This window comes from Rhea pennata, chromosome 2, assembly GCF_028389875.1.
Source record: "Rhea pennata isolate bPtePen1 chromosome 2, bPtePen1.pri, whole genome shotgun sequence".
NCBI classification, from domain to species: Eukaryota; Metazoa; Chordata; class Aves; order Rheiformes; family Rheidae; genus Rhea; species Rhea pennata.
The window spans coordinates 158252063-158324151 of NC_084664.1; the positions used below are offsets into that span (position 1 = coordinate 158252063).

General features: G+C 38.0%; 1 non-coding gene across 1 annotated transcript; it reads right to left on the reverse strand.

Annotated features, from left to right (window-relative positions):
* Nucleotides 1-28434: 28434 nt before the first annotated feature.
* Nucleotides 28435-28507, reverse strand: TRNAV-UAC (transfer RNA valine (anticodon UAC)). Its single transcript has one exon. It is a non-coding gene; the product is annotated as a tRNA-Val (tRNA).
* Between the last annotated feature and the right edge of the window lie 43582 nt (nucleotides 28508-72089).

A 72089-nucleotide genomic window follows, 5' to 3' on the forward strand; every position in this document is an offset into this window, starting at 1 on the left:
TAAACCAAATATTTCAATATAAAGTTTTTTTTGAATAAAAATTTAGCAGTTATGTTGATATTTTTTCTATACGCTAACAAAAGAGACTACAATGACAAGATAGTCGATGTCATAGGTTACTCAGAGAAAAGTTGTTATTATTATTAGTTCAAGAAGTGTAGAAATGAAGATCATTTTTATATAAAACAGCTTAGGGAGATATGCACTTCAGGTAACTCCTGCCATTAAATTTAAATGGGGTGTAGCTTCTCTGTTATGCACAAGGTGGAAGGTTACAAACACTGTAGGATGCTGGTCTCATGCAATAGCATGATAAAAATCATAACACACATAGAGACATCCATTGTATTTATAAAAATATATGCAAACAATTTTGAAACAGAATTACAAGGTCTGACTTGTGAGTGTACAGTTGTAGCAGCTTTTTTTTATCTTATACTGTAAGATTTCAGAAAACATAAGCAATCATAGAATTAAATATTGTACCTCAAAGTAGATTCACAAAGAAAGGATGCTACAGGAGAGCAGAGCAGCCTGAGCTCTGTAATGAATATTTTTCCTACAATGATAAAAGCAACGAAGACACAGTTAAAGAAAGAGTCATTGCCATGCAAACCCCACAAACTAAGGTGCTAGGGACAGAGGAGAGAAGATTGCAAAAGGGTGCTTTGTCCAACTTGCACAACAGAGCCCTGTCAGAGAGAAAGACACAACTTTTGTGTCTCCACTCTCAGTCCACACTACGCTTTAGGACGGGATCCAGTATCTAAAGTTGGATGTTTAAAAGTTACATTCTATTACTCATGGAGGCTTCTATGGTCAATGAAGAGAGACTGTCAGAAAAGGGCAATTTTTCTAAATTCTCTTCAACAAGTGCACTGAGAAGGAATTAGTCTGCCTTTGCAAAGGCCTCTTTTTCCATTTATTAGATAATGCTAGGCTTATCCAAGGCTTAGCAGCCCAGTTTTAGAATTGACTGAAAATATGTCAATGTAAACTTGTTATTGTATAATGAGTTATTTATTACACTTCAGTTTTTATGAATGGCAAAACAAATCTCCAAGTAGGCAAAAGGAATAGTAGAAAACATAGGAACCGCATTAGCTAGGAATTTTTCTCATCTTGCAGTCATTAAGGCAAACAGCATGCGGAGAGTATCAGCATTCAGATGAAAAAGACATTCAAGGACCAAAGGGTGATTATGCCTAAGATAATGATGTGGAGGACGAGGGCATTAGCTAAATTCACATTCATGCTTTAATAATTGCTTAGATTATCCAGTTCACAAGTGACTTGCAGTTAATAACAGCCGTGTCAGCTGATTAATAGCACTGCTTTTAATTTCACCAATGTTGTTCTTTGCCAGCCCGTTTTTATTCACAGCAGCATCACCCAAGCGACATTGCTCCTCTATTCTTTACAGTCAGTTCTAAAGTTCTGTACAGACAAGTAAATATTACAAAGAAAGGAAACTAGCTAGAAGGGCATTAATAGGAGACAAGGTTTGTCTCCCCAAGAAGCTGGAAGCTTAAAAAGGGAGAAGTTGGGATTTTTATACAAAAGGAGGCTAGGCATTGAAAAATCGGGGGGTTCGAGGGTTTAGTGGTATCAAGCCACATGATTGCACTCTGCTATGTCCCAGAGGCAGCACATTCAGCTCCCTCTTCCCTACGGCGCACAAGTTCCCACCAAGCAGCATGGAAAGAAAACAGATTTTCTTTCTGATTGCTGTTTTCCAGCTAATTTCTAAGAGAAATGCTGTGTTCAGGGGCAAAAAAAGAACCTACGATCCCCACGTGCACCCAAAGCTGCATGTTCTGCAGTGCGCATTGGTGTGATTATTGAGTAACTGGGCATGCAGGATGATGAGTTATGCAAGTTTCTCAAACTCTACTAGCAGAGCTTTAAGATGGTCTCAAGGACTGTTATTTTCCATTGCAGGTGAAACACTGCCTGTTGGATCATACCGTGTGTAATAAAAACAAACAGTATTAATACGAACTAACAAGACCAGACTTTTATTCAGTGCTCTATTAGAGAGAGAGAAGCGAGAAAGAAAGAAAAAGGCAGAGAATTCTCCGTTGAAAGCTCTAATGACACTGGTTTATGCATTTCTAGAAAAGACATTGATATATGCTATACAACTATAGTGATTCTGTGCTGAGAAGAATAGGGTAGAATTGGAATAAGAATACAAAACACAGCATAGTGCTTTTGCTGGCCATATAAGCCAAAGTAAATTATATTTTCTCTATCTATGGACTAGCCAGCATAATGATAGGAAAATTTCTTGCACAAGGAGAAAATATATTAAAAAGAATATGAAAAATAATTTATTTAACTTTATTTCTACTCCTGACTTTCTGATTATAGTGGATATTTTAATAGAATAATTTATTTTGAAACAGTTATTCAAACAGTACAAATTGATGTATAAATTGACTTTTGTCAAGAGAGTATAATTACATGGCAGCAAATCTTGCATAATTATATTATTCAATCCGGTTCAGTACATAGTTTTACAACAAAAGGAACGTGTGCACGATCAGAATTACATCTTCTGTTCTCTACTCTAAACTAATTATAACATTTTTTAGCTTTTTAATAAGAGCATAATGTGGCAATGCTGCTAGATGACAATTCACATAAGCAAAAGACAAATATAGTAGGACAGTAAGAATTATGGGAAAGGACAAGTCTATGAATGTGTAAAATTTTTTGCAAGAACTAAAATTAATAGAAAAAATGATAATCACGTCTGGATTTTTATAATTGTGTGCTGAATTTTTCATGGGCCTCTCAGAAATGTGCCCTTGAACAGCACCGTGCCACTAGAGCTGTGTCCACATCTTGTATTTTCTCTGTCCACCAGCTCCACAACTAGACAAGTAGTGGAAGCGTGCCATCCATCTGGACCCAGTGCTGAGTCCACACGCAGCAGTGGGCTTGAGTCTTGAGTCTTATCAGGAGTAGAGACATTTCCACATGTCTGGTGGGGGTCAAAGGTGGGATATGGGAGTTGTTTGGATAGTGCCAAGATATCCCAAGGATGTTTCTTTGAGCACCCAAGAGCATGAGAACTGCTATAAATGGCAAAAGTAAAGGTTAGTGCAGCCCGGTGTCTTGGCTAGAAGCCGGTACTTGAAGGAAAGCATAGGGACGGGACATACAGTGTGTAATAATTTTAATTTCTTGCATTACTGTGTTGAATACACTTACAGTTCAACCTCCACAGCATTATGAGTCAGAGATTTCCATTATGCACTGTGTGAACGTGCACCTTTTTTTCCCGTTCTTTAAGAGGTGCCCAGTTATTCTTTTGAGCCTTTAATAACAATTATCAAAGGAAAAGTTACAGCCAGTACTGGAGGTGATAAAAGTCCAATACAGCAAAAGCTGAATTCCTTCCACATCCTCTGCTACCTCCTCAGTCCTCCCAAAGGGAGAGGGCCCTTATTGTGCAAACTCTTATTCCAAGTTTACTGCTGGCATTGGTTCTGCTCATTATAATTTGGTTATGGTATCAGAAGAGCCACAAATGGAACAATTTTCTTCAGACTCCCTGCTTTTGATATACTACAGTTTCATCTTAACACACAAAAAACCCCCTAATATTTTGTTATTTTCTATATTAAGATGCATCTGTAATATATCGAAGAAAGGGAGTCTTAAGGAAACTATTCCATCCAAATTTCCCCATTGTTCCACTGCTCTTTTCTTCCTGGCAGTCTTGTATGATGGACGGTGATTCACAATCTATAATTGGATAAGCAATTAGAATTTTGAGTATTCATCCTTATTTATCTGAACTGTACTGCTCTGCAAGACTGCTCTAGGATTTGTTAGAGAGCTGGCCACCTTGGGAAATTCCCTGTTGTCTCTTGGGCATGCCTATCACCGATGTATGAGTGTCTCCTGAGGTTTTGCTTGGGTGTCTGATACTGGGATTTATTCGTATTTAGAAAGGGAATCATTTTAAAATTAGTCTAAAATTCATGGGAACAAAAAACATAAAAGAGAAGAAGAAAAAAGAAGAGGAGGAAGATAATAGGGCTTTTAGTTGATCTTTTTCTTACTCTGGTATGTAGAAAATGTCAACTTGAACTAGCTCACTCTATGAAGGTTAGGACCAGTAATACATACAGTCCATTTAGTCTGGTACTCCAGTTTAGCTTTGGAACAAAGAATACAGAAAATAAAAATGAGAACTATATAAAAATAAAATAAATGAGAAAAAAAAAATGAGAAAAATATTCAATGTGACACTGAAGGGAAAGATAATTACAGAATTGGCTCAACTGCTGCTATTAGAGGTGTCCCTAACACTATGTGGCTGGTTTTACCAGACACCACTTATATCCCCAAGCCAAATTCATCAGTGATGTTTGCCAAAATGAGACTTTAAACTAATGTCTGCGAATCTTCTAGGATCTACACACTCCAGAACAATTCGTTTTTTCCATTGAAACTTCAAAAAAGGCTGAGAAAAATATCAAATTAGTTAACTGAGGAGATTCTAGCTTTGTAGTATCCATATCTTGTGCCTCGTGCGTATAAACTCAGATGGAAGCAGGACAAGGGGGAAAATGGGATGGGTCAAATAAGACACATAGCAGACCAAGGTCCTAACAGGTCCAGGGGACTAGAAATTGGGTAGAAAGCTGCCTTGCAACACTATATAGAATGTGAGTCTAATGGTTGAGGTTTAGAAAAGTATTTATGGTCATCTCAGCCAAATTTTTCCTAGTTCCTGTAAGTAGTTATTGGAGAAAATTGATTATCTCTAAAGAACAAGAGAAAAAAAAACATATAAGTAACAAAGGCATTAGGCAGGCACTTTTTTACTATTACTAATGAAGAGCTAACTGATATGGGGATGAAGGAGAATCTGAAAGAGGATTTAAGTCATCAGCACAAGTGGATTTGGTGTATCTGTGCTTTTTCAGCCCTAAGCTCCAGCCCTCTTTTTGAATGTTCTACCTTTCCTTTTCCAGTAACTTATTTCCAGGTCTCTCTTCACGAAATCTTAACCTGAACCTTTCCCTTCGTTGTACAGCCAACAGAGGGAAAATTTCTTCCAAGAACGTGTCAGCTTCTCCCTCCACCTCTGAGCTACTGACCTTCTCTGAGTCACTTCAGAAACTCCTCACTCATATCTGAGCTGGCAGCACACTAACTCTTAAATCCCAAGCGAATTAGAGTAAAATGCAACAAATCACAAGTATTTTGGAAAGAAATAACGGAAATCTTTAGAGAGGTTTCAGTTTTGTGGTCTCAGGAAATATCCTGCTTTGGAAGAACTAAGTTTGGACCATTCTTTCCCCTCTTCCCTCCTTCCTTTCATTTGAAGAATCCCTTCCACCCTCTCAGGATTACCTGTCTCTACACATCTTTTAATCTTCAAGGAAAATTTTTAGCCACTTGCATGATATTAATGAAATCTATGCAGGGTTCAGTGAAATCAATCTCACAAGTAAGGTTTCACTGTTAGTTTCTTCAGAAGAAACCACACTCCCCCCCCCCTTCTTTTTTTATTTATTTTTTTTTTCCTACAGGAAAGAAGAGAAGAAGATAGATTTGGAGTATAAGAAGAATTTATTGAAAATGTAGTAAGTAGAGAAATTGAGCAATAGCATAGGATCATCACTAGATAGGGCTGGTGACAGTCATTCATAGGCACATGTAGAAGTCAGTAGATCATCTCATATTTATCTGATAAACCTCTTCTGGGGAACCCAGAGTAACTGAAACTAAGTGAGGTAAAAATATATTCCTACGGAGTTCTTGTAGAGTTCAAAAGAACCAGTTTAGCTACAGACGACAAACTATCTCAGGTTCACAAGGAGAAATCCATCCGAGCTATGCAGCAGCAAAGCACCAGGCCTTACTAAGGAAGTAGCAAATCCCTGGAAACCAGGAGGGTGTTCAGAGAAAGTCCCATATAGGCTTGCCCTTTCTGTATATAAGGTATGAAAGTATGTGTGCCGTTGGTCAAACACAATTGATCCTTACGTTATACATTTTCACAGTGAAAGAATTACTGTAATGTTGTATTTATAATAAAATAAGGGGAATTTTTTACAGATCTAGCAACTGGCATTCTCTGCTTTTTAAAAACTCTTGCGTATAAAACTGCATATAAAATTATAAAATTGATTATTATATGTTTGATGAATTTTCATAGTATTTTGGTAGTACATTACTCTGATTTTGTTACGCTATTCCTTCTGTTCTTGTATACATGCAAATATATATGTTTTGTGAATTATATATTCATAAATATTTTTCCCCCAATCTATCCATCAATTCAACCAATATTTAGGAACAACATTGCCTTCACATACATCTAATTCCACTGGTCTGTTTATTTGGCCATCCTCTTTAAAGGAAACATTGTAAGTTGGTAATAAATTTTTGGAAATCCTGACTATACTTTAAAAAGTGGAACAGTGATGACGTTTAAGGTTAACTATTCTTTTATTGTTTTTGTATGTTTACTATCAGTTATTCTCCTTTCTTAATAAATACATCCCGATAACAGAAATAAAAAGAAGAGCTTGTAGCTTTTTATCATAAAAAAGTTTTGGAATCATAATAATTTGAGTGCTATTTTTAAATATGCATACTTAGGTTATAGCATGATACCTGCAGGAAGCTGGGTGGTATTTTAATCTCTTGTAAAGCTGTTGACTTCAGTAGAGACATTTAAATAGTTGCTACTCAGCATGAGTGAGAAGAGTCTGGTAGAAAAAAATAGAGTACAATTATTTATATAATGGAAAACAAAGTACCTCATTTGAAATTGGTAATGTACTGGTGGGCAGAGCTCTGGAAAACTGAGTTTTATTGCTTTTGGTGAGTCTTTAGAGCAAAAATTGCCTCCTCCCTTCTGTTTGTGATTCCATTTCCAGTAAAACAAAAGAAATTCCTCATTTCTGTCAAACTTACAACCACTGGCAGTCATGCTGCTTCCTTTAAAAGCTTCTTCACTAAGGTGTGCTCATGAGTAGTTTAATCTCAGACAACACCTTGACTGCTCGTGCCATACTAAAGTGGCTCCACAAACCTAACTCTGTGTCTTTAGCTCCATTTTTCAAATTGTACTGAAAAGCTTAACTGAAGGTGAAAGCCTAATTGAAGATCTTTAAATACTTGTCCTTGTCCTGCTGCTGCATGAATAGCTGACCGACTGCCTCTTCACACTCTTGCAGCCATCTGACTAGGAAAAAAAGTATATATTTTTGCACTTTCAGAATAAAAAAGTGACATATTACATACAATGACAGACCTTCGCACTTGGAGCGTGCTTCAGTGCTGTTTCCGTGTCATGTCAGGATGACTTTACTCCTTGCCAGTAAGGATGAAGGAGTTGATATATTTCAAATGTATGATTGATATCTCTGATACTTTTAGGGTTTGTTAAATATTGGTTGTGCCCAGTGCCTAAAGCAGAGTGCCTAGATCTAAAGCAGCCATTTGGTGAAGCTGCCTAAAATCTACCATCTTACCTATAAATGTTGAAGTCTAAGTATAGAGTGTCTCTTTTTCTAAGCTTTCAAAAACATCTAGGATCACACACCTTCACCACACAGAATAAAATAAATATATATATGATGCCTTCTACAAAATTGCAAGTTTTCTGAAATAAAGTTAATACATTTCCTCCCTCATTTTGTGTTCAAGGGCTGCCTCAGTTTGATCCACAGCCTCTCTCTATATGAAATTTTATTTTTAACCTAGCTATTAGAAAAGTACATAATAGCATGGAGTCATAAATAACTGTGCCCATCAGGATTTCAGAAAAAAATTATATGTTACAAAATAGTCTCACCTTTACGTTAAAATCTGTGTTGATAGATTTCTTCTACCACATGGAGCCAGCATGCTGTATTTTAGAATATCAAACAGATTAAACTCACTTTCCTAGTAGAAACAAGGTACAATTTCTTACAAATTAGTTATTTTATAATCGGGAAATGACCGACCCCGTTGTCCTTCTAGACAGCTAACAAAAACAAGTAAATGAGTCTTGGCTAGCTGGACTCCTTTCTTGCTGCTGTACAAACTTTCAACAACTCTTTGATAAGCTAGCATGCAACTTACTGAACACCATAGAATTTTTTGTGACTACTAGGCTGATTTTGGTAATAGAGTAAGTATATGATTCCCTTTATAAAAGGTCTTCTATTGGAAGGAAGCTTACCATTTTGTTAGCTTCTGAAAAAGCTGCTGAAGGGAGTAACAGAAATTGCAAACACCCGTGAACTTGAAAAATCACTTTGAAAGATAATGTTGCATATCTCCTAAACTTCCCACGGAATACATCATAATTTTGAGTGAAAAGGGGAATTTTGTACTTCTCTGGCTTTGAAAGAGTATTGCTTGGCAGTGCTGGAAGGACCTTTTACTTTCAACTTGGGACTGAGGGGTATGGCTTGCTGTCTAGCTTTTTTGAATTCTCTGTGCTGGACTATCAGTTTCTTTCTTTCATTTCTCACTATTCAGCCTACCTTTACCTTTTTCTCCTTTCTTGTGAGTGGCACGGATAGTTCTCTGCTCTCACTTAGGAGTTCAACATCACCTTCTCCACAGTAAATCACTGATCTTTGCATTCTATGTCTTCTGCAAAGCAATCCTTTGCAGGTCTTACAGCCACAGTTTCCACCAGAATCAAATCTTTTCTTCTGAGTAGACTTGCGGAGAGTACAAAATAGATATAACCTAAATATCAAGGACACTTAATCAGCTGGAAATCAAATTTTCATGAAAAGTTTTGTTATGTGTTTCCTGCTTTCTATTTTCCTATGATTGTACATTTTTAATGAATAGCGAATGCTAGTTATGGAGGGGCAGTTTTAGATTCAATACCACAAGTCAGAAATGTGGTCCTAAAGATGACATTCATGTGCAATAAGTTTAGAAAAAAATGCTTTGACAAATAAGTTATTATTGTTATTTTTTTCTGTGTTGCTATAGTGTATAAACCCCCCCTCCATATAGCAAGATTTCTTTGTAGTACACAATATAAAAGCATATAATAAGGTCTATCCCTGAAGATTTCTTAGTCAATGTATTAAGAGCAGTAAGAGTTGGTTTTCGGCTGAACGAGGCAGTTAAACACATAGGTAACAACAGACTTCAGGTCGAATCTTTCAAAGTACAACCACATTTTAAGAAAACAGGAGAGATTTCAAAGGCACATACAAATGGTGTAAAGGAGAGTAAACATACTCATCAGTTTTTAATTTCTGCGTCTGCAGAGCTCAGTTTTCAAGCAGGTATCTTTATACTTGCACACACATTTAACCACCTGCATAATCTGAAAGACGAGATTTCAGCGCAGAAAAGTCACTGCAAAAGAGTGGGAAATGAGAAAAGAATAACCTAGTTACATATCTGTTTCTCCATACTTTCTCTGGTGATTAAAATCCCCACACTAAAGGAGAAATACTTGCCAAGAGCCACCAAACTGAACAATATATAGTCTCCTTATATAACAACTGGAGAGGGGAAACTGGTCAGTCATTAGAGTAAATAAGACCTTCATTGATTTTAATTGAATCCTATTGATTTGTATAGAAGATAATTAGTTTGAACTGACTTTTATTGGTTTGTGCCTAATTGGACTCAATTAAAACCCAGTGATTTGCATTGAACAAACTAAATTGCTCTGACTAATTGGACTGAACTGAAATGCATTGAAGTGAAGAGCGTTCAGTGAAATGAGCAAAAAGCTACTATTGCTTTTAATAAGACTCCTACGCTGCTGATGGCTGCCTGCTGAAACCTGAGTGAATCTGGAAAAATAAGGATATTAAAGCCCATCTCTAAAAAATGAAAAGAGCTGTTTGCACATGACTTGTGATTATCTTCGGCAGTTGAGTTATTTCGTCGATAAATACTCTTCTTCCCCCCCACCCCGCAAGGCTCATGCTCTTAAGTGCCAAATAGCAGAGATTCAATTTTACGACTTTGAAGAGTGTTGTAAAAGAGCCAGGGGACAAGAAGAAATTCAGCCTCCCATAAATTGATCTTGCAGGTGAAACCCACCTCTCAGGCGGCGTTAAGTGTGATCCTAACCAAAGACGGGTATTATTAAAGCATCCAGATTGGACCTGTCGGCCCCTGTCTTGCTAGCCCCTTTCGCAGGTGGTTCGCTGTACTCACGCCGATAGCCCCGCCAGGGCCTCCCAGCTCAGAGCAGGACAGGTTAACGGAGACTTGGTAGCTCTGTCCAGCAGACGGGTTACCAGATGCAACAGGAGGACGATGAATCCCACAGGCAACTTGACGAGGCTGTTAAATTCACCGAATACATCTTCAGTGAGGGTTGCCAAAACCACATGGGGGTAGCAAATCCCCCAGAGATCAGTGATTTCTTTGCTCATTGGCACTTTCGAATATGTAATGTTGTCAATCAAGGCTGCGCAGGCTGCCGTTCCAGGGCTGGATTCAGCCCAAAATGCGATTCCATTCAGCTTTTGAATGTTTCTGAACACATCGTGCTGCTACATGGCAGCATTGCTGGTGCGGGAACATGCCTGAAATAGGTATTTACTCAAATTGCCAAAAGTCTGGGGAGCTACGTTTTAACCTGAAAATCTCTAGCAACAGCAGTGGTGGCAGTCTGCACTACTTTCCCCAATCTGATGGGGCAAATAGAACATCCAGCAATTAAAACTGATGCCTACTGTAATATTTAGGAAGAGAAACATGGGGTATTAGAGAGGAAATGACTTTCTGGACGAGTAAATCCCGTCTTCTGCTGTCCTAGGCATATGCCATATGATTCCTTTCACAAATTTAATAGCTTCAGCTTAAAACTTGCTAGCTTTTTTACCCATATTTTTCTTATTAGAATATTTCCCTAAAATCCCATTTCTTTAAAGGGAATTGACTTTTAGCTTCCAGCATCTGTCTACTCACAGCTTTACAGTAGCTTTACTCTAAAGTAAAGATTTCATCCTTTACTAATATTTATCTTTCACTGATGTTTACTCCCCTAGCATATTTATAGATAGCAATTATATTTCTCAACATTCTTTTGTTTTACTATGCTAAATAAAACAAGCTTTCCAAATATCTTTTCATGAGGTATATTTTTTCACTTCCCTGTGTCCAGTTGCTTTACTCAACACCTATTCCAGTCTGAATTAGTTTTAATTATAAATGAATGATCAGAACTGTGTTTCATAGACTCTGTGTGCTTTTTAAACATTCTTTTTTTAATATTAATTTATTGAGATTCTGGCACAGAGTAACATCTACGTGAGGAATAAAATCCCCCAAACAGAATGGTTGGTCCCTGCCCAATGGTCACAGGAATCTCCATTGCAATGGTCCTTGCAGCATCATCTTCAGCTGGATTGGGGCAGACTCTCCAAACAGTTCTTGTAATCCAGCTGGCCATGGTCTCACATGACCTCCAGCACATGATTAACTCACTGCTGTTGATACATCTTAGTTATTTACCAAATGTTCCTTAAATGTCTTAACTAAATACAAAAGACTGTCCTACATGACCATTTCTGTAAGAACAGTTTCTATTGACTATTTACAAATGTATCATCCATGCACAATTTGATCACAACTGCAGCAGGAATGACCTAAGCAAGTGTTCAGTACTCTCCATCCAGGAGGTTAATCAACACATTTAGACATGCAAACTGGACCAGACATCACAGATTTTGACACATGGAATTTATAGAACTGTCCAAAATTCACATACAAAGGACTATAATAATCAGTCACATTTTGAAGGCTGGTTCAGTCATCTAGCTTCAGTTTGTTCTTTTGTCCCAGATCAGTGTATTATCTCATTTAGGCAGACGACTGCTGGGGGCGTTCCTGACACAACCAAGAAATTGAGGCTGTAAGGACATTGGGTACACACACAGGTGCTGCCCTGATAAACAACTACATCACAATTATAATATAACTAAAAAATATTTATAACTTAGTTATAACTCAAGTCCCGTAGCTCTTTCCCTAACTGCGCAGAATATTCTAGGTGAAGTCTTATCTGTAAATGGCACAAATACTTTGGTATCTCTACAGAAAATGCATCCTCTGATGAAAGGTAAGACCATTTTTTTTTCTACCATTACTTCACACTAACCTGTTCATTTTCATCCTTTGATCAGCTAAAATAGCAGTATTTTTCTCCTTTTTCAATCCTATGCAGATAATGAAGCATGTGGAAGGAATGTTATTCACATCCATATTCTAAAAACAATTTTCTTAGGAAATACAAATTTACAGGAGATATGTAGAACTCGCACATTCATTTATTACTTGGGAAAAAAAAAGAATTTTCATAAAAGTTTATGTTCATTTTGGAAAATGAAAGTATGGAGTTCCTTGTTCAAAATGACTTCTTATTTGAAAATATAGGGTAATTATTATAAAGAGTCTACTGCACTGAATCAAAGCACGTTCTCTGTTCTGAATCTTTGCAGGAATGTCAACTTTTGAGACTAATGCAAGAATGGAAAAAAATGATCAGCTAGTGATCTAAAGATCTTTCTGATCTAAAGATCATAATGGTCTATTTAGGACAAAACACCCATGAGAAAAGAAAGGACTTGAAAGTATTTGTCTTTTCCTCTCTCCGAGGTAGATGTGCTCATGTCACACAGGAAAGAGGATAGTGGTGATTGGACTGGATGTTATTAACTTTAGTATTCATCACCTGTCAGTATTTATTCAACTGCAAAGTGGGGTTTTTTTCCAGCATTCTCAAATGTTCTATAAGCTCTGTGCATTTATCTGTCATTGAGTAGGTTTTTGAGTGTATTCGTGCTTTTGCTTTACATCAATGTTCCATATTCTATAAAATAGAATTAAGTAGTTAATATATAAGATTAATAATAGTCATTTCTTTAATGTACCGATACTATGTATGCTGATCTAGAGGTCTATTAATTTAAAAAAAATGTAGATGAGTCTGAATAAGAGTTATCACAAACCTGAAGACCTCTTGGACAGTCCCTTGAAATTGATTAATCACTTACTAAGTCTTCACAAACGGTTTATGAACATATCCTTAATATAAGAAAGACATATTTCTAACGCTCTCTTTTTTTTCTAGATTTGCCTTAATCACAGTATTACTTTGTCATTAAATATCTATTTCTTCTGTAATATGGCAGTGGCTTTTTACACAGCTTTTAGGATTATCTTGTATATCACCACCATTTATCTTCTTTACCAGCATCTATGCAGTTAACACAGTCCTACAATACATTTCTGTAATTGCACACAGATTTGGTCGTCACTAGAAAACTGCTTTTCTTGAGCCAGTTTGGCATTTGAATTAACCATTGTGTGTTTCATTTTAATTTACTAATTTCACAGCTAGCTTTCGTCCATGATTTAAATTTGAAGATTTTTTTATTATTATTATTATTATGTTTTGGGTTTTTTTGGGGGGGCATACAGCTAGCTCTGCTTCACAGAGTTGCTTTGATTTTCTTGAAAGGGAGTTTGTGTGGGGAGAGAAATCTTTACATTAAGTCAGCTTTAGTTCAGAAATGAGGAGTCATTTTCATCCAGAGTTATTCCTGTATATAGAGTCCATGTCTAATTTTCTGAAGTGCTGGTTCTCTGTATTGAAAGAAAGCAATCGCGGGCACCTGACCACACACATTAGAGACTGCTGTGCCTTAGAATGAGAGATGAAGGCTTGCAATTTCAGACACATAAAAGCATTTGATGTGGGCACACTGAAGTAAGCTACAGAAGTTTTGCCAGCAGGGTATTCTACATGCAGTGTAGGCTAGTATGGAAGAGTGTCAGTAAAAATAAAATACACCCCCTCCAAAAAAAAAAAAGAAAAAAAAAAGAAAGAAAAAAAGAAAAACCCGCACTTTCGTTGCCTGGCTATATGATGAGCCAAGAGCATAGTCTTACAAAATCACACAAAGATCTGAGGGAAAAGAGTTGTACTTTGCCTTCTGGAAGTTGATATTTGTTGCTCTCTGCTACATATGCTAAAGCAAATTTACTACAGGATAATATATGCCAATAAGTCCTGCTAAGGACAAAGTTTTCAGCCTCGGTCATATAGTGAGGATAGCACAGAAGACAAAGACCCACCGAGGTTTGTCACCTCACTGCCATTGCAGAACCACCAGGCAGCTGGATAGATGAAGTCCACCAACTCTAATCCAAAGCCCTTTGGAGCCCATTCTCTAAATTTTCATGAGTTTTTATTCACACTAACATTAATCTTCAGTAACAAAGATCCTTGTTGCCATGATTTTTGCTGCCTGTCATTTCTGGAGCACACTTAATGCCTCCTTATTTGAAATATAACACAAAGCACAGGGCTTCCCTGTATCCCACACCCCTTCTCCTCTTCCCTCTCCTTTCCAGAATCATCCTATTTTTCTTCAGAACCCACAAATTTCATCTTTCTATAAATATACTAAAGATTCTGACACTTTTGTTATGATCGTATGACACAAATGTTAAAACATATACTAACAATCTTACTTGCCTGCTCTTTCTCTCTTTCTCCTTTTGTGCCCACCTTGCTGCTCCAGTATCTTTCATCATAATATTCTCTTTTTTTTCCCACACTCTGACATCTCTAGAAGCTTCCCCCAACTAGTTGCTTTCACTTCCCGTCTCCTACTGTTTTTTCATAGGCTCTCTTTACACAGACATTTAAGATCTTACATCCTACTAAGACTTCCCTCTTACGTCCTATGTGTCTTGCTCATCTCAGTCTTTTAAAATCTTTTTCCCATTATGGGGAACAGAATAGAAATCACTTGTCATTACAGCTCATTGGCCCTGCTTTAGCACTTTGGATGCCGCTACAAGGCAAATAAATAAAAGTTGTTACATATCCTAACTTGCACTGATCAAGAGGAATGTTCTTTCAAGGCACGTACATACTAGTCCCGGGAGCACTTAAAACATTTAATTTCAGACGATGCTATACTCAGGCACAATTATCTTTTATCTGAAAGAAAAATTCACAAGCTATGTCTATATTATCAATTATTAAACTCAGACAATTAGAAACATATTTAGCAGATCCTGCATGCATCCATTTCAGAGTCCCTGTGTACCTGCTTCTACCCAGGGAAGAAAAAAAACCAAGATCTGACTTGGAACCTCCATTAAAAGGACCACATGCCTTTAGCATTTTCTAAACCTCTAATTGCAATGCTATCCACTATAACCCCTCAATATAAATTTTTAAAGTATATTTCCTTCCTGTTCTTATTACATTTCAGGACACTTGGGAGAGGGAAGATATCTGTAGGCCTCTTCAAAGAAGAACATAATACTTTAAGACTGAATAATAGAAAATTTGAGCTAAAATAAAAGTCTAAAAAATGGAACTTAGCTTATCTTGCCTTCTTAAAGGAGTGTTTCTTACTTTGGCTAATGGATTAAAATAGCAAGGAAAAATAAATATCCCTGGCTGTAAGACCTATAGATCCATGGAACGTCCACGTCTTCCCAAAGGAGGTGACAAAATTCCAAGGCACCTAAAATTAGCAAAGAAAAAAACTAGAAAATATGCAGCATGGAGCAGCTTTTCAGGCTAGACAGCCTACTTCTATTCTTGTGATTATAAGGATTGTTATGTATTTTGGTTGACTAATGAAAATGAAAAGTAATTCTGCACATCTTCATCTTTAAAATACATAGGATAGCAGACTGGCCACAGCTTTCTAGGTGGCTCTAGTCTTCAAGGGCTTTCTTTTCCTAAGATCATGCCTGCTATGAAAGGAAACTTAAAATCACAAAGTCAAAATCACTTTCCAGAAAGATGGGAGTTCTTCATTAAAACTCATTGAACCTAACAGGCAAAAAGCTGATGGTGCAGTTACCACTGAAAAAGTTAAGGGGATGCTGATGCTGAGTGGAGAATATGATCCGTCTTTCTTCCAGAGACCTTGTTAGATGCTCTGAAGAGAACTTCCAACAAGGTTTGTATAATACCCTGACTTTCAGATCTTTTATTGGTTTTGTACGTTGCTCCAAATGCTTTTGTTTCTTTGAAGAATGAATAGATAATTCATGCTTTGCGAGGTAACACTTTGTTTCTGTTTCACTGAAAATAAACGCTATCACAATATCCTGAAAGGAACCACTTGTAGGGTCCAATTACCCTGCTGGACCTGCTGAAGTGACAGTCTCTTAAAAAAGAGCAGAGCAGCTAGAGAATACAAGTTATAAAAGGTGAAGGCTGAAGACTTGACACAGCTCACAGAGAAAGGGCAGAAGGACAACCAGTAAGTAAGTGAGGCTATGTGGGTGCGTGTTTAGTTTTGCTGTATATTCTAAGGGCTAAAATGATTGCAAAAGAAGGAAAAAGAATCAGAAAATACTGCAGCTAGTTTCTAGTGCCCCCTTCTGCTCTCGATAATGCTCTTATTTTATAAAGCATAATTAAGCCCATTGTGCACCTGAATTTGTTTTCATGGCAGATCTGAATGTAATTTGGCTGGATTGTAATACAGCACATTAGGTTTGCTTGAAGATGATCAAGACTTAGATTGCTGAAACCTACACCTCAGTTTTTCATCTGTTTTTCGTTGTTGTTGTTTGCTTGTTTACCTGTTTGTTTGTTCAGTTCCAATTTTGTTTTTCAGATGTTATGCACATGCAGATGCTATCAAACCTTAACGATGAGTGGCTTGTGCTTTATGCTCTTTAAAGTAATAGCTTTACTTCTGCAGCTCTGAGACAAAACTCACCTTTAACATGAAAATATATTCACATACTTTGTGAAAGGAGCTGTTGTTTACCAAATAGGATCACAGGTCAGACAATTTTCTTTTGGAGAGCATTGGCCCAAAGCCACACAAGATGCATCCTCAAGCTAAGTCCAGCATTTCAGTTTCCCGGGAACATAGCCCTGGTCACTGCTGTGAGTGTGCACTAAGAATATTTGCTGATCATGGGCTTTTTGCTGAGCTGGACGACTCTCCTGATCATGTAAAGTAGAATCCTGACTTCAATGCACAGAAATCTTCAGAGATATAAAGTGATTCCCTACTTCTCAGGAAATTCTGTATGCAGTTGTAAAGCACTTGCACATTACTGCTACAGGAATGCTTCCTGGATACCACAGGATATCTCCAACGTCTCTAATGGCACTAAGTGCCATTGCCAGTATAAGTAAAAAAAATAATAAAAAAAAAATCAAGTTCATCCTAGTTAATCAACTGACTAGATCTTTAGCAACTGTAACGGCAACTTAAGACATCTCACTCATACCCTATATGCAGGATCTTAAATAGAAGCATCCTGAACTTGAACTAACTCCCATACTAAGTATGCTCAATGGGTCATGCCTGAGGAACCTCAGAAGAAAATGCTACACAAAGCTCACCAATTACATTGCAATAATTAAAAAGTGTTCTGTTAAACACACCAGCAGGAAACTCAATATGCTAATTGTAAGGAGTCCTAAAGGAAATATAATTTTTAATAACTGTAAGTATTATGTATTAATACAGATACAAGCAATGACTCAGGCAATTAAAGTTTGATTAATGCATTTAAGAGAATTATGCTGTTTGTATAGTCAGGAGTGTTGATTGAAACAAGTAAGAGGACTAGTAAGAGTGCTATGAGTGTAGACAACTTGCAGAAACTGCATTCCTGGTTTTGCTGAATAGCAGATAAGCTCCAGAGTGATGCACTGTGGAGCAGATTCTTCAGTGGATCAGGGGGATGCTCAAGAACCAGCTCATGCAGTAAATGAGACAGTTCTAAACCTTAAAAAAGAACTTCTAGAAATAGTTTTTCTAAACTGGAAGAACATGGGCTGGATGATCCAACACAGTCACTACATCTTTAATTTAGAATGTCTATATATCCTCACTAGAGTGTTTTTGACACACACACACACACACACACACAAAGAAACAAACAAAAAAAGTGGTGATCAGTGAAACTAATTCACACCTCATTATCTCAGTGGACCCACTTGAGTTTATACAGGTATGTAAATGCCTAGCTTTGACCTGAAGTTTAAAGTCTGTAAAGGAGTGTTAGGGCTTTCACTAAAGGTACCAGGAGCAACAAAAGTCCTTTGCTCATTTGAGATTTCTCTTTTAGCCTGATCTCCCACAGTGCAGGAAATCTGAATATAAATTATCTTGGTCATGATAGATTATGATGCCTGGTAGCCCCAGGCTATACCTTTGTTGCCTGTTAATGCTAAATATGCTGCAGTGGAATTAATTTACCTTATTTGTTTGTTTTGTTTTGCTTTTCTTTCTCAGAAAAAGCTTTCTAACAAATTATTGCTAACCAGTTATAAACGATTTCCTGTCTACTTCTCAACACCCCCTCTTTCTATCATCAGATGAAGCTGAAGAGATCACTTGTACCTCAGGAACTTGAAGCAAATGGAAAACTGCAGAGTTAACCTGATGACAGGGAGAAATTGCTTCCATACTTTTACATAAGTTGTCAGGAAGTCCTTTAAACCTTCAGCAGGGTGTGGTTTCCTATTGAGCAAAATATCAGATGAAAGATGGGCCATAATGAATCAGCCTGGATGCTTCTTCCTTGCACAGCAATTGGTACAGATTTCTCTGCTGCGTTCACTTAGCTGGCTGAGCTGAATGCACTTGGGTTGATGAACCTTATCTTTCAAAACATGTAAATTGGATGGATAATGAGAGATTTATAGCTAAGATTTTCATGCAACTCATAGCATAAGGAGAGTGTTGATAGATGAAATAAGGGTCTAGCAACCTTCCTGGGGAAATTCTTACTCTCTTATTTATCAATTTTAATTGATATTCTCCAAGATTGAGAGCATCCAGGAGCATATTTGTGCTTGGGACACCTATCTGATTAAAATAAGAACATATTGCACACTAGTAGTTAGTCCTTACACATTAACCATCAATAGTACTTGTGTATTTGCAAACAAGGAATTTCTTAGAACTGAGGCTCCCAGATTTAAAATCAGATATCTAAATGATTGTTTAAATAAACATTTTTAATATAATCCTTCACTGTTGTCTCTGATCTGCCTACCTAATCAATTCCTTTCCATTTGTAAGAGGGCTTTCTAGGACAAATGTAAGCATGAGAAGAACACATAAGATGTTGCAGTCCTGTCACTTCAGCAAATGGAGCTACCATCTCAAGTTAAAAAAGTAAACAAATAAAAAGAGGAACCACAGGACCATTCACTCATTAAGAGCTGTTTTGGTCCAACAAGCAGTCATCAGGCTTCAGAGGAGGAGAAAGGTAACTGGGTTTTTTTCCATCTTCTCACACCTCATTGGCAACAATGTACTAGATGCTTGATGGAAAATTATCCAAAATTATTTGTTCCACCAATAGCATGAAAATCTTCTGCATAACATTAGTATAAAACCCCAAAGCCTATAAAATTAGACTATCCTGTTGAAAGAGATTTTTTTAAAAAAAAATTGAAGGTACTACCCATATAGCAAGTCCCTTAAAATTCTGAAGGGAATTTTCCTTCTTATCCCAAAACAGTGTTAAACATAAATGTATGAAAAAGATGTACAAGCTACATATACGAAAAAACCTTTTAGCGTGAGCAGGAGCTACAGTTCATCAAGCCCAAATCTACCTCTAGCTCAGGCCAGTATCTTCCAAAGAAAGATACTTATATTTCCTTAGCTAGATTTATATATATATATATATATAAAGGGGTATGGGGTGGAAAGGTGAATACTTTCATGGACCTTTAGGTCAAAAGAAGTGTAAGATAAATGCTGTATCAATACACTGCCACAGATATAACGATCCAGCAGTTCATTCACCTTTTTTTTGAAAATAGTAACAAATCAAATATCCAACAGCAGGAAACCGACTATGTGAGAGAGACTAGAAATTTAAACTATTCTAATAAAATGTAAAAGACATAGTTAAGGTCACTGTGACTTTTTAGAAAGGTAACTTTAGAGAAAGAAATAATAAGGTACAAAGATGAGTAGGTGAATGAGAGGGCAGAAGTCTATGGTGTTAGTGACTGAAAGAAGTTATGGCCACTATAATTGGTAGACGGAATATTTAAGAAGTAAACTGAAATCTAAACAGAAAACTAAATTATGTATTGGATTAAATTCTTTCTCCAAAATATGCTGTTTCCTCTCTTAAAGCCCAGTGAAACATTTCACATTCTTGTACCTGCTCTGCCTTTTATTTGGATAAATAACCACCAGGGCTACTCCCAAAACATTTGTGGTGGACAGAACATGAAAAAAATTCCGACAACTCCAGGCCAGTAAAGAGGTTAGCAGGGAGGCAGAGACCACAGTAAGAAACTGGCACTTTCTTTTTTAAGCTTGGAGTGCTTTGTTTGTTTCTTTTACAGTGAAGGAAGATAAAAAGCTATCAGTCATAGTGATCATATTTCCAGGTGCATCAGGATTTTTGGAGTTGCAGAGCAAAGAGACAGATAACACATTTCTGAAGTTATTTTTGCCGTGGTGGAAACCACAGGGGTTGCCATCAGCTTTGAGTTTCAAAAGGCTTTTGATAAGGTTACACATCTGAAATGATTGGTTAAGGGGAAAAAACTCATAAGCCAGGAGTTAGAGAAGTTTTAAAAACTCAAATTGAGTCCACAGATGAAACTATCTTCCCTTTTGACTGAGATGGACCAGACTAGCTCCCACAGGAAGCAAAAAATGCCACTGCCATTAAAGGCACAGGACCTTAGTGTGTTCTATATCTTTGAAATTTGTAGCAGTAAATTTGAAAAATAAGAATTTTAGAATCTACTTTTAATTCATTTTATTTTCAAATTTCAACTTTAATGAGTTCCTTACTTAATTGGAAGTGGGAACCCTTCTACTGCCAGGCTGTATTGTAGGTAACAGCTGGAAAAAGTAAAAGAGTTTTTTTGTGTGGTGATTCAGAATGGCTTTGAAGGAAGAGGGATATCCATTTTCAGAACACAGATGAGCAGAGAGGGAGATGCATATATTCAAAGACTGAATTCACTGCTACCGGTAGAAGCAAAAACAATTGTGCTGTTTTCGCCTTAGAAAAGATTTTGCTAGCAAGGCTGACCCAACAAGGTGTAAAGTTGGTCATGTGCTTAAGGCTCTACCGTGAGAATTAGGAGATCAGGAATCAGGTTTTAACTCCATGACAAATTCAAAATATGGCTAAATAAATTAGGATACTTACATTATGTACTGCATGACAAGGGATAATTTGGATCCAGAAACTGCTTAAACACCAGTGTGATGACAATGTGCTAAACTTTAGCCAATAAATCTTGGTATACAACCTCAAAGGATCTTTGGGACACAGGAAAGGACATGTCTCTAGGAGACAATTTGCCTTCCCTTGTCGTGGTTACATGGCCACATGGCTTTCAGCTGCCTCGGAGTTTGGCAGAGTAAGCTTAGATATGCTCGGTGCTTCTTTTGAGAAATGGGCATCTCACAGAGCTGGAGAAGAAATCTCTATGTCCTCATGAGACATTTTATTGAGAAAAATTCCTCACACTTTTATCAATATTTTACTTGAAAACATATTCCACTCCTTCAAAAATAGAAAACGAACAGCGTCCCAGACTCATGAGTGCATGGAAACTTGATACTTCCTAAAGTTATTTTAATTTTCAATAAAAACAGACAAGCAAACAGACGAGGATATTATAGAAGTTAATTTGACCATCTGTAGTATTTTGTCTGGCATGGAACATTGTATTTAATTTTGCTAATCTACGTAGGGTTGTTAAAATTCGATAAAAAAAAAAAACAAGGAAGAAATAGAAATCTGAAAGATCATTTTTATGCAACTACTAATTGTTTTCAAAACTGAACAAAATTCTATTGTTTCATCACTGAAAACTTGTGAAAAAATACCCTTCATCTGATCCCTAATTATTAATCAAAGTTCCAACATGAATAGTAAAAAAAGGACTTCAGTAAAAGTGATTGAGACATTTTCTTTGTTAGGCTGTATTAATCTTACTCCAGCAAGAGGGAAAAAAAATGTTATAGAAAAGTGTATCTTGCTCGTATTCTGCCTCCACTCCTTGACCTTCCAATGCAGCAGAAAAGAAGTACCTCGTTCAGTCTGGCTTATCTCTGAGGTGCAAATGCTTCCTCCCTGCTGTAGTCGGCTACATTTTTATCAAGCCTTATCAAGTAGGTCATTCTAATTTTGCACATGGAATGATTTCACCTTCTTGAATAATGATGAGTCAAACAGGCTAAAAAAAACCTCTGAACAGTTCGACTGGCAATGCTTCGACTGATGGACGGAAGAAGAATTTGACCAGTAGCTGCAACTACCTGTCTCAAATCTACTTGATCTTCGAAAACATTGTTTGACTCTTGCTATTGTCTCAGATTTTTTCTTGCTAAAAACAAACAAGCAAAACTCCCCAAATTAACTTCAGTTTACCAGCCATTACTGCTAAGACCCTATTTTGCTAACCTCTTTGAAGATTGTAGACTCTATCTATGGCTCGTAGAGCATCTTGCGCCATGGAATCATTTCCTTGACTGGAGTCTTGGAGTACCACTGTTGTATGAATAGCCATAACAGTTTATTAAGTGAACTGATAACTACATATTGCTTACTAGCAGCAATTGAAACTGCAAAAGAACAGAGAACAGCAGTAAAACTCAGATAATTTTAGAAAATATATTTGAATACAAGTAATAATAACAAATAATAATAAAATAATAATGATGATAATAACAATAATAATAATAATAAGGTGGAGAAACAGACATCTAGAGAAATTAAATAACATTTTCAAAGTCAGGATGAGACTATAACTCATCTCAGAAAGCAGCTGGTGTTATAAAGTGCTGTCGAATTTACACTGCTTCATGGTTGCAGGACTGAGTTCCTGAGCCAAGAGCATCCCTGCGGGACCATACACAGACCTAGGCTCTTCTGTCCTCCTGACATTGTGTTACTCCCATGTGGAGTTACCAGCCCAGAAACACCCCTCTTTGGGGAGCACCACGGAGATATAACTTCTCCTTCCAGTGTCCCAGCCTTACTGTGAGAATCTGAGCACTTGTTTAGAAGCACTTAACTACTAGGGGAAAAGAGGACTATGTTTCATTTCCTTCTTTGTTTTCCTTATTTTTATCCTTCTTGGAAATCAGATGTTGTAAAGGATTAATTAAGATTTTTTTTTTTCCTCCTTAATGCGATATTTTAGTAATAAATGCATAAAAAGAAGGGAGAAGGGCTTATTTTTTAACTCTTCACTTAGGGCCTGATTTTTAAAGAAAAATATGTAGGTGTTAGCTTCGGTCAGTTCTGATTGGAATAAGCCTATTAAAAATGCCTTTGATAATTTGCCCTTCCAAAATCTATGAAAGTGAATTTAATTAGAGGTTCAAGTCTAATTTGTCCCTATACTTTCATTCTTTAACCTGTGAATAAACACTGTAGGAACAACAACTTTCCCTGCTTTTTCTCATTGTAAGTAGGACTCAGACTTGGTTCTCCAATTATATATTTCCCATCAAACTAAATAGTGCCAAAGGGTGTTCTTGGGCACAGGAACATAATTGTCAGTGTTTTCCATACTATACCTGGCATGGCTTGGTACTGAGCAATGCTCTCCCAAGTAGTTCCCAGGTATGGTGCAGGAGGAAACGCAGTCTGGGGTTTGTATGTAGCCTCCCTTCCAGAGGGGAAGGTAACATAATACTATGGATTTGGGTTGTTCCCCATCATTAGGCCTTAATGAAACATCCTACGAAATGTCCTTGGCATATACAATTTACTGAGGCTGCTGTGCAGAGCAGCAACTGATGGCTGCATGTGTCAGCCCGCAGCCGGCAGAATGAGCCCTACCCTGTTCGAGATAAACCGCGTCAGTGTTAATGCAAAAGGAAGACTCACAGACGCAGTCCTACTTTGCCTTGCATTTAGAAATAAATAGATTGTCTCTTTGCATGGTGCTTGTTTGCTATGAGGCGTACCCACTAGTTTTCTGTAAAATGAGCTGAAGCAAGGAAACTCTGTAAAAGCCAGACCTAGCGGTGCCAGTGCTCCTCTGCATGTGCTCCTTTGTCAGCAGCAAAATCTTTCTCCTGGCAACATCTTAGTCAGAGGACAATCCCAACAGCACAGGGAGACATCTGCTTGCTGCTTTTTATGGTGGCTGTGATCTTGTCACGCCTTACTGCTGAGAGGCCCTTCTGTCCTGCTAGCTTGATGCTTTGCCTCACCTGTCAATAACACCTTCTGTCGTGGCTAATATGAGCACAAACTACTTTTATTTCATACTCCACTGCAGGGAAGCAACAATCTGCTGAAGACCTCAAAATTTCTCTTCTTCTGCTGGCAGTTGGTTTTCAAATAAAATACAAGTTGGCTTAGTAAACTATTGGTGATTTATGAGAGTAACCAGATTATCCAGAATTGTTACAATGACAGTAACAAATAGATAAATAAACAAAAGAGATCTCAGCTAGGGCTGAGTGAATAATGAGTGAATGTTTGCCTCTTGCCCAGTAAATCAAAAAATTAGTTCTCTCTTTCTCTGACAAGAAAGTTTGTATCCATAGCTCCCATCTTCTGTAGAAAGTCCTGACCATGATGTTATAGTCTGGCAAGCAGGCTGTAGACATCATTCTCACTCATCCTTTAGCAAATTTGCCATGGTACACAGAAAGATTCAAGATTTTTACTATGTTCTTGTGCTCTGGAAGTCAAAGTCTGAAGAAACCCTCTCTCTCCTGCAACTCTGTCCAGTAGTAAAGAGTCTGACATAAGTTTTATACTCTGTAGAGGACAGTAATGACCTTAATAGGTCTCCTTCTTCTAAGAAAACAGCTTGATTGCTAGTCTGTTATATGCAATTGCAATTCAGTCCACAGTATATTCCCGAGACTCTGACGGTGTTCACCTGCAGAAGCCTAAGGAAGAAGACTGTCAAGTTTCTGAAACATCATAAGGCTTAGCATGAACGAGTCCCATTAACTCAGGTGGATAAGTCCAAGTAGAAGAATCTGCTGAACTGGTTGATTTGGGTTCAAGTGTCTTAATTCTGTTTAAGTCCCACCTTAAATGTTTACATCCCTTCCAGAACTGGCTCCAAACAATTTCCCAGAACAGACAAAATAAAGTCTTTGAGTTCTGGTTTACTGAGCCTGTGTTCATTACACAGACTCACAGAATGGTTGAGGTTGAAAGGGACCTCTGGAGATCATCTAATTCACTCTCCCTGTTCAAGTAGGGTCACCCAGAGCATGTTAGACAGGGTTGCATCCAGATGGGCCTTGAATATCTCCAGAGAAGGAGACTCCACAACCTCTCTGGGCAACCTGTGCCAGTGCTCCGTCACTCTCACAATAAAGAAGTTTTTACGTATGTTCAGATGGAGCCTCCTGTGTCTCAGTTTGTGCCCATTGCCTCTTGTCCTGTCACTTGGCATCGCTGAAAAGAGTCTTGCCCCATCTCCTTGACACCCTTCCTTAAGATATTTGTGTACATTGATAAGATCCTTCTCTCAGCCTTTCCTCATAAGAGATGCTCCAGTCCACTAATCATCTTTGTAGCCACACACTACATTCGCTTCAGTAGCTTCATCTCTCTTTCGTACTGGGGAGCCGAGAAATGGACAGAGTACTCCAGATGTGGCCTCACCAGGGCAGAGTGGAGCAGCAGGATCACCCCCTCGACCTGCTGGTAACACTCTTCCTAATTCACCCCAGCAGACCATTGGCCTTCTTGGCCACAAGGGCACATTGCTGGCGCATGGTCAACCTGTTATCCACCAGCACTCCCAAGTCCTTCTCTGCAGAGCTGCTTTCCAATATGTCAACACCCAACCTGTTATTTCTCCCACGGTGTGGGGCCATATATTTGCCCTTGTTGAACCTCAGGAGGTTCCTCTCTGCCCAACTCTCTGGCCTGTCCAGGTCTCTCTGAATGGCAGCACAGCCCTCAGGTGTATCAGCCACTCTTCCCAGTTTGGTATTACCAGCAAACTCGCTGAGGAGGCGCTCTGCCCCTTCTTCCAGGTCCCTGATGAATAAGTTGAACAAAACTGGACCCAGTATTGACCCCTGGGAGACACCACTAGCTACAGGTCTCCAACCAGACTCTGCGCCACAGATCACAACCCTCTGAGCTCTGCCATTCTGCTCTCCCGAAGTCTAGGATTGTGATGCTATTTATTGCCCTGCTTTTTCCATGCAGGATCCTGAACTTACCATCTCATGGTCACTGCAGCCAAGGCTGCTCACAACCTTTATATCTACAACCAGTCCTTCTTTATTGGTTAGTACAAGGTCCAGCAGCACACCTCATTGCTGCCTCCAAAACCTGTGTCAGAAAGTTACCATCAATGCCCTGCAGAAACCTCCAGGACTGTTTGTGCCTTGCTGTGTAGTCCCTCCAGCAGATGTCAGGGTGGCTGAAGTCCCCCAGGAGAACCAGGGTCTGTGATCGTGAGGCTACCTCCAGCTGTCTATAGAAGGCATCATGGACTTCCTCTTCCTTTTCAGATGACTTGTAGTGGACACCAACAACAGTGTCACCCATGATACCCTGCCCTTTAATCCTTACCCATAAGCTCTTGACTCGCTCTTCCTCCACCTCTAGGCAGAGCTCGACACATCCCAGTTGCTCTCTCACATAAAGAGCAACTCCACCACCTCGCCTTCCTGGCCTGTCTCTCCTAAAAAGCACATAGCCATCCATGGCTGCATTCCAGTCATGTGGCCTATCCCACCATGTCTCCATGACTGCAATGAGATCATGGCCCTGCGATCACACACAGCTCTCCAGCTCCTCCTGTTTGGCCCCCATGCTGCGTGCATTGGTGTACAGGCATTTCAAAGTGGTGGTCATGCCTGCAGGTTTCCCAGGAGAGGTGCAAGAGGATCCCACATAGCCATGTGCCATCTACATTTCCCCAGCTGTGTTTCACTCGACACAGAGCCCTCCAGCAGCTCCTCTGCGGTGGGGGGCTGGGACTCCTGAAGCTGTCTGCTCTCTGAGAATACCCCGTCTACCTCCCACTCATTTTCATGGATGCCACGCAGCCTACTGACTTCCTCCTCTAACTCCTTTACCTGGTGACACAGCTCATCAACACCAGCACACCTTCTGCAGGAGAGCTGACTGTCAGCCCAGGCCTCACGGAGAGGCCCCAAGCTCTCCCTGCAGCCTGAGACCTGCAGAGCTGCATCCGCTGTCAGAGGGTCTGTCTGGGCAGAAGCCTCTGACACAGCTGATGCAGTGACTCCAACAGCTCCTGGGAAATCTGCTTTGCAGCATGTCATGGCCATATCTGAGGACACATGCACTTCTAAGATTGGAAATGAAGGTGCCTTCTTGAGCCCTTCTTCACGAACTGCTGCACAAACCACTGTGTCTGTTCACTGCCTCTGTTAGCTGCACTCATTCTTCATTCCCTGGGCAGAAAAACATTTTATTGAAGCATTTTGTCTTGGTGAAAGAAGTGATACATGCTCTGTGGCAACATATCCTTTTCAGACTGTGAAATACTAATTAACACTGATCCACTGAAAAAATATTTTGTCTCCTCTTATTTAACTATTAATTCAAATACAATATTGCAAGGGGAATGAAAAGTATATTATTTCTTTTCTTTTTCTATAGCAACATACTAATTTATACAAATGAAGGCACAATTAAGCAGCATGACATTTAATTACAATCTGCACTTCATGTGCACAAACATATTAAAACAGAGAATGCTAATCCTGAATGTAAAAATTGCCATAACATAACATAAAAACTCCAAAAGCTAGCAACATAAGGTATGGCTTTTCCTTTATTTATTTTTTTTTTCCACGCATAGTTTTGCTCATATGGCTCTGTTGAGCCAGTTTTTGTTGGTGGCCACTGTTTCTTATGATACTTGTCAGCAACAGAATATGAATGGAATGGAACGGAACTCAGCCAGTGCAGTTCGTCGTAACTCCATTGCCTTTGCTAGCATTACTCAGTTTACACCAGTAGCACGTGTCTTTCCAGGCTAAACAGCACACATCAATGAAACTATCCTGATTTACTCTATCTGTGGACTGTATTTTATACAGTTAGGATCCAAAGGACTTTCTTTGCCAGATTCAAATAATTTTCAGTAGTTGCATTTTAACTCTAGATTTCGTAGGAAAGTTCTTCTGAGCCTGCTACAACAGTTCCAAATTGCTACAACAGTTCCAAATTGCTCTTTGCAGCTAAGATTTGCAGTGTAAATAGGTTTAACACTGATCAAGCAAGTAAGATGGACAGATGAGGTGTTGGTTCTAATATTCTGTATTATTCTGCTCATTATAGGTTATTACTCTGCCACAATCACTGTAAAACTTGAATGCCTGCCAGCAGCACATGATGTGACTAACATTGGCCATGTGTAATTCACAGACATCACAGAATCAGAACAGTTGGAAGGGGCCTCTGGAGATCATCTAGTCCAACCTCCCAAAGATTTCATGGTGCTGATTCCACTGGGGCTTGCACCCAGGTCCATCTGCGTGTAAAGCAGATGTGATAACCACTACACTGTGGAACCACCACTGTGGAACCAAATTCTTTCTCATCTCTCTCATCTTCTCTCCAGAGAGAAACTAGTTTTACTTGTTTATATTTCATATGCACACAGCTATGAGGGGCAGAAGTTTCAAAAATAATCAAAAAGCTCACACTAAAGGTGAAGAATTGGCTATTAATTTTTGTGATGGTCTTTTACTATACAGGATTTCTTTCTGCAGCTCTGAGAGAGAAGAAAACCCTCAGGAAATCCTGTCCACTGAACAGATATATTTTTACCCGTAAATTAAATAATTGCAAATTTTGGAAGGAAAAGTTTATTGGCCTATAGATAGGCCAATGTTTTTGTTGATCTTCTCAATAACCAGGCAGCACTGGTGCTGCATTGCACTGGGAATGTAGGACACAGTTGTCACCTTAAATTTCTTATTGATGCATCAAGTCAAGGGTGCAAAGTAGAAAGAAAAGTCCATACCCAAGCACAGCCTTTAGGTCCATGGCAAAACCAAGACATGAATCACTGCTTACCTCTGCACTGCAGAATATTTTCCTGGCCAGAGCAGCCACTCTACATGTTTCTTTGTTCCTAGAGATATGTGGGAACATCCTGGTGGGCATAACCGAAGCAGTATCCTTGAATGAACCCACTGCTTAGAAGTCCTTCGGATCACATGCAGATAGACTGGCTGCTGTAATGTATGAAAGCTCCAGTTGTGCACCTAAATGATGGAATCAGGCAAAAATAACTCAAGAACATTCCTTTCAGGAACACTACTTAGAAGGATTCATGACATCATGTGATTTGAGATGTCCTGTGCAGTGCAACAAATAGAATTTTTACCCTTCTCAGAAAGTCACAGGCTTTGTGTTAACTGAGACAGTCACTGGGACTTGTCCAGGCTAGTCTTTGGCCCGAGCTGATTTTAGCCTGTTCCAGCAGTGATAACAATAGCCTGTCAGGTGACTATTGTTTTAGCTTAGCTGTGTGAATGCCATGTATGCCCCCCAAACCAAGAAGGAAGAACTTCTCACCATAAACATCACTCAAAGATGAGTAAAAAAACTAAGTGTTTGATAATGTACCGTAATCCTTTTTTTCTTCTTGGGAAGAACAGGCAATACGGACATTAGAGTCCAGAGAGACACTGGAAGTCTGAGTATAACATCAGAGAAAGGGAGCAAATATTACAAAGTTTGTGTATGTCAGTCTTAACTGAATCATTAACTATAAATGCATGACATTATGACTGGAATATACCTATAGTTAGTAATCGTACTTAAATAATCCTTTGTCTACACAGACCACAAGTCTGATTGCAGAAATATCTGAATACTCAGTGTGGCCAGAGGGAGCTTCACACATCTTAGGATGGAGCTTGCACCAGTCCGTATGCTGGCTGCTTAGGCGCAGAGGGAAATCCATCACAGCTGACTTTTTGCCAAATAGCATTGCTTTGGTTAGCTTGACTTGAGATCACGTTTTTATTTGTACAACTCTTTTGTGTTTGACAGAATTAAAAACATTCTGGGGACTTAATGTGCAGAAGGTGTCAATTTATTGAAAGGCTTTTATCTTCACATTTTGGAGTTGGTAATTACCTCTCATGAGTGAAACACAAAGCTAGTCACTGCTCTGGCTGTCTTTCATTTCCCTTCAAATTAATGTGACTCCAGACCGCTATGTTTTCTTGGCAATGATTTAGCAGGTTGTTACAAAACAATGTTATTTGCATGATACAAAATTAATTTAAAAGGTATACTGTAATTTATAATTATGCAATAATGGTTAAAAAAATAAGAAGTTGAGACTTTATAAGGTTCCCAGTGTGGTATTATTCGCATGATTCCAGTGCAACCATGAGAAAGAGTCACTAATTTGTCCTCTGTTGTAAAAACACAACTTGCCTTATTCTAGTGGGAGTTGCAAATGTATTAAAATGTATTTTTGGAGTTTGTTCAAATTAATTATTATGGAAGTAAATGGATTTATGGAATAGTGGAAAAGAAAGAGAAAGAGAGAAAGAAAAAGAAAGAGAGAAAGAAAGAGAGAAAGAGAAAGAAAGAGAAAGAGAAAGAGAAAGAGAAAGAGAAAAAGAAAGAGAAAAAGAAAAAGAGAAAAAGAAAAAGAAAAAGAAAGAGAAAGAGAAAGAGAAAAAGAAAGAGAAAGAGAAAAAGAAAAAGAAAGAGAAAGAGAAAAAGAAAGAGAAAAAGAAAAAGAGAAAAAGAAAAAGAAAAAGAAAAAGAAAAAGAAAAAGAAAAAGAAAAAGAAAAAGAAAAAGAAAAAGAAAAAGAAAGAGAAAGAGAAAGAGAAAAAGAAAAAGAAAGAGAAAGAGAAAAAGAAAAAGAAAAAGAAAGAGAAAGAGAAAGAGAAAGAAAAAGAAAAAGAAAAAAGAAAAAGAAAAAGAAAGAAAAAGAAAACGAAAAAGAAAAAGAAAAGAAAAAGAAAAAGAAAAGAAAAAGAGAAAAAGAAAGAAGAAAAAGAAAGAAGAAAGAAGAAAAAGAAAAGAGAAAGAAAGAGAAAGAAAGAAAAGAAAGAGAAAGAGAAAAGAAAAGGAAAAGGAAAAGGAAAAGAAGAAGGAGAAAAGGAAAGAAAAAGAGAGAAAAAAGAAAAAAAGAAAAAGGAAAAACCTAATTACTTCCAAATACCAAGTAAGCTTTTCTCAAATAAGCCAAAGAAGGGTGTCAGCTCCATATTGCTTCATATGATACCCCAGTTATTAAATTCAAAGAGGTCAAAGCTCAAAGAAAGTAAACAGTGCTTTTTACTCTGTGTCCCTATCTGCTGCTCATTGAAACATCACTGTTTTCCTCCTTATTTCACAGGCTTTTCTATGGTTCTCTGATCTATCAGCCTGACTTCCCGCATCCTGAAGGTCACAGAATTTCACTCCACATCTGTGATACTGAACCTAATTCAACCTCTCTCCCTTCTCTCAGCTGCTTATCCTTAGCCCTTTATATAAATATATATATATACATATATATATAAAGTTCAAATGAAAGCCCATTATCCAAAACTTATCCCTGCCCTTATCCAGATCCTTTCTTCTACCTAATAATAATAATAAAAAAAATATTGTAGAACTCGTATGAAGGAGGTTGTCTTCAAGCTAAGAGGTTACCTTTAAGGTATTTGAAAGTAATTCACATTATTTATTGGCCATTGCCTCAAACTGTGGATTTGCCCCCCCACACATGGTTCTTTCACTTAACAACAGTGAGTTTACCTAGATTAGTTGAGAGGAGATGGAAACCCGAGCAATACAACAACTGTTAGTGTGCACATCCTATAAAATAAATACAGGAAACAATTATTAGTCCTCAAGTACTTCTGTGTAATTTCTTCCAGATTGTCCAGATAGGATACAGTTTTCCTACCAGATTTCATGAGACGGTTTGGCTTAGTCCAGCACCGAGAACCACTGAGAGTTAGCAACACATTTGAGTAAATAGGTTTCTTTGGTTTTATTCATCTCCCAGTTTGCAGCTGTGAATCCAGCTCCAGTGAACTGAAGAGAGCTGCATAAGACAAACCATTGAATAAAATTTCTTTGGTTTAGAAAATCTAGGGAAAGAATAGAAACAAGAGCATATTCGCAATGATAGGACGGATCTAGCACTTTGTCAGCTTGCACAGTTCTGTTCTTTTAGCTCTTTCAATGCAGATAAATGCTCTCTAAGGCCCGGAGTCATGATGTATGACTTTAAGTGCCTAGTGAAGGAGCGTGGTCATCCTACCATCCCTGAGCAACCACGCACAACTGTGTCTGCAGAACACAACTAACCTTGCAAAGATCTGAAATGTTCAAGGTGTTTATCTGCTAAATCTGCTAAAATGTAAAGTGATTCTATTCTGATGGCTGCTTCTCTTTTAGGCATATGAAATTAGGTGAAATGAAGCTAATCTTAACATATTTTAATCATGTAGATTGCTTATTGGATCCTATTTTCCTGCCCCATTCCTTGGCTTACATTTGGGGAGGGTGGAAGGAAAAACCCATTGGTTTTTCCCAGCAGGACTGACCACCAGCTCTGATTCTGAATACATCAAGGAGAATTTACTTCTCTTTCCAGATGGATTGGAATCCATCCTAGGAAATGACCGACACAGAGTCCTGGTGAAAGAGATCCCAAATAATGTTTCTGATATTTTCAGATTCAGTGGCATGATTTCCATTCTTGCCTCCCCTTCACATCAGACTGCTTAAAGGAAAATAAAGCATAACAAAAACCAAAACAAGAAGAAAACAAATAAAAAGTTCAAGACTTGGGTGGGAGGGGGAAGCTCCAAACCCTTTCATATGCATGTTGCCAAGGAAACCATTGCTTACCATCCCTTTCATCCTGCTTGTCTGCCTCTGTCTTTGGGAAGAAGTGACATTGAGGTTTGTTATGTATAGAGGATGATTTGAGACAGTTTATGTATGTGTGTGTGTGTGTGTGTGTGCATACACATATATATTTCAATTCCAAATGTCGTCTTTTTGTAGAGCTTAGCAACATATAAGATCATCACAAGGAGAAGAGTTTATGAAACAAATTGATGCAACTAGTGACAAATCACAAGTGAAGACTTGGAGAAGAAGGTGAATCTGTTGTTTACAAACAGTTAGATCTTCAGGACTTGAAACAAAGGAAAGGTTTCCATCATCTTAAGATTTTTGCCAATGTACTTCCTATATCCTGTGCTATTCTAGCCATCCATAAATAGTGCATATATAGCATGAGAAATAAAGGAAAAAATATTATTTAACCCTAGTCTGTGTCTTTAACATACTGTGCCACACACTGCTTCATACAGGTCTGTAAAGGTCACTCAGCAAAGACTGATGAATTAAGGAGACCGAAAGGTAAAAATCATATCATTTCCCCATTTTCAAATTCTGAAAAATAACAAACAGAAGTGAAGACTGAACAATTCCAGTTTGCTTGCATAAAATCAACAGGCTCGATCTCCCTTCACAGGACTGACAGGTGGTCCATGCAGAGGCATGGGCTCCAGCTCTTTGTTGCCTGGCTCCTGTAGGGAAGTCTACTTGGGATCGCTGTGCAGACCGTGAGATGATTCAGCCACGCTTGAAGGGTCAGACATCAGGGGATGTGGTGAGCAGCGTAACGATGACAAAACAATAAAGTTTATTTAGTGTCTGCCTCCTGCCAGTATGGCCAAAACTACCATAATATCATTCTGTCCATTCTACTCATTGCCCCAAGCCATGTTTTAAAGGTAGTTATCTATTTCCTATCTTTACAAAACCGTAAGGAAGAGCTTGAGGATATGAAAAACTAAACTTTTTTTTTTTTTTTCTGTCGCTCACCTGAGTTTAATACAACACTAAATAGGATAATTCACTGAGAGTGTGAAAATCGCCATGTAGTGATAGAGGGTTGAAACCCTTTGACTTCTGAGAGTGCCTGGAACAACAGTACCAACTTGCCCTTTACATAATATCATACATATTTCTTCCTCTTTCTTCCTGTTACAGATTCTCAATTGGTTGTAAAGCAGAATGTCTACTTCCTGGCACACCATAATATTGAATACTGTGCTGTCAGTAGAGTTGGGGCTCTGTAATGGCTGAAGGGCAGCTGAAGCAAAGAAGTGAAGATCACCACAAAATTTCAATTATTTGGTGTAAGTCCTTTTTTCAGATCAAAGTCTTGAGAAGGAGAGTTTTGAAGTTCCTTGAGGGATCTGGATGAACAATCTTTGGACGGACCAGGCCATTCTCACACATATTCACATGTCCTATCTTAATTAGTATAATACAAGGTGTATATTTTGGTGTAAGTTTCAGTACAGCTCTGATGTCCAGAGTTATTCCAGTTATGCCATCACAGCACATACACTGCATGGTTTGTACCCAGCACAAAGTAGCTGATGAAACTTGGCCCACTCTGCCATCCTTGACTTGGTAATTACTCATTTATATTCAAGCTGTACCCAAAGGTATATCCTATAGCATTCGTGGTGAAACCCTTTACAATTCTTAACTTTCAAAAGATTCATTTTCAACTATTTATTGAAGAGGCATTACCACTAGATTAACTTTGGGGGTTTTATATCTTCATTTCCAAGTCAGATCCTCAAGTAGAGATACAATTTATTTGCAAATGTTGTTCTGATGTTTATGAGTCAATGATTGTGAGGAGATGGAAAAAAATCCAGATCAGCTGCTGAAGAGAAGATATGGCATTGATAACCAACATAAAACTAATAAAATATAAAGAACAAAGAGCAAGAAAGGGAAAGAGAGAGAGAGATTACAAAATGAACAGATATGGTTATTATTTGTCCCTATAAGCCAGAATTAATTCTAAGTAAGTTAAAAACAACATAAAATACCATTTAGGCAGAAGTAGTGTTATGTGAAAAAGGAAGGAATGAATCAGGTGTGTTCCTACATCTCATGTCAGCTCTGAACTCAATAAATCAACACATGGGTTTAATTGCTGTGACAAATGAATATAGTGAAGGGAGTCAAATTCTGCTGGGTAATGCAGTCATCCAGCAAAGTCCTGGTCGGCGGAGACATGTAGGTCAGTCATTACGGACCAGTGAGCAGAGGGAGTCCCTAGAGTGAGAGCCTAGATGGAAATCTCACAGTATAATCTCTGTCTAATAAAACAGCAGCTTGAAAGTCTGTCTGGTTTCAACATCTTTCTTAATAACCTTTTAGCAAGAGAGGAAAGTATTAAATAAAGTGGCAATTAAGGAGACTGACAGAGCAAGAGAGTGGGATTTATTGCAGGATTTTTCAGTTTGCTTGATTGTTTGATTTTTTTTTAGCTGCGATTCTGCTGCTGTTTTTAAAACTAGCTTCAGAAAGAAAAACGTTGAGTAACTAAGATTTTAAAGTTAAAAGAAAAAGAGTTAGCAACTTGATAAAACTAATATCCCAAATAAAGGAGGTGGGATGAAGGCTCAGCCTGTGTTTCACACCATCTCTGCTATAGCCCTCTGCCATGTGTGGAGCTGAGCACTCAGAGAAGATGAGCAAGGAAAGATGATCTGGAGGACATGGAGAAATTGAGAGATGATAGTCACTCTCATACAGAGGTCTCAGCAGTACCAAAATCCTCCTTTAGCATGGTACTGTAGAGTTGAAGTGGTGCTTATACACAAGGTTGACTTTCTGTAGGGTAAATTACAGCTAGATGAGCAAAATCTGCATGCTCCTAATATTCACTTACCTGGGAAAAAAACAATGCTAATCCTATAAATCAGGAAAGGCAGGAAAAGCAGTAGCTACTCTTTATAACTCTAGCTGATCATTTTGTCCATACCCTGCTCTGCTATGTGTCTGTCATCAGGGCAGGATGGCTTTGGACCAACTTTCTATATACCACTGAATAACTTCATCTGGTGGAAACTCCACTTTCTTAGTAGTCCTCCTTGGCTTTCCATCAGGATGTCCTGGTAGAAAGAACACAGCTAGACGTGATGCTAAGGTGACTCTAAGACTCCTGAAGCAAACTGAGCACATTGCAACTGATGGATAAACCTTGTGAAGAAATATGGTAACACCGTTTATAATAGTGAATCTAAGAGGAAAGCGCTTGGCTGCTGGGAGGTCTTAAATGTCTCCATTTTTATCATGGCCAGAGGATATAACCACACATTTTTAATATGTATAAAATATGTTTAATTAACATTAATTACCAGAAATACTAGAAAGACTACTTGATATCTTCCTAACTGCATTGTCAGGACTTTCTGAAAACTGCATCTTGCAATCACATCACAAACATTTCCCTAAGAAAAGCCAAAGCACTTTATAGGAGATTCTTTACCTTGCGATACCCAGAAGCAATGGTCACTACTTGAAATTAAGATGTTTTTGCTTTACTATTCTGTAATATTTGTCTCTGAGGCCATGGTCTTGTGAGCCTCGCTGAGACATGGATGATCACTACAGTAGACAGGATTACAAAGCAGCAGTGCAGTCAGCTCCATTCTCCACACGTTCATCCATAGTTGCCTCTGAATTGGTCTTCAGGGATCAGACTTTTGAGCCAACATATCTTGCTTCATGAGACATATCTAGGTCAAAATCACCTGTTCAAGCAAGATATTAGTTTTATGGATTTGCTCATAGTGGTTTTATTTTTTTTTCTTTCTTTGACTTTGTGACTTGCACACTTATCCTTAACGTGCTTTTTCTTTTCTTTCTCTTCCCATTTCACTTTCTCCTCTCCTCCAACAGCATGTTTCCAGTGACATCTTAAAAACTCACCCAACAAAAACAAACAGATATTTATTTTATGCTCATGCTTCAAATTCTCTTTCAGTTAGGGCTTTTGGAAATGTTTTGAAGGCTATTAGGTATGAAATATGTTTTACAGAGGACAAGACTAAAAGCATGAGAAAGGGCTTACCCTAGTTGCAAACAAAGAGCAAAAGAAGGTATTCCAGAATTTAAAGAGATACAAACTAAAGGAGGCATAACAACCACAGCAAAAGTGCAATTTATTGTTCTTCGTGGAGACAACTGGATTGTTTACAGCGGTAAAGTCTGAGCTTTCTAAATTAATGTGGCTCAAATGTGAGTTGTGTTCCTTTTGATTTAAATACTAGGGAAGGTATCAGAACATCGCACATGTGACACAGTGCTAAAAGGAGGATAATCTCTCACCATTTAAAATATCTCAATCATATTTTATGAGTATAGAAGCATAAAATAAAATAGAAGACAATCAGGCTACTCCCTACTGGATTTAGAGCAGTCTCCGTGCAGAGGGAAATAATTTCTGCATTTAAGGGAACTCTTCTGTCTTCTTCCTTGTTTGTTTGATTGGTTGGTTGATTGGCTGGTTGGTTCATTTAATCTTACAAAAGTTAGTCATGATTATTCTGTCAAGCCTCACAAGGTTTAAAATAAATTGGTTCAGTTTTAGTCGGGGGAACACAAATAGAGCAATCCTGTGACAGCTGGAGAGGAGGCAGTTTAAAGAGCTCCAGTTTCTCAGCCGCTTGTGACCACCTTTCATCTCAAACCAATACCAGGAACTTTTCCCACTAGTCAGCATTGCAGGAAAGATTTGTGGACCCACAGCTCAGCTGATTAAATATATAAACATACCTTTAGAATATTTCAAAATCTGTAGTGTACAGTCCATTGGTAAATAACCAGTTGTGCTTATTGCTCTTATTCATTGAGAATCATATATTACCTTTCTTTTTTTTTCTTTTTTTTTTCCCTGATAGACCCTAACCCTTTGAAGACTTCAGAACTAGGAGAATGATATAATTAAAATATCAAAAGACAAAAGAAACCTGAGTCTAGGACACAAGAGGCAGATGACTATTCTGACTGAAAATTTGTCAGATGTAAACCCAACATCTTTTGCAAATGAGAATGCTATCAGTTGTCTTGAGTCTGAACTGAATTTCCAATTTATATTAGGTTAACCGTAGTTTATATTCTAAGGGTGTTATGCATTTGAATTTGGGTGGAAAGGGATAATGGAAAAACTTGTATCTTTTATTAAGATAAAATCTGCAATGAAAATATACTCTCTGGGGGACAGAAATAGTATTGTATTTTGTGACCATTCCTTTTATTTTTCTTTTCTTGTCATATTCACCTTGGGGCTAACATCTATATCTTTCAGCTATGTTCATCTGATCCAGATCAGATTACCCAACACAGATCATTTTCTAGCAGTTTTATGTAGAACAAAGCATGGTACAGCGACTTGACAGGTCTGTTATTTTAAATTCTACAACAACATGAAGTCAGAGTTCGTGTCTTTATGCTGCATGTTTGTTTCACGTTCAGAAAAAAAAAGAGAAAGTTATCTTTGTACTATTAGTTTCTCTGTAAATAAATTTAGAAAAAAATAGAAAAAAAATACAATATGTATAAAATTTATGCTTGGAAAATATGTATTGGACTTGCCTAACCAAAGGTAAGATGATCTTGAGAGAAGACAATTGAGTGTAATCTCTTCTTTTCCCACCCATGTAAATTTGTTTACAAAGAGGAAAATAAGGCATGATCAGACTCACTAATAGACTCACTAAAACCATATAGATAGAGAATAATAATTGCCATCCTGGTCAAATAACAGATCTGGCTATATCTAAATTTTCTAGTTAGGTCATTGGGCTTTTGTTTGTCTGTTTGTTAATTTACTTATTTTCCAGTAGTTTCTGAGTACTTAACATTCCTTGGTATGTTTACGCCGATAACTTTATGAAGAAAAGTAGTAGTATTATGCTCTTTTTACAGACAGAGTGAGGAACAAATTTTATTTAGGGGACTACATACAAATAAGCAGCTACTGCTTTTCAAGTAAAGGTCTTTCTTCACCGTAGTGGGGCTCCCCAGGGGTTTACCAGGCTACATTTCCCTCACCCAGTGCTGTCTCCTTTGCTCTTCAACTCTACCTTCTGCTCTCATCTCTTCTAGCTTAAGGAATACTAAATCGTTTCATGTAAAGAAAACAGTTGTAGAAGTAGGGATTGAGGGAGCCTTATGCAAAATATCCTAGATTGGTGTTTAAAGCATCCACATGGGAGGCATGTGCTCAAATCCCCTCAGGAAGAGGGAAAAAAAAAATCTTGTAATAGGTCACGTAGTAAAAATGGTGAAGTATTACCCTGTATTTCCTTAGGTATAACAGAAGCAACACCTCAGCCAGCAGGTATCTCCCGTAAGATCCATAGTGATAAATTGCTTGGCTTAATATCTAGGTCTTCAGAGGACTTTGACCCTGCACGTCAGCTCTGCAGTGCTAGAACCATAGGCAATTTGGCAGTGATATACTTTTAGGCTATACAGGAGAAATCGCAAAGGCCAGAAGTCTTTTTGCAAGTAAGCAAAGGTTTTGGGGGCTCTCAATGCTGGATTTAGGAGCCTCCAGATGGGCTTATCAGTCTCTGATATTATATAAATCTAGTATTAGTTATCTTTGAGAAACAAGATATTAAATATTATAGCTAAGGCCTCCTAAGCTCTAGCCCAGCCCTCTAACGAATAACATTAATGTATGGTAGCTAAGGAGCTGGCCCAGCATAATTAGCTGCCCAATTAACTACTGTATTTTTTTTTTCTTCCTAGCTGATAGCTTGTGATTTACAGAGGTGACAGACTGTTATTGTGTGGACTACGATATTTACAATTTATTTCAGATGTTAGTAGAAACACAGATAAGGGAAATCAACCATCCCCGATCAGAATGTCAGTGGTGTTTAATATGTTTACTGGGATTCTGGCTTCCTGTTAAACATCTGATAGGGACCTTCTTACTGCAGACGCTGCTGCAAGCTGCCCTTTTATGTTCCCCGACTCGCGGTTTTTTAGAAGTTACTTGTAGTCCCACCTGGTCCCTCAGGCACCCTGTGTACTGACGTGCAGTGCTGGAAGGAAGCACGCTTCGTCTACACACACACATTTGTTTACCTCTTGGGTGAATGCTGCTGTATTCATACTGTGGGCACAGTTGTGAAATGCTAAGTAGTGGAGGAGGAAGGGAAAAGGTTGCTGACACTGATCCCCGCAGGTGCGGAAACCGAGGTGGCTGTAAATTGCCTTCGAAATTGGCACTTAACCGGTCAGTATTTTCTGAATAATTCTTGTGTGCTTGTCACAGAAATTTGGTAAAATGGTCCATATATCATACTGTGTGCCATAAATCAGTCATTTAGGGTGTGTTGGGTCTCGCAGTCTAGTGTGTGATACTGAATTTGGGAACAGGACTTTTTAGCCAGTCTGGAAGTGTGATCGGTGGTGACATATCTTCAGGATCCCTTTTCCTTTTTCTCCCACTCCTCAAAATGACTAATACTTCTATTAATGAAGAGAAAGGGCAAAATAATAAATCAGACCAAGGAAATAAAAAGACGCAAAGATGGATTGGCACCGGGAGGTACAAATTATACAGAGGAGAATTAGATTACTTAACTTTGAGAGGATATCTCCTGTTGGAAACTAACTTACATTGGCGATATGGTCACTGTTTAGTAGTCTACAGGCAGGACTGTTTCCAAGATCATTTTAATTTCCAAGTACAGAGGTATCGGCATCACAGAAGGCATCCAGATAATCATCTAGGAAAATTTAGAAGTGAAAAATCAGGCACTGTATGAATTTAAGTATTTCCATTCTTTTTATATCAGTATTAGTAAGGTCTCAGAAGAAGTATTCTACCCAGCCAGGGCATTCAAAATGGGTATAGTCCACTTACTGAAAGATAAGCAAAAGTAATACTGCATGAAAAGCGGAACAGGACCTGTGACCCAGTCTGGTGGCTCAGCCCATTCCCTAAATACTAAAGATTCTTCACGAATAAAGCGAAACAGTTCAATAAGGGATCAGCTTCTGATATTTTCATTGTAAGTAACAATCTCATTCTTTATATAGGAAATATTTCCTATATAAAATAGACTTTTTTTTCATTAGGGAAAGAAAAGAAAAAAAGAAAAGAGAGAGAGAGAGAGAGATGGATGAGAGAAGAAATTCTTCTACTGACTATTTAATACTGAAAAGTAGGCCAAGTCTCTGCTTGGATCCCAGGTTCTCTAAAACACCTTCCCCTCCCCCCCCCCCTTTTCTTTCCTTATCCTCGTTTCTGGTATTTAAGTATTTATTTATTTAACACAGTGAAATAGAAATCAAGCTTCTAAACAACTCTGGGGATTCCTGCGAATCAGGTCCCCCAGTCTGTTGCTCAGGTGTAGCCAAAAGATTATACACTATCTAAATTTTCATATTCAGCTATAGACCTCATAATGAAAGAAGAAATTCAGTGTTTTACTTGAGAAAAGAAAGAAAATAATCCCTTTCTTTTCAGGATGCGATTTTCCAGTACTCTTAACACTGTATAACTAGACCTGGCCTAAATGATGTAAAAATCTCTGGTGATATATTTGTGATCATTTTGAAAAAATTTGAATAACTTAACAAGGGCCAAACAAGGGAGAATTGTCTTTATCAGGTGGCACAGGCAGGATTCATCTCACCCAGCTTTAGAGCTTTTCGGTGCAGATGTCTCCAGCTGTGCTAGCCACCCTAGGTCTCTTTGTAGTCAGCTGAGGGAAGAGGCATGAATGAATAAGTACAATTCCCGTGACCTATTTTAGAAGTCTGTTTCAAAATGAGGTAACTCAGACCTTGCAAGTATTTATTTCTTTTTGTAGACTACAAAGAGAACCTAGATGGAAATGTCAAAATTTATTCGGATGAAATGCACTCTATTTGGCTCGAGAAACCGGCATAGTGAGAAATGAAAATAAGTGTCATGAAATGCAATGTGAACCCTTTGTGCAGATCCTGTTTGGGAAATAAACTTCTGCTAAAACCACTGAGTATCTGATCTGAGTGCAAGTTACCAAACGAGGATAAGAGAAAGATATTATTAAAGTAATCTAAAAAAAAAAAAAAAAAAAAAAAAAAAAAAAAAGCAGTTTAAAGCACTTTAAAAAGATATACCTGAATTATACTGCAGAGAATCACATTACTTTCAAAAAATAAAGTGTTAAATGAACTTCAATAAATGAGTCCATGAAATTCTTTGGTCTATTTTAAATCACCTTCAAATAGGAAGAGAAGTATAAATTTAAAGCAAGTCTCTTCCAAAGTTAGAAAATTTTCTTTCTGCTTCAGGAAGTGCCTGTGCAAATGTATCAGTTTTTATATGTTTCATAGGACATTAAAAAAAAATATTATTTTTAATCAATTTTAAGATGATGTCTCTGGGGAAGAATGTAAATGAAAACAGACACATTTGAAGAATAAACTGCAAATTAATGGCTGAAAACTCATACCATATTCACTTATGGGGTGTCAGAATCATTAATTTCAAAAGGGTACAGGGTCCCTCTACCAGCAGTGTTATCTGCAGGGCTTAAGTCTCAAAATTTAAATGAAAATTTGGGGGCTCAAAACAACTGTGAGCCTCCATAGTATGTGCGGTCATGCACTGTTCCCTCTTACAGCTGGTGGAGTTGAATGAAGTCCTATCTTGACTCGAATCCACAAGTTTGTGCTTTCTCCAGGCTATGACCCAGCCAATGCAGTGCGTGGTGGTGCTCAGAAACTCCAGTCTTTGGTGTTTACCTTCTCTCTGGGTAAGAAGCAGCATGTTGCTCTTGCTGACAGTACTTGCTGGCTTCTCTCTGTTCCTGTCTCAGTTGTCTCTGCTGCCTCTCGGAGTGATGCAGCCAACCTCCCTATGGCTTTGCCTGCTCTAAAATATCACGAAGCAACTCTCTTTTTCAAAAGACAGTGGTCAAATTCTGCTCTCATGGTGGAAGAGCTCTCTCTCTTCATGTGAGTAGGTTCCATGCTAAAACGATTTATTGAATGGAGCCACAGATATCTAGAGCATAACAGAGCAGACCATTAGGGAAACTATAGTTTTTTTACAGTATAGCCAAAACAGAAATTGAATGCTGAAAATCCAAGTTTTAGCAGGAATCTCTGAAGGGAATAATATTGGCTGAGGATTAACTTAATGAGTTTTTTGAGTGTATAATTATTAATGACCTGTAATTATTTTTGTTTTCTTTCTTTACAAATGTACTGCATGGATCTTTAGTGAGACAAACAAATGGATTATGGAATAGAGTTCAATTTCTGGTTACGTCTGAAAGGATATAATGATGACTTTTGAAATTGTTTCTGATCCATAACACTACGCGTATGTTATCTCCTGAGTAAAATTACAAAGTATATTAATAATTGATCAGATTGCAAAATCAACAAGATAATTACTTTAGAGCTGCTGAAAGGGGGGGATAAGTAAGGACTTGCTCTTGCCATGGGTGCAGTGATGAGCGTGACCCAAGCAGAGAGTTTGACAAAGCTTTAATGAACAAGTGTTCGATATTACTAATACAGCCTGGAAGGAGAAGTAACATCTGTTTGGTGAAGCTATTTTTCACAGAAATAGCACTACTTTCTCACACAACCCATCTGCAAAGACAGCTGCAAACTCCTGCCAAAGAGGAGATGATGAATGACTCTAGAAAAATACGCATTGTTCTAGAAGCTAATCTTCACCTCTCTTGGGACAAAGTAAATCTTCTGCTGTCTTCTTTAGTTCATTGCACGGGATAACAGATTCCTTGCCCAGTGTCCAAGCCAATCTTATCTTGACACTTGTCACAGATCATGAAATAAGCCAGACACTAACTAATTTTCATGCCTACATCAAAGTTTAAGATGGAAGCAAGAAAAAAAAATTATAGATCTGAGTACAATCTTTTCAGAATTACTTGGGGAATAGGAGTTTCAAAATCCTCTTCTTAATCTCAGTCTAGCAGCTTCATCTATCCTAATGTGAGATAACTGGAGACATCTGGGCTGGAGCTGTGGTAGCCCAGCTATGGGAAACAAATAAATGCTCTGCGTGTGGATAGCCCCTGGTTGCAGAAGCTGAGCACCAGTGAGCATCCAGAATTCCAGTTCTTGCCTGAATTACCCAAACCAGCAGGAAATCTCCAGAATCCAGGCCAAAAATCTCACAGGAACCATTTTACTTGTTCAGATTTATGGTGCCTCCTGCTTCCTAGAAACCCCCAAAATATTGTGGCAACAATGTCTCTGATGATATTTCAGGTTTTTTTCTTCAATATTTATTTGGGTACAAGAAGAATCTAGTCTCAATTAATAGGAGGTTTCATGGAGCTGGAAGTTACCTTTGTTTTCTATCTAAATAAAAGGAAATATTCAGATTACTTCTCACAAATGTCTAAAAGGGATCTATTACATTTGCTCATTATGTTACACTAACTCTCTATGTAGCAATGTATACATTTGAAGATGATTATATGCCCATAACAATAGGCCCTTATATCTGTAACTTTGGGTAAAGTTACATCTACATTTATTTTAGAGAATAAAATCTCAGAGAAGTGTTATTATATAAGCAAATCTGATACAGACATACAAGCTGGCACAAATTCTCTCCTGGCATAAATCATCCTTATGTCATTATGAGTCTGGAACAGTTTTTAGATCCGCAGAGAATCCAAACTCTTGCTCTTGCAATGGACAACTAGGAAAGCCAGTTACGGTAATCGCGTCTTCAACCATGTATATGTTGGGCTAAAGCACATTTCCTTGATCAGTTTGTGGAAGCTGAGACACACAGCTCATACAAAGGTAGAAAGGCAGCATAAGTTATCTATCCTATGAAACAGCTGCCAAGGTCACTGAGCTGGTATTTTCTATGTCATTACAGGGAAAAAAAAAAAAAAAAAAAAAAAGTTTTGTGAGAGAGATTTCCACAAGGAAGGAAAAAGACAGAGCAACACTACTTTGCAGATGACTCTGTTGGGAAAAAAAAACAAAAACAAAAACAAAACAAACAAAAAAAACTCATACAGCACAGAAATATTGTTCCTATTACAAGTACTAACAAATGAGATAATTATGTTTGAGGTTGGTAATTACCATATTTGCATATTTAAGGTGTATCTGTTCTTTCCACGCTATTAAGTGTCTGCAGCGTTATTTCTTCAGAATCGCACACTGGGCTGTTGCAGGGATTGGAGCATTTTCTGCGAGTCAAAGCACACGGCTGTAAAAGGGTTCGTACAGCCCCTCATATTAATTCTGCATCAAACTTGTGAAAAGCAAAACCACCCCAGGAGGACAGCAGCAAAGATAACGGAGCTATGGCAGGGGGATGCAGGCACAGAAGTTTAGGGCTCCCTAATTTGCAGTATCCACGCTAGGCAGCTCTGCTGTTACTCCCCCACATAACGAGATATAGGATTAATAATTATAGCATTTTGTTCTGTGCACTTACAGACCTTTAGTCTGAGTACTGCAAAACGTTTTATGGACGTTAATTAATTAAACTTTAAAAGCCACACTCAGGGCACATAATTCATTGATATTCATGTCAGGTTTCAATTTATCCGTAAACCTCATAGAAGTCTTGGAAAGCAGGTAGCTCAGAGAAAACCTGATCAGGATACCCTGATCATTACTTAAGCCATTTATAAGTCACCTACTGAGATATTTCTACAATTTGCTGGGCAATCAAGATCAAGATACAAAAACATATTCTCATGAAAGAGGAAGGTCAAAGAAGAAATAAAGGGAACAACTGAAGCCTAATGGGAAAAGTTCCGTCGAACAGAATAACCCATTCAGGGAAAAAATGGCTCTGCCTCTGCCTGTGTTTATTCTAAACACTTGCTCTATTCAGCAGTGGAGGGTCATTGCCAAATCAGAGCAATTAACCACTGAAATCATTTGGGGAGATCAGATTTATTATGCTATTTATCTTGAAAACAAAAATACATCCAAATCATTCAGGTCACTGAGAGTTAAGTTCCTGCGCATACCACCATGATGCTTTTACAAAGTGACCTTACATTTTTTTTCTCTTTTCACTGAGAAATGATAAAGGAAACATTTGATGGGAGATGAAGAAGACCTTTATTAAAGCAGAAGACAAGACATGATTCAAAGGAAAGTGAAGAGTCCATGAAATGAAATGGGAAGCCAAAATTGAAAGGTACAGAAATACATAGTGGAACAAGAAAGATCAAAATTTAAGTTAGGAGGATAAAAATAGTCCAAAATGACTCAACAGAGAATATAATGTTTTTGCTTTTCTATAGACTAATAAGCTGCTGATTTCATGTCCAATACAAGATTTAGAAATGATGAGTGGCCAAAAAAAAAAAAAAAAAAAAAAAAAAAAAAGGAAGGAAGGAAGGAAAGAAAAAAAGAAAAAACAGAAGATGCCCCTTCTTATGTATGAGTTTATATAATAATAGATGATGTGTTTTAAACAGAAGGTAAGATATTATAGGAGAATATATTTAACAATAGAGTGGGAAGAGGCAGTTACTGATTTATTGATGTTCTCCTTTGTCACACAGAATTTAATAGTCAGTGCAGACCTCCTGAGTTTACAATTTTTGGAGAAAATTCTGAAGGTGACTCTTGGCTATTTGTGTTCAGCTCTTCAAGGATCTGCAGAGCCCTTCACCACACAATTCAGCCAGTGGATACAGGTCTAGTCACCTTGTATCTGCAGGTGAATCAAAGTCTAATCTGCTCTGAGGCATCTTTTGTCCACAAGTCCTAAGCATTGTATCTCATTTGAAATTAGGTCACTTTGTTGCATGTGATAAATATCAAAAGCAAAATAAAAGTTGCACTGTAAACAGTTCTCAGTGGCATCACAATTGCTCCTCTTTAGATTTTTTTTTCCCCCCATTTTTCAGAGTTTGAACCAATTCTTGAAAGAAATTTTGGAGCTATTGTTGTTTTGTTTTTACAAGATTGTCTGTCTTATCCTCTGATCAAATCAATTACTAAATTGCCTAACTGCAGCCAAGAAATGACAATTAGTATTAGATTGAGGTTCCTTAGAAATCCTGTTCCAGGTTGAACTCTCTAAATCAAACAAGTTCATGAAAGATTTATCTGTAAGGCTCTGAGTGTCAGCAACTGCTGTACAAGGAACTATGCTCATGAGAAGGATGGTAACTCCAAGAGATCTGATAGTAATTACAGAAGCTCAGAATTACTCTATGAAATATAAATTCAGGGTTTGCCGCACCTCTTATACATATGCCTGACATATATGGTTTATGCTAAGTAAAGATAGTTAATTTTACCTCAATTGCACCACTAGCTTTTTATTCTGAGCAAGAATAATTAATTTCCAATTCCCTTTCCCTATCCTAAAGCTTGCTCTGATTGAGAGAATAATACCTGTCTTGGTATTAATAGACATATAGCTATCTGCAAAGCCAAAGGGAAACAAAGTTTATTTGTTTGTATGGAACACAAAGTGTACATGGCAGTGAACTGGGCTGCTGGATTTTTGGACTTTATTCCTCTGAAGAATTCCCAAACTCTTGTGCAAAGCCAGATCAGCTAGAACAAGTTATACAGGGACTTTTCAGTTTGGCTTTGAGTATCTCCAGGGATGGAGATCCCACACCCTCTCTGGACAACACTCTGGCTCTAGTGTTTGATCACATCTACGTGGATCATGCACGTATTGGAATGGTCACATAGGAACAGGGCCAGCTGGATAGAACAATTTAGCGGAAGAGCAATTTTGAGAGTCTCATCAAACACAACTGAAAGCACCTTTGCAAGAACCTTTGCAATAAGTTGCCAGAACCTTTCCAATACAGGAAACAGTTTTTCTAGCAAACACTTTTTCTGTGTCTTTGTAAAGTTTTAACGATCAAGTTCTTTAGATTAGGACATTCAAATGAAGATCTTCTTCATTATGTTTTACTTACTTTTTTTTACTATCTTCCTTTCTGTGAGAAAGATTGGCCCACTTTTCTGAACGTGAAACTACGTCCAGAATATTCATCACCACTGAGAAATAACAGAGAAGAATTTGGGCTTTTCTGCACCCTGCTTCCGTATCTCATATTGGTACCAAATGGTCAATGAGACTCAAATGAGATTCTGTTTCCTCACTGTTGTGAAAAGAGCAAGTTTAGCCATAGACCTGTGAAATATGTTCAAGAAACCCTGTGGTAGAGTTTAAGAGTGCTCTTCTAGGAATTTCCTGTCTACAGTTCTCACCATTTTGAGCTTGAACTTTTGTCTTGCTGCTATGTATTAAATGTCTTTGGGATGAAAGTCAATGACCATGAGTACTTGGCCCAAATATTCAAGACCAGACTACTATAACTGAGGCTTCTGGTGTAAAAATAAAGGGAGTATGCTGTGCCCTGGGGCTTCATGCTTTCAATAAGCAGATGTGTCATCACATGTTTTTCAATCCATCAACAGCTGTGTTAATCTTTCTCTAAATCTCAGTTCAGCATCCCAGTCTGGACAACCAATCTTTCTGTCTAGTGAAAGGTGGGAGAATTCCTTGACACTGCTTTTATCTAGTGAACCAAAAGAGAAGTTGTTCTATATTGCCTTAATATTGCTTAGTAATCTAGGAGAAGGAAAGGGCATACCTCACAGGTGAGCTTAGTATCTCAGCTATCTTCTCTAAGTACTTTTCTCTGACAGTCAACTTTGCCTCTGGGCTGTCACATTTTCACCTCAACTGCTGTTCTTCGTCCATATGCTTCTCTCCTGTAGGCATGAAACCATCTGTCACAACCTTCGAGGCAGTTGTTTACGAGGACCATGATTCTGAGTGTCAGGAGAAGCCTGGTGACAGTGATTCCTGAGGCATCTTAAAACATCTCTGAGAAACTGTGTGTACTCCTTAAAGCAGAGGAGAGATACTTGCTAGATTCTACATTTGGACTTAAAATGAAGACAGTGAGTCATGACTTCTTGGGGTCCATGGAAGAGGAAAACTAGTGTTGTCTGTATGCACCTGACAGTTCTCCCTGCATTTTGGAAGTGAGTTAGAAATGCCCTGGACTGACAGGCTTAGACTACTTGGCCTACCAGTGTAAACAGAAATGTTTGCCATTTGTTCACGGTTCTGAGCAGGTTTTCTACCAGTTTCAGTCTCTATACCAGGTTTGTCTTGGCTTTTGATCATTAGTGAATTTAAACTGCTTGCCAAAGGCATTTGTTTTGTAGCTAATACTGCAGCTTTCCCAGCAGCTTGTTATTCTCCTTTGTCCCAATAAAGGAACATTAGAGTGAGACCTGAATACTTTCATTAAGGAGTATTCCTTGAAGAATCATCCTGACGATTTCCTCTTCCAGTAGGTCAATAGGCTTCTTTAGGTGTTCTTCGCTCATTTGTAGCATCCATGAGGGAAGGAAATTTGACTTGCACACATTTTTCTCAACATCTATGTTTCGCTTCCAAGGTTTTGGGAGAGGAGCAACTTCTGTGTAATAGAAAAATCTTTGATAGATTTCTCACATTTAGTTCAAATATTCTTCTAATGATGCTGCTGTGACATCTCCACAACAAGAAATTCTTTTGAGCAATTCCAATCCTGGCACTGACGTGTCTTATGACACTAGCAGGGAAAATGCATTTATATTTAAACACTCAGGGCTTACCCTGGGTCCAGATATTTTGCATGCTATATACTTTCTAAAAATGTATCTCTAACGTATTTTAAGATTTCTTAATTGAATTTTAACTTTGCTTTCAAAACTAACTTCAATAAACTTCTCTCTTTTTGAAGGAAAAGACAGCACAACAGCCAATTTCTTGGAAAGATTGAACCAAGCAGACGGAATTCCTAGTACTCTAATCTTTAATCAGGCCCTTACTACTTCATATATCAGATACAACTGCAAAGACTTGTGCAGGCCTCTCCAAATAAAAAATACTGTATTTGTCTGGGTCAGTGACCTTCCATATTCTTCAGACTTAGTTTATATTCTCTGTCGGTACAATATATATATGGTTCAGAAAAGAGTAACATGCTATAATTAATATGCATCTGTACAAGTCAATGTGATTTGTGCTTTCATTAATCTTTTTTTCGCCCTATTTTCAAATTTCTGGGAGAAAGGGGGAAAGGGAGAGAAAGACATGTCTGTGAGACTACGTATGGGGCTATTCAGTGGAACGCAAGGAGAGACTTCTGATAGATGTTAGTAATATTAGAAGCCTCATTTTAATGCTTAACCTGACATATTTTCACAAATCCTGACTCCTCAATCATGCTGAGCATGAACATGATGAAAAAGGAAGTCTTAAACAGCCCAAATTACTGGCTGCTATTGAACTTCCTTGCCAGGGTCCTTCAGAGGGGTCAGCATGTAGTACAGACTCCATCATTGCAGAGCAGTTTGATGAACTACAGACTTCTTGTTGGGTGATATACACATGTAAAACCAAGATCCAAGGTATTAGGTGGCCAAAGACAGACCAAGCATGATACTGCTGCTCAGGTATCCACTAGCAAAATCAATATCCACTAGCAAAACTGCACTGATATGGTGGTTGGGTGCCTCATTTTGTTCACACAGACATCCCTGTGAGTACTTTATTATTTTATTATAATTTGATGCTACCTAATTAACATGTCAGACTTTCCAACCCCCCCTGCTTTAAGAATCTTGATTTTACTCCTTTTATTTTACCCTGTTTTCCTTTTTCAAAATATGTTTTTCATAATTTATCATTCATTTACATTTCAATTAAGAACTCTAGCTGTTTGTAAAAGCTACCCTGATGGGAAGCATGAAATAAATTATTGAAGTTAGTATAATCTACACTTCCCATTACCACCTCATTTAGCTTAATGACACTAAAAAGACTGTCACCTTCAACATATTTCATGTTTGTAATAGGAATTCCCTTGGGAGGCAAGCTCATGTGGATTACATATTTGTATATTCTATGGGTTGTGCTAGGTGACTGTAGACTGAGCTTTAGAATACTATTCTTTAGGTATGACAATTAAAAAAAACTTTGCCAGAGTTAAAAGATGATGCTGTTTGAATCAGACAATTCCCCATGAGTATTGCAGATTTATTCAGCACTGACAAACCATCAGCTTTCAAGAAATATGAGGAACTGAATCATTTATTATCATATCTAAGTAGAAGCCAGATTTTTCAATTTTTCACAAAATACTTTTTTCTATTCAAAAAGAAAAGGAAAAATAAATAATAATAATAATAATAAAAACCTCACAGAGCTAATTTTATTACAGACAAGGAGTCCTTTTCTATCTACTGAAATTTGTGTTTGAACTGAAATTGAAACTTTGAGGTCTTTTTTCAAATTTTTGTAGCTTCATACCTCTTCAATCTGAGAAGTTTCAAAACTTTTACGAGCTATATTTTTAAAATATTACTTAGTTAAAAACAATACCTCCCAGCTAAATCTATTTCGTGCAAGAGACTGTCTTTATTTATTTAGGTCTCTATTTTTATTTGCAATATGGCAGCACCCAGGAGGTAATCAGAAACCAGAACTAGACACAATACATCGATGTAGTAAGAAACATTTCTAATCCCAAAGGATTTTACAATATAAACAGATAAGATGCCAAAACCAAGAATATGGTAGGGAAGAAAAATAGATATGTGTAATGACTGAGTCACTAAAGATGGAAATTTATCAGGATAACCCCAGCTAAGGACGTTGTTTTCTAAACTATTGCGTTTTCCTGTACAAATTTGTTTCAAGAAACTCGAAGATTGGGACGTCTTGGCCAACATCATTCGAGATCAGCTAGGTACAAAAATGAGTCTCAGAATCCTGGGGAGGAAATTTTGCTTGTCCCTGGCCCAGATATCAGCAGAGATGAAATCTGTCCTTCTCAGTGTCTGCTAGAAGCCCATTTTCAATCTTCATGACCACATCCGTATTTCTAAATAGAGCAAAACCCAGAATCCAATTTGCAGGAACTAGCTGTGTCCATTCTCTATAACAGACTGCACTTTGACCGCTACCCCTCGTATCCGTGAAGGAATCTCTCAACATTAAGACATTATAATTACTATTTGTGTATATGCCTTTTTCTCCCCTCCTCCAAATCAAAATGTGTAAAATAATGGGACAGCTGTGCCGAAGCTCAGCGCGGTGGTGTTTTATAACATAAAATTGATGTTGTGCACGCCAGGTACGGTGTGATGACATACCAAACTGTCTGATATATACAAGTATACATAGGATGGAGTAAGAAAAACAAAATCTTAACTTCTTCATACTCCCTCATGAGAATTGCCCTGGCTCTGGGCAATTGCCCTGGCTGAGATTTAAAAGTCAATTTTAAACCCTGGGGGAGTACTAGGTCTCCAAGGTCACAGCCAAGCCTGAGAGTACACTGACAGTTCAGAAGACCATGGTTCAAAGCTTGAACTTAATCCCAAGATGTGTGTTGTTTAACTGTATGTGCCACCTATGCACACAGAAGGAGGGCAGCAAACCTTCCAGCAGGAACAGAAGTGGCCTGTAATTTTTCATATTAAAATGGCATTTGCATCTTTTTTTTTTAACTTTGACTGCACTAGGTTTTAAAAATATTTTATGGTTGTGACTCAGGCAAAAGGCTTTCAGCCAATGTGACAGAAGATACTGTCTTTGAACAGTGCTGTTTTGAAAAGTTGCACCAGCTGCTCACAAACCATGTGTTACATGTGAGATCATATTCCCAGGTTCCCTAGAAGTGTCATTCTCTTATCACCTTTCCCCAGTTTAACCCCAATAATGTCAGCTGTAGTTTTGGGGTGTTGTTTTCCTAACTGAAGCTTTTCTTTCAAACCAAGTCACAATATATTGTTCTTGGGCATAGACTGATTACATCATTATTGAAAGAGTTACAGAAAAGCAATTAGAATGATCTATGCAATAATTTCTGTACATGATGCAGAAGCTGCACATGCTCGTACTCTATCTATGTTGGTAAATTCAGTAGTATCAGGGAAATTTTCCAGGCCCTGAAACTATTACTTATACTGCTAAAATAGACCATTGTTGCTTTGGCCAACAATTCTTTCCCTAACAAGTCTTGGGTATGGTTCAGGAGGTAGCACATGCAGCAGAGCATTCCCAAGAGGGAATCCGAATGCAGCTGCCCTCTTTGGGATGGAAAGAGCATTTAATAGTGTTTGTGGAGTTGTGCAGTCTCTAGGCTTAGTTTTCAAGATGCATCTGGCCCTAAGGATGCAAAGCCCTAAGGAATCTGATCTGATCCCAGAACCAACCATGCCTTGAGCAGGAGGTTGGGCTAGAGGCATCCTGACGTCCTTTCCAAACTGAGTTATTCCACGATCCAATGACATCAAGATAGTGCCATTTGCCACAGGACCAGGGCATTATCCCCTGACACTTTTTAGCTACCAGTTTAGACACGGTCTAGGAATTTTTTTTGAAGAAGTGAGAGAATAGAATATGATAGAAATATATAAAATCCCAAGTGGCATAAATGAGATGAAAACAGTAAAAATTATTCACTGCCACAATTGAAGACTTAAGGGCTCATGAGGGAAATTATTAGACAATAAGATTGAAAGACGATTTTTTTTACACAGCATATAGTTAGATTGGGCAGTTCACTGCTGTAAAATGTTAGGGTCCAAATGTATAAATGAGTTACAAAAGAATTAGCCAAATCATGGACAACAGGCCTCTTGTAACTTTTAAATAAGATTACCTAGACACAATCATCTTCTTAGGGATACTTGATCTGACTGTGAATAGAAATGTATTTGGAGGAAAAGATCACATTACATTTGCTCTGTCTTTGACGCTTTATTCCATAAAAATGCACCAGCGACAAGACGAAGACAGGACAACGGACTCGACAAACGTTTAATCTAGGCTGTCACATTAAGAGAAAAACTTCAGTGGCATGAAACGTCCCAGTTAATTTTGTTTGCCCATTTTTTGCATTTGTCTACCTTGTCTTTTATTCAAGTTCCTTCCTCTTCAGATTTTATGATAGTTTGTTTCTTTCATGATGGAGTTTGTTTGACTTGATAAAGGGCACTGGGCTCCACTTGTTTGGAGGACTACAAAAGAAAGGAATACATAAGAAATCTCCATATGTTTTCTTCCCTTAGGAGTGAAAAATATATTATTTCATAATTAATTCAGTCCTACTGGGACAGGTACTTGCTCCTCTCCATCCAGGCTCATCACATAAGGCCAGAAAAATTCTAAGTTTAGTTCCAAGTGAAGACTTTAAAGCCAGAATTTTGTCTTTTCCTGAAATATGAATCCCCATGAAGAACAATTTCCCTTCCTGGAGTCACTCTAGGTAAACAGGGTTGTAAGTGAGTGAAGAAATGTGACAGATTATCCTAACTTTCTTCTTCAGAAAAAGGGGAAAAAAATTAAAAAGGAAAAATTGCAAACTTAGGTTCCCAAATGTATTTGAAGAGTACAAAAGCCAAAAGTTAATGATCTAGCAAAGCCCACAATCTGTGTGTCTAATCCAGCTGATTTCTCTTTTTCAAATAATAAAAAAAAAAATGTTGCAGTATAGTCAATGGCGATTTCTCCTTCGTTCAGATACTTTCAACTCAAGTCAGCTTCATACTGAATAGTTTTCTTAATGATGTCTAATACCATCCCACATAACAACCCTCCCCGACTCCTCACAGCCAGAGTCAGGCGCAGGGAGGAAATGAGTTATCACTCTGCCTCTTACTTATTGCTTCTGAAACAGAGCACAGCAACTCAGTGCCAGGTGCTTTCCAGCACAGGGAGTTTGTTTCCACTTTTCCTGAGTCTTTCACTTCCGCAGTATTCATGTACTATCTCCCATCAAAGCTGGCACTGTCGCACCAGTCAAAACAATTCAGTGATTAATTTTAAACAAAAAGCCTGTTTACATGAATAATCATTACGGAATATGCCTAAATATGAAAAGACTGCTCATAATAGCCACCTATTGTTAGAAGTCAATGCATTATGCATTGTTTGAATTAAATCAGGATCTATATTGCAGTGGATTAATCTAGCCGGTGTCTTGTGGATTTTTTTTCTTCCTTCTTTGCAACCCATCTGCCAACTACAATAGGTTGTAATTTTGTTGAGCTTTTTATGCTGAAAAGTTATTAATACCAGATGTTCATTTCTTGGAGTACTCTAAACACAAAACATGCCATAATGAAAATGAAAATGTTAACAATTACATGTCCAAACTCAGTGGATTAAAGATCCCATTAAAATTCTGAGGTTTGTCTTATGTTTAATGCGTTAACTCCTTTTTTTCCATCAAGGGAGGCCTGAAGCAGGCTAGGTTTTGTTTTGCTCGAAGGAGAAAGGAAATGTATTCACATTTCCAGCATTGTTCTTTCTCTGTGTTGTGTTAAAAATATCAAGAAAATAATAGACTTCTGGGGAGGATAATGAAAATACATAGGTCAAGGGTTCTTAGCTAGGATTCTTGAGATAAGCATTGCCATCCATACAGGACCACATTCCGTGAATTTTTAGCTGAGATCAGCTTTGCATTCCAATGAACAAGTAACGCATTGAAGAGAAAGGAGTAATGACAATAAAAAAGAAGAAAACTTTTTGCCCTTAAAAAGACAGACAGTTTTATCAGGGAAGATGCTAGGAAAAAGACTAGATCTTCAGCTGCTATAAATTGGTGCAGCTGCATTATTAATTCTGGAGAGGTCTGCCTTTTCATAGCTTCTCTCTCCTTATTAGTTTTGTTGAAAGCTGTTTTGGGGCTTCAGTGGACTGGCTTTGGGGGAGTTTAGGCTACTTTGCTAACTTCAGGTGAAATATTCACACTACCGATGACAAGATTTTTCATTGGGAAGATCTTTTGTAATGGATATATGAGGCCAAGAGCAGGGAGGGAACCAATCACTGCAATCTAAGCCAGGTCAAAAATGATCCATAAAGGAAGATTCATACCCATTTTGAGACTATACAATATCCTGTGTCATATCTTTCCACTTCTGAACTGCTCTCCCAGTCCATCTCTGCTCCACAGGTCAAGAAATGAGAGGACAGAGTAAGAAGTAATGTCAAGGAGTCAAGGGAAAGGGATATGTGTGCTCTTCTCAGCAAGTGCCTAACAGGGCTGCAAGGCAAGATAACACCATCCAGTAACCCTCCCAAAAGAGGTGTTTCAACCACACCAGTGTTCATGTTGGCTATTGAATCATATTCTAAACATGTGCTAATGATTAATCCATTTTGGTTTTGCAACACCAAAATAGGAGCAATCGGACCAAGTAAAACTAAAACCAACATAGGACCAAAATGGACCAATTAAATACTATAAAGGCTGGGATATACTGGTGAGATGCTCTTGTTTTGGCTTGCTAACTCTTAATTGAAATCTAGAGAAAACTAGCTTTTACCACTGCACATCAAAGTAAGTTAAACTTACCAGATCAATTTGTATAAGCCATATAAACTTCTTTTAGTGATTTAAAATTCTTTCTGTCTTTTAGATCTTGCAAGCATATATACAAGGAAACATCCTGGAAGACGAACTGTATCCTGAAAGCAAAAGATTCAGGTGGTAATTTATTCAGTTTCGCTTTATATGGTAATATTGCTATTTTAGAAAGCAAACAACCTGACATACCACAGGAACAAATTTTCAGGCACTGTTGTCTCCTCTGGTTCATGCACTGTTGTTAACTTCGCTTTTGTGTGGCTATCTACCAGATAATCTCCTCTCATTCAGTGCACAGAGCTCCATCAACACCGGTGAAAATTTCCCTCTTGGAACAAGTGCAATATTAGTGATAGGTGCACTTCAATAGCTTCTCTGCACTTTGGATAAACTCTGGAAAGGTCAGATATTTATCTGAAGCTTATCTGACTCACCCAAGCCTTTGTAGTTTACTAAATATCATCAGCTGAACTTTTCTTAAAAAGCTGATGGAACTTCCTAATCTGAACCTAACCAGAAATACCACAATTTCAGTAGAATTTTCGCTTTCATTCCAGGTTCAAAAACACACAATAATGAAGCAACTAGTTATTTCAAGCCCACAAAAATCCTTTATGAAATTTGATTATAAGCATGGATCAGGAAGTTGAAGGAGGCTAAGGAGGCTATGAGGAAGATGTTTCTCAATATGAACTAATTTAGCTATCCTTCTACTGGATCTCAACATAAATATTTAATAAGATTGGAGGGTTTTCCTCAAAGTGATATCAGCTAGATCCCTTTCCTTGTAATTGATACAAGTTGTCTTCTTGAAATGATCTATTCTGGCTCTTTCTCTCCTTACTCCCTGCTTTCTTCCACTTAAGCATGTGTGTATGTCAGTATATACACAAATATATACGCATACACATATATAAAATATCTGAAGATTATTAGTCATATTTCTTGTATCACTGCCATGAAAAAGTCAGAAGGTACAGAAAAGTACATTTCTTGTATTAGGTTGGGTCGTGACTTTCAAGGCCAAGTTTCTTACTCTAAGTGGCAGAGCCAAATGTATATTTAATATGTGGGATTGATAACTGTGGTTTAGCTAAATATGTTTTCCTTCAGTTGCACCTCTTTTTAGCATTGCGAAAACCATGCTGCAGTAACTGTGATAGAAAGGAAGTAGGCACTGTAAAACAAGTTATTGCTTTGCATTAAATTAAAATTTATTGACTAAATTAAATAAAAAGGAAGCATATAAGAGGTGGAAACTGGGTCAAGTGACCCAGGAGGAATACAGGGAGACTATCTGAAACTCTCTGTAAACATACAAAAAACATTCTTACTGTGAGGTGGTCAAAGAAGTTGCAGAAAGAGGTTGTGGAGTCTCCACCCTTGGAGATACTCAAAGCACAACAGGAAGAGACCATTTGCCATAGCTGACCCTGCTTGAGTGGGGGGTTGGACTAGGTGATCTCCAGAGGTTCCTGTCCACCTAAGCAATTGTGAAATTCTGTGATTCTGCATCATTAACAAAATTAATCTATGGGCACAGACATTTGAAAAGGCTGAAAAGGGGCTTCAGTGTTTGAAATTCTGGGCTTGTTTTCCAAATAGCTGATCTGATAAAAAACTGCTTTTTGCCACAGAGCTGGATATTTTCTGTTGAGTAGATCCCTTCCCCCTGATTTTTGATGGCTGAGGGCTTTCTCATTCAGAGTGCTGCAGAGAAAGAGCCCATTCCCACTACCTTCGAGCAGGCCACCAAAAAGGTCTAATAGGAGCTGCTTGAGTGTGATCTGAAGGACTGATGCTGGCATTTCCATCCTTACCATAGTTAGCAATGAAGTAAAGAGCATGGTTTAATCCCCACAGTGCAGAAAGGAAGTCGAGAAACTATATATATATATATATATATATATATATATATATATATATATATATAAAAGCACTGAAGCACAACTGAAATGATAAAGGGATTGCAGAACATCGTGTATGAGGAGCTGTTACACAACCTGAAGAAGAATAGTTTTAAGAAAAAAGAGAAATGGGGGAGAGAGTACTTTGTGGTCTCAGCAGTGATGCATAATGAATGGAAAATGTGTGTACTATGATATCCCACCATAAGCATTTTTCATTCTCTCTGAGCAGGATGCTAGCGGTGAAGAATCTGGCTCATGTTAATTGTTTGCACAATGGTGGGAAAGTACTTTAGAATTTAATTGTGACTTAATCAATGACATTCTCTAGACATTTCCCTAAAAAACTATGACATTTAATAGAGAAAAAGTGTATGCCCTGTAGAATGTCTGAGTCATCCTATGGAATGCAATAGCAGTGATCTAATTCTCTATTAAATTCCGGATGATTGTTTCAAGTAAACAACAAACTATTGAATGCTTGCAATTTCCTATTAAATTCTACACAATTTCCTGTAAGCAAATGCTTTAAAGTGTGAAGCAGGAAGCAGAATGGTTTTACATCATTTTTATAAGATGTTAACAATGTATTTCAACTAACAATTTCTAAAACCAGAGTTTTAGACCAGACAATGATAATTTCAAAAAGGTAGATTGGTTAAATTGAAGCTATTATTCATCTCAATAAAATTCTGATAATGTAGATGTAATTGCTATCCATTTACCTAATTTAGACAAACCTGAAGGACTGGAAGGTTAATTTTTCTATTCCATTTTTCCCTTCCAGTGATCTGGGGGGAGGGTCTTGGTTTTGTTTCTTTTACGAGATATTGAGCTGTGTCTGAGTGTTCCTTTTCTTCCTAGAATCTTAATCCTATGACTACTTTTGAAATTTTATTTTGATATCTCTTTTCTCTATCATTTTTCTTTTCATTTTATTTTTTCTACTGCCTCTGTTTTATCTTTTTTAATTATTATTTATTTTTTTATTTTTATTTTTTTACAAAACGACTAGCTGCAGGAATGGTAACTAATCTAAACATAGGCATAGCATGAGGGTGATTGCTTAGCACAAATATTTCTCTGAAACGGTCTGCTATTTGAGGTAAATGGGATTCTACTCTCCTACAAACAAAAAAAGTTTAGAACTGTGATTTCACACTGCCTTAATGCAATTTGTTGTTCAGAGCTGCATCCAGATACTGTCCATTTGAATGAACTAAACAGTGTAAAAGGACAAGACACTACTCCACAATAAATCATACCAATAAATTAATTCTCAACATTGCTTGTTAAAAAAAATTGATGAATATTTGACAAATGTTTTGTAATGTTTGACCAATTTTGTCTTGTCTCAGCGTTCTCTTAAGTCATTCCTTGACCTTCCTAGGCATGGTTGTTAGTACAGGACAGGGACTGTTCCTCAAAACAGTTTGAAGGCAACCATCTTCTTCTGGAAGGTGAGAGATCAGCAGAAGGATATAAGCTATGCTGTGGCAGCTGACTACAGAGTCAGATAACAGGACCTGGCAATCTTTCTTTTTATTATTTTTTTTTTTTATTATTTTGTTCCTCTTACAATCACAGAGTATATATGCTGAAAGGAAAAATACAGCACCTCAAACCAGAAGAAATGAAGGGATGGACAGTTGAATTGGGCCATCACCCCTTCCACATCATGTTTTCCTTCTTCACTCCCAGGAAGGCTCTTTCTTGTGTATCTAAACTCATGAGCAAAAGACTAAGACATATTGTGTGTATGGTGCTGAATATTTGCATGAGGACTCAATAAATCATGTGGGTACCTTTTTGGCATCTGCAATAAGGGATCATGTACTCCAAGAGGGAGAAAGGAGAGGGTCCCAGGAGGGACTTGCGTCAAGGCTGAGAAACTGCATCGCTGTGAGGTTTCCCAAAGTCCTCAGCCTTTGAGGAGACTGCGGTGGGCAGTCAGGAAAGGGGAAGAAAAAAACTACAATGGTTTGCTTCCTTTCAAAATTACCAGATTCTTCCCAATCTGTTACTTTTATGCATTGAACATTGCTATACAAACCAAAGAAAGCCTCGAGCCAGTCTGAGTTTCAATAATATCTGTATTGAACCTATTCCATGTACTCTGTGCCAAAGAAATAGAGCCCTTCACATTAACTAGTGTTAGGCCTGTAGAAACACATGCCTCCTTTCAGTCTTACTCATGACACGTAGGATGAGTAGCTACAGAAGTACGCTTAAATCCTATCACAAAAGTTTGCCTTGGGATCATCTCTAGTAAATCTGTTTCTTTTCTATTTCATGCAGCGAGATACTGCCACAGTCAAAGTCTGACTTTTAAAGGAGCATTTAAGAAAAGACAATCACTTCCTTCCTGATTATTATTATTATTATCAACAGTTTAAATTCTTAAATTTTATTGCAGAGTCATTGTGGATGGCTTTCAGAGTACAAGATTTTCACTCTTGTTCTTCATCTCACTTCTCTTTCTGCAAGGTTTGTCCTATTGAGTAGAGGCTTGCAACCTACGGTGAGATGTACACGCTAACTTAATCTACTGTATTGAGCACCTCAGACCCCTGGCTGCAGCAAAATAAACAACATCAATTAAATTATTTCCTCTTATGTCACACTGTAAACTTCATAAACATGTAAATTCAAAAATCTCCATAAACACTTTAGTATTATGAATCACTGCAGGGTATCACAGCTGGTTACCTGCAAAAATTGTGTCTGGAACCAAGTTCATCATTTATAGGCAGGCAGCAGATGTTAGAGGGAAAGTGTTTCATATAATCATCCTGAACATAAAATAAAGCAAGAGAAGCAGCAAGAAATATAGCCAGCACTTGACTTTGTTTGCATCTGCTTGGTACAGTTTCAGGGGTCTGAATTTTATTAGCAGATCTGTATATGCATCAATATATACCTCTATATGTACATATACGTGCATCTGTGCGTACATGGTCTGTACAAATACGATTTACATACACATCTGTATATGCATCTATCGTCTGGGATCATTCTGTAATAACTTTGTTCAGAGCAGCATTTTCTTAGGTTTGGTTCTGAGAGTGACTCAGAGCTGAAAATCTTTCATGTGTACTGCAGAGAGTGCTACCAGCACCCTTGCCTAGAAGTCACTGAGTTAAATAAATGTGCAGTACTCTGTGGTAATTATGATCCTATATGTTCATTATTATCTGAAATTCTCAATAGAGCTGATGGTAGCTGGGTGCCTACATGCCACTGTAAATGAACCATGTTCTCAAGTTTTGTAGGCTCTATTCAGCATCCAGGCTCACATACTTAAAAGAGCTCCAATGCAAGGTGATTTATAGTACTACCTGTCAGACATCTGGATCTTTGACCGAGCAATGTCGAGATTTGTATCCTGCGACACTGGATGTCAATCAGGCTTTCTGCCAAGTCTCAGATCAGGTCACAGGACATTTTATATTTTATTCAGGGGTCAGCCTGTGGAAGCTGTGACCCATCAAGCGGTGCCTCCCATGCATCCTAACTATACGCAGAAGTAGCTGATTGAAGGGCTTCTTTAGCTGTGCATCTCGACTGCAGCACTCTCGCTAATAGAAAATTCCCTGGAAACTGTCTAAAGCCTTCCACAGGCTGCAATATCAAAGCACTACTGACTCCAGGAGGACAAAGGAACTCATCTTCTCATTTTCGGCACCTTCTTCTATCTGTTAGTTTGAACTATATTTTCTTTCCTCCTATGAGTTCTTGCCAGGCAATAAATACTTTTGTTAGTATTAGTTACTATCTATTCTTAGATAGTTTTTAACACCAGAGTTGATGATATTCTTTTTCCTTCAGAAGAAAAAAAAAATGGAAAATGAAATTACTGATAAAGTGTTTCATGAAACAGCTGTAAAAAATGTACATGACATCATTCTAAATTTGACCTGGTAGTATCTTATTAAGCTTAGATTTCATGCACAATACTTAGGCATTTTGAGATAGACCACCCAAAAGAAAGTGTTGAATAAAATGAACAGATGACTGCCCAGCCATTTAAAAGAGAGATTTTTAGAAAAAGACTGTATCTAGTAGGAGCAAATGGATACCAAAGTCGACAAGGGACTTAAAAATGTGGAAGCTTCATGTAACTGCTCTTTATCAGTGAAAGTGTCAGACAGAGCAATTGCATTTGCACCTGACCTACTTTTACTACTATCAGCTGTGGAGAGGGGGAGCTTTCGGTCAGGTATTTAAGACTTGAAACAGTAAGTGGCATGAGGGGGGGAAATATCCACTCCCGTTATAACAAAAAAATCTGATGGTATTCTGCATTAAAAAACCATTATATATAATGATAAATAAACCATGCTTTGGGACTCTAAGGGATAGTAGGGCATTTATTGGTTCTAATATTCACTGAATTTGGCTGATGAAGTCCCAGGCCAAATGTTTACCAAGTGAAATTTCCAGTTAACTGCTAGCAGTTTAGCTTGGCATTTCTCCAATGTGCCAGCAGCGACATTTTCTTCCACTCTGTTGATGTGTTTCGATTTGTCCACAAGAGATATGGTTCTCACTTGCTGATTCCCATAACTAAGAAATTTGCAATTCCATGGGGGAAAAAAAAAAAAAAAAAAAAAAAAACATGTAAACAGCGCTAAGGGTTGCAACTTCGGCGCAGACACAACGGAAAGTCTCCGTTAGGGACCGCTGTGCACGATGCTCAAAGGAGTCTTCGGAGAGTAATTCACAAAACTGGCGGCCGACTGCCAGCTCCTCTGTAGGTAAGGGAGGCTTAAAGAGTGCAAGTGTAGCCTTGAAAACCAACGACATTATTTGCAGTTTATAAGCCAGGCCTTCAGCTTCTGCAGATAACAATTTTTCCGCTGAAAATGGGCTGTGCTGATTAATATTGTCTGTATCTTTTTTTCTCTGATCTTATCTAACCCATTCGTTTCTAATGTTTCTACAATACACATCTGTGTATACATACTAGCTGTAAAATGAAGATTATGTTTGGTCATTGGTACCTATTATGTTCTCCTAAATCATTTTAGGTGATTTCTCCTTTTTTTCTTCTTTTTTATCCATTACTATTTACAGAATCCTAAAAAAAAAGCCTCATGATTTCAATAGACCATCCTAAAACATGAAGCTGGTTCTGGTATCTTTTGACCTCTGCTTTCCAAATAGAGGGAAACAACGTGGACAGCTTTGCTTCCCAGCTGCCTAACAGTTTCATTCTGTAAAAAATGAAAGTCGCGATGTCTACTGAACTCAGCCATGGTGTTTAGAGGGTGAGACCACTGTGGCTTGCCTCTCTCACAGAATGATGGAGAAGGGCTCACTGACCTCGTGAGTATTGCAGAAATGAGTCTCTCTACCCCATGAAGAAGTGAGGTTAGACTGGGAGAAGCATCCTTCTCTTCCGAATGAAACATGAGTGTTTCATCGTCACTCCCGCCTTTTCTTGGCTACATACAGCGATGGCTCAGCTGCTGTCTTGCACTTGATATCACCGAGTCAGCTTTCCCTTGCTCAGCCTAAAGGGCCAGCTTTCCTACGTTTTGTTTCAAAACAAATGTTTTGATCCCTTCTGCGATGCACGGGAGGGACTCCCCACCACGATCTGCAGACCTTACTCTTATTCTTCTTCAAACCCCTTCTTAAAACTCTTTCTTTCCAACAATGCCCACAAAAATTTGGTATATCCTAAAGCTTGGTCATTTTTTCCCCTCCGATATATGTTGGGCAAATAAAAGATACTAGTTTTCCTCAAGAAGTCATGTCGCGTTTATGCAGTTCCTGTCAATGCCTGACCTGCTGATGTGAGCCATCATGCTGACTTGATCTAATAAATTTTGTGCAAAGGTTTCTTGCACTCCTTCACTTCTGTGACTGCTGCCCTCTGTTGTCTCTTGGCTTGTAATTGCGTGAGTACAAAGACCATCTTTTTGTTCAATATATGGAGCTTTATTCAGAAGAGTCGTGCTCATAAATTTGGATCATGTGTGTTATAACAGGAACAATAAAAAATGTATTACACTCATTTCCTCTATCCTTTCTATTACTTATCTTATTAAATGGAAAGTCTAATGAACTGGGACCCATTCTTCCTTCCCAAAGAAAATCATGCTTATTTATCATCCCTATGGCCCCTATTTTTCTCAAAGAAGAGAGGAAAAAAAAATTCTTTATCTAAATAAATCGATAGAACTTTCTCCCACTGAGTAAAATACCCGCAAGGCACCAGAAACCGTCTTTCCTTTAGCAGCTCTTGTCCCACAGGATTCTGTCCCCTGAAAGGTGCAGACCTCAAAGCTGTCTATGGCTTTTATTTTAATTCAAATCTTCGTTCTCTTGTGTACTGTTTCCATTCCTTACCTTTAGTGGTCTTCCTTTTCCATTAGGATCTCCTTATTCTTGTTGATGTTCTTGCTTGGGGTTCATTCCACCTAGCAACTCACTCCCCTTGGTTACACAGCTACCTCACATCTTTTCAGGGCTATTTTACCAACAGTTTGCATCTTAAAAAGCTATTCTGCTTTTTATTTGTGACTTTTTCCTTTTTCCTGACTTTTTTTCTTGCCTCCTATCCTGAAGAAGGATTATCTTCTGTAGAAATTTTACCTGTACTCGTTTATTCTATTCCACATCATTACTTTATTGGCTTGCCACACTGTCTAGTATAGTCTACATAGTGGCAAAGCACCAAGCCTGTTTCCACCGTAACTGTCTTTGCCATCTGGCGTGTTCTCTGTGTGTTCTCTGTGTCTCATCTTTCCTTTCAGGCCATAGGTACTGAACAGCATAAAAATCCTGGACTAAATCCTGTTTTGTTTTTGGTTTCTGTTTTTTTTTTTTTTTTTTTTATTTTATTTTCTAAAAGAAATCATTAACCAATTGCAATGTAGAGATACAAGCTCTACACATTCATTTTAAAAACATAATTTCTCTTTTTTCTAAAAAAAAAAAATAGTGCTTTTGCATATATTTCTATATTTGGATATAGAATGTGTACATATACTCATTTATAAACATACACACATATATGTACAGACAATATGTATTTGTATGTGTGTCTGTGTGTGAGTAAGTGTGTGTGCACTTATACTTGTAGTATGGACTTGTAATAAATACCACTGATCTTCACAGAGCAGAAAAAAAGAGTAAAGTAATAAAGCCTAGAGTAATAACAGTAGACCTCAAAAGACTCTACTGAGTACACTCAGTAAAGTCTTAGGTAAGATAAAATTTCCTATTGCATGGATATTAACGATGCAAATACTTGTAGCATACACACTATGATTTGCTACAGCTGGTTGTAACATCAGTTGGTAGTACTACTGGTTTTCCAAAATGTTTTTTTTTTTTTTTTTTTTTTTTTTTTTTTTTAAAGAAGACAGGAAAAAGCCATTTTGCAAGAGCCATATGGGAAAAGTATAAAACACACATGGTGGTTCTGCACCACTTTCTAAATGACTTTCTTTTTTAATTATTACTTTTTAACAGGGAGAGATTGCATTTCTGATCTTGACCACACTGATATTTTGTGTCCTTTTCCCCTCCACTATACTAAAATGACACTTTGGAAAGCAGCAGATCTTAAATATACTTCTGAATTCCTGAGCCACTATTTACAGTTCATGGAGATTTGGTATTTTTTATATATTCACCATGAGCCAGCAATGTGCCCTTGTGGCCAGGAAGGTTGATGGTCTCCTGGGGTGCATTAGGAAGAGTGTTGCCAGCAGGTCGAGGGAGGTGATCCTGCCGCTCTACTCAGTCCCGGTGAGGCCGCATCTCGAGTCCTGTGTCCAGTCCTGGGCTCCCCAGCACAAGAGAGACACGGAGCTACTGGAGAGAGTCCAGGGTAGGGCTACGAGGATGATCAGAGGGCTGGAGCACCTGCCCTACAAGGAACGGCTGCGAGAGCTGGGCCTCTTCAGCGTGGGGAAGAGAAGACTGAGGGGGGATCTGATCAATGTGTACAAGTACCTGAAGGGAGGGTGTCAAGGGGACAGGGACAAACTCTTTTCAGTTGTCCTGTGTGACAGGACAAGAGGCAATGGGCAGAAATTGAAGCACAGGAAGTTCTGCCTGAGCGTGAGGGGGAATTTCTTCCCTGTGAGAGTGACGGAGCCCTGGCACAGGCTGCCCAGAGAGGTTGTGGAGTCTCCTTCTGTGGAGATCTTCAAGGCCCGCCTGGATGCAACCCTGTCTAGCATGCTGTAGATGACCCTGCCTGAGCAGGGAGATTGGACTAGATGATCTCCAGAGGTCCCTTCCAACCTTACTGGTTCTGTGATTCTATGATAAATACGCATGTGCATATACATATATAAACATATATGTTCACACATATTTATACACATATATATAGGGAAGAAGGTACTCTAAAGTCAGTAACCATGTAAATTAAAATGTGAAGTGCATCCCAGTTACTACACAAAAGATTGCACAGTATGTGAAACAAATTATTTATGTTTAGGATCTACATTTACACTCCGAAATTAAGGCTTGTTCCCTCTGCAATTCGACTACTAGAGTAAAGTCAGTATTCAGTTACCTGTCTTCAGAAGCATATCCAGAAATCTTTATTTACATAAAGCCTTACTTTTTACATAAATCTTACTTTTATCTTATCCGAAATTGCAGAGAAACATCTTCAGATAGTTCCTAATATTGTCTTTAATACTCTTATAATACTAAGTCGGTGACAGGTAGCCAATTTTCAGCTTTGCAAAGTGCTTTGAACATGGAAACAGCATGACAGGTGCTACACATCATTATTAAAAAGCATATAGTAATTAAAAGAAGAATGATAGCATTGCCCACAAGGCGCAAGTGCTAAATAAATATTTATTTTTCTCAGTGCTAATAAGCTCACAGAAGTAAAAAGATTTGCATAATTACCTGAACTCAACCAACACTAATATGAATGAGAGTCTCCCTCTGCCTTTGTGGTTTGGTTATTTAAAGATCTTTTTGAGTCTGACTCAACTTTCTAGTCAATGACCCTGTGACAACTTTGTGGAGGGTGAGTGGGATCCTAAACACAAAGCATTCAGGAGTCTTAGTCCTCTGTAAGAGGAACTTTACCTAACAAGCTTAGGCCCTAACTGATGCTACTAAGTACTTTTATTTTGGTACAGTTCTTATCTACAACCTGCTTAGAAACAGGAAAACAGGCATATCCACCTCTGCATCCCTAAATCTATCCCTAAATATATACTTTGTCCATGTCCAATCTGCTTAGTCTGCTCTAGAGGAAATGAATGATATCCATCCTTTGATTAGTATGGTTAGAAGACTTACTAGGAAGCAGAAAAACTGGACTGTAGGTCCTTCATGAGACCACCACTGCCTTTTCCTCATATATAGTCACCAAGCTTGAAGTACTTCCCTCCCCCTCCCCCAAACTGGTAAAGCTGGTACATAATATATGAAAAGACAAGATTTGAGGATTAAACAAGAGGGCAGAAGAAAACAAATCCTAATCTTATAGTGTGTTGGTCAGGCCATTCAGCTGAGACTGAGGAGAATCGTCTAAGTAATTTTATCCAACTATTATCTAACTTTATCTAACTTTAGTTAGATAAGTGTAGTGCAATGATCTGCACCCTAGAAGGCATATCTAGATTCAGATTTCCAAGAGGGAGATGAGGTCAGAGAATAGATATCTTTGGCAATTTTCCTGCTGGCTAATTTTGACTTCTTACAGCTGGCATGAGCCATAAAAGAGGAGCCTAACTCTTCCCTCTAAACAGTGAGATTAGGCACCTCATCCATCATTATGAATTCCTGCAAGTCTTGGCACTTTCATTTCATGCTTAGCATCATTGAGCATCGCAATGTCTAGGGCTCTTTGATGAAGGCTCGCCACCAATCATCTTCAAGTTCTTAATTCTCCTTGGCAGATTAGCTGTTGCATGCTTAAAAAGGTTAAATACCTTTGCAGATCTAGGTCCTTGTCCTGTTCTTCTACATTTCTGTTGAGAGATGGCCTAACTTGTTTTCCTTTTTTTTTCTTTTTCTCTCTCTCTCTCTTTTTTTTTTTTTTTTTTTTTTTTTTTTTTTTGACCAAATGCCTTGATAACTTGGACTCATTTCTCTCTAATTCAAGAGTTGAAGTTAGAAAATTATTGCATGAGTTTATTATAAAATCATGGAGAGAAACAGGCACCTGCTAAAGGCTTTTCAATTTGATATTGCTTGCATTTTAGGGGCATTCACGGTTAATCAATGATAGGCCTGATCTTTCCTGAGATGGCCTACATGATTTTGGTTATTTATGGTATGTGAAAGCCACCTGTGTCATGTGTTTTCTGTACAATGATTAATGGCTCTGAACGGAGTCAAGTCTATATTAGTACATCAGTTGGTGGGCTACAGATCCTCAAGAGTTCCAACGAGAGGGTAGTTTATCAAAAATATCACTTTTGAACTGATGAATTATTCCCTGCCAGTAAGGCATTCCCTCTACAGGTCCAGTATTAGGGAAGAATCTCAACTGACAATCTAACACTTTTCTCCGTGAGACAAGTTTTGTTCTAACAGTTAGTATATTATCTTACTTTCACATAATCTGTTATTTTAATTGTGCAGCATCCCCCGAGTCTCACTGAGGGCAGGCACTTTATCAATAAAATGGTAATTATAGAAACTTAATGAGGCCAGCCAGGAAACACAAAGAATCCTCATCCACTTGTCAGAAAAGCACAGACAATTTAGTGCAACTCAGCCCGTTTCCAGACCGCAATCTGATAACCCCATGTTCCATAAATCACTCCATGGCAGCCCAGAGGCTTCGTTCCTAACCGCTGACATCCCGATTTCAACTTCAGAGCTATCATCATCAGGGTGAAGGAGAAGATTTCCATCATTGCTTACATCATTCCTTCGACTGTTTTCCTTTAATAGTAAGAAAGTAATATACTAGTTTTCTTCTTACATTGAAGAACTGTCGGAAACAAGATTTGATTTTCCAGCCTTCCTAGCAGAGCGTTCCCACTTGTATCTGAATCCTGACAGATGCTATAGACATCTGAAACACAAGGTCGTAATGATATGTAAATAGTACGTATTTCCATTTCTGTATAGTTTGCTCACTGAACACTCTGAGCTCCTCAGAGTCACTTGTCTGTTACTCTCATTCCAACACTGTGTGATGGTAATATGCCATAATCCTCATTCTCGAGGCATACTTAGGAGTAGGGACTCACCTCTGGGGCCACACAAGAAATCCATGAGAAACTAAGGCCCTCCACATCTTATGCTGATACTGCAATCACTGAATCTCAGTACAAACCTCCCAAAACATTTGGATGAAGGGTTGAGGGGCACCTGAAGCTGCTTTGCTCCGTGGCCACATGTTTTCTCCTATCTAACAGCCTGAGCAATGCTGAAGACGTGGAGCTTTGTTAGGCAGCTGAGGTTCAGAACTCAACCCATCTTCTCAGGCACACCACTTCTCCACCCCAGTATGACCTCTTTCTATTATTATACTCTCCAAAACAAAGGTGCAGGCCTGATCCTTCTCCCTGGTACGAAGGACCGTACATGGAGGTTCATCTTGCGGATTTTGCAAATGCAGGCTCCTTTCACCTCACTGCGTGGGGACACATAGACCTTTCAAACTCTTCGTTGCACAACATGTGAAGCTTCCAGAGTGAAAGTAAAGAGTCAGAAAGGAGGAGGGCTTTAGAGTTCAAGAAGGAATATGAAGGCCACTACAAAACACTAGCGATGAAGGACCCTTTCAAAACCACTGCGGAGATACCAGCTTCACAGGGAGGCACTGTGTGAGAAGAGCGCTCAAGACAGTCTGTTCTCCTGCCTCTGCCCTTTCTAGGTATCACACCACCACTATTAAAAGGAGAGAAGAAAAAAACAATTTAAGCAGCCTTAACACGTTTTTTCAGACACCTCTTAATGGCGTCTTCAGCAATTACATTTCACTGAAAGCAAAAGATAAGCTGACACAGTTTCCAATATGCCCCTTCATTTTCTTTTTCCCTTGTGCTGGCAAGTTTTGACAAGTCACAGCTGTTGGTCGAGGATACTGAAAAGGGAGAAGGAGATAATATGCAAATCTACGCAGCAATATTGAACAATGAAACGAAGCACATTTCATTTGCATTTTAAAACAAAGTACATTTTTAGGATTGGGTTACATTTACATAGGTTTGATTGCTTGCTTTCCCATGTTTTGAGCTTTCCTAATAAAGGGTATTTTTGTTGTTGTAGTTATTATTTGGGTTTTATTTTTTTCCCCCCATCCCACGCCTCTTACGGTATAAAACAATTAAAGCCTGACTTCATGATCTCTCTCCCTAAATACAGTGTATATGTTACCGTGTAAAACTTTCCAACTGGAAATTTGCAATTATAATATCGCGCTCACTGCAGACCTCCAGGGAATGATTTATACTGAACGTGAAATAGCCATTTTTTTTCCCTAAATTGATTGAATATGGAATTGCATTCCTGAAATACCTTGGACTTAAAGACACGTTATCCCATAGGGTCTGGTTTCCCTAGGCCAGGAGAACTGCCATAAAATGTATATATATACACATATACACACACACATATATACACATATATATACATATATATATATATATATTCCCCCACATTGTTTTAACGTATTTACTTCATAAATGAAAGAAATGCTTTCTAATATTCAGGCTCCCACTTAAGAGAGTAGTTTGAGAATATCTTCATTACATAATTTTGATGACTTCCATAGCCAACAAAGAAATTAGTTCAAGTCCCTGGTCCCAGATCTGGGAACCAATTCACCAGTGACTTAACTTCAAAGATATCCATAAAAATTACTGACTTCAAAACACTGTTGAGGTCAGTATTCATTCTAATGAATGAACATTTTTAAGCTTGACTATTTTAAATAAATGGATAAATAGCTAGGAATATTAACCAGGAACCAATGATTTCAAAGACATTTGCATTTTGGAAGAGCATCAGTCACCTGCTGACATTTCTCAACATTTCTGTTGTACCTTGGTAGAGATGCAAAACAAAGACATTCCACATTTTGAGTTTGTCAGACTTTGGGGGGCGTATTTTATTTTGTTTTGCTTTATTTTAAATTGATTTATGCCTTGTTTCAGACTTACCAGCAACTTTCCTTTTTCTTCTTTTTGGGGGCGGGAAAACCTAAAACTGATTAGTTCATTCAACAATTTCAGGAGTCACAGTACCTAAGAAATAGAAAAGAATATCAGTATAGGTATATCAGTTATTGAGCTGAGAATGCCAATACTCATTTAACCTTGGAAACACTGACTATTTGTTAGTAAGGATTGGAGTATCTTCTGGGAAATGGGAAGGGGATTCTAATTTACAGGAAAGAAGGCAGAGATTCCCAAATCAAAATCCAAAACACTTATCCTAATGTATTTTTCTTCCTGAAATGTGTATTTCTAACTCTGCATTCCAGGCTAATTTGCTACTAAATAGAATAGATCTTCTTAACTTTATTACTTTTCATGTGTAAGTTTGTGTAACTTTTTCCTAAAGGAAAGGAGAAATAAATGAAATTGAAAGGCTCTAAACATGAAAACTTCTTTTTTTTTCCTGGAAGTTGTTTACAGGTAAACTAGTTAACAAAGGAAATTATACAATAGCATCCCAAAAGGAGATTAAGCTTTTATGGACTAAATCCATAGATACACATATTTCTTCATTCTATCACAAAGAACAAATAAATGCAGCTCATACACACAATATTTATTACAACTCGTGGCAGAATAAATGACATTCTATAAACGAAACGTATCTCCATAGGTTACAATATATATTAATCTGGGAGCACAAGATTTATTTATTTACTTTTAAACAAACTGAGAACATTAGGTTATTTATGGGAACATGATTATGCATAGAGAATCAGATGAGAAAATTCCCATTTTTTGTCATTGGTAACTCTACATGAAAACAGTCAGACTTTAGAATGGTTTAATCAAACAGCTATATGATTCATTTGGAAATAGCTA